The sequence below is a fragment of the Dipteris shenzhenensis genome, unplaced genomic scaffold (assembly GCF_047967505.1).
Source record: "Dipteris shenzhenensis isolate YYH24624 ecotype China unplaced genomic scaffold, Dip_SZ_1.0 scaf0247, whole genome shotgun sequence".
Classification (NCBI taxonomy): domain Eukaryota; kingdom Viridiplantae; phylum Streptophyta; class Polypodiopsida; order Gleicheniales; family Dipteridaceae; genus Dipteris; species Dipteris shenzhenensis.
Genome location: NW_028239553.1, coordinates 1 through 50,960, shown reverse-complemented (window position 1 = coordinate 50,960; position 50,960 = coordinate 1). Strand labels below are relative to the sequence as shown.

At 44.7% G+C, this 50,960-nt stretch overlaps 9 non-coding genes across 9 annotated transcripts; 5 read left to right on the top strand and 4 right to left on the bottom strand.

Annotated features, from left to right (window-relative positions):
- The first annotated feature begins 12,364 nt into the window (after positions 1–12,364).
- Positions 12,365–12,436, top strand: TRNAC-GCA (transfer RNA cysteine (anticodon GCA)). Its single transcript has one exon. It is a non-coding gene; the product is annotated as a tRNA-Cys (tRNA).
- A 3,747-nt stretch (positions 12,437–16,183) lies between these two features.
- Positions 16,184–16,254, bottom strand: TRNAG-GCC (transfer RNA glycine (anticodon GCC)). The gene has a single exon. It is a non-coding gene; the product is annotated as a tRNA-Gly (tRNA).
- Positions 16,255–17,002: 748 nt separating this feature from the next.
- Positions 17,003–17,091, top strand: TRNAS-UGA (transfer RNA serine (anticodon UGA)). Its single transcript has one exon. It is a non-coding gene; the product is annotated as a tRNA-Ser (tRNA).
- A 5,016-nt stretch (positions 17,092–22,107) lies between these two features.
- Positions 22,108–22,181, bottom strand: TRNAM-CAU (transfer RNA methionine (anticodon CAU)). The gene has a single exon. It is a non-coding gene; the product is annotated as a tRNA-Met (tRNA).
- A 7,818-nt stretch (positions 22,182–29,999) lies between these two features.
- Positions 30,000–30,086, top strand: TRNAS-GGA (transfer RNA serine (anticodon GGA)). Its single transcript has one exon. It is a non-coding gene; the product is annotated as a tRNA-Ser (tRNA).
- A 2,592-nt stretch (positions 30,087–32,678) lies between these two features.
- TRNAF-GAA (transfer RNA phenylalanine (anticodon GAA)) lies at positions 32,679–32,751 on the top strand. The gene has a single exon. It is a non-coding gene; the product is annotated as a tRNA-Phe (tRNA).
- A 7,715-nt stretch (positions 32,752–40,466) lies between these two features.
- TRNAR-CCG (transfer RNA arginine (anticodon CCG)) lies at positions 40,467–40,540 on the top strand. Its single transcript has one exon. It is a non-coding gene; the product is annotated as a tRNA-Arg (tRNA).
- An 8,625-nt stretch (positions 40,541–49,165) lies between these two features.
- TRNAW-CCA (transfer RNA tryptophan (anticodon CCA)) lies at positions 49,166–49,239 on the bottom strand. Its single transcript has one exon. It is a non-coding gene; the product is annotated as a tRNA-Trp (tRNA).
- A 232-nt stretch (positions 49,240–49,471) lies between these two features.
- On the bottom strand, positions 49,472–49,545 carry TRNAP-UGG (transfer RNA proline (anticodon UGG)). Its single transcript has one exon. It is a non-coding gene; the product is annotated as a tRNA-Pro (tRNA).
- Positions 49,546–50,960: the final 1,415 nt, after the last annotated feature.

The following is a 50,960-nucleotide window of genomic DNA, read 5'->3' as shown; positions in this document are numbered from 1 at the left end:
GAACGACCCTCAGAAATAGCCAGTGTTGATTTATCCAGTACCCGTCGAATGGAGGACCGCGCATCATCATTACTTGGAATCGGAATATCTGTGAGATCTGGATCGCAATCTGTATCGACGACACAGATTGTAGGAATACCTGAAGTGATACGTTCTCTAATAGCAGTGGATTATTCGTGTTGATCAGTAATTATCGCAATATCGGGTAAATTTGACATATATTGAATTCCACCTAGATACTTCTTCAATCGAAGTAATTGTTTTTTCGGAATCGATGCCTCTTTTTTCGGGAGTCGATCGAACCCCCCCGTATCTTCTTCATTCTGCAAATATTGAAATCTCTGAAGACGTGTTTCTGTAGTGGACCAATTCGTTAACATGCCACCGAGCCACTTTTCATTCACGTAGTGACATCGAGATTTCGTCGCAGCCGATGCAATTAGATCAGCTACTTGGTATTTTGTACCTACTATTGAGAATTCTTTTCCCTCCGTCGCTGCATTGGATACCGAATCACAGGCTTCGGATAGGAGACGAGCAGTCTGAGTTAGATCGGGAATGTGAACACCTTTCCGTTCCGTAAATATATAAGGTGACATCTTGGGATTCCACTTTTGGGTTTGATGACCGAAATGGACCCCCGCCTCCATCATCCCTTCTGGATCGATATTCCAATTTTTCTGTTGCATTTTACCCCCCCAAAAAAGAACTACGAAAAGCCGCAGATTGATTTGATTTTTATGGAAGTTACGTAATTATTACGATTCACTGGTCGGGATTATTGAGTGAGACATACCCGAGATGCTACGTCGCAAAATGATTCTGAATCTCATTCACCAATATTGACTCCGGGGAGGGGTTGTCTCAATCCTTCGTGAATCATTAATCTATGGTGGGAACTCGGCTCCCTCCCGTAATAAGTATGAGGGGGAATATCCCTTGCCTCTCGACTGAAGATGTTAAAATCACTAATAGCTAAATAAAATTCCGTATTTCTCTCTACATCTAGTTGACGAATAACCTCCTGACTGCCGGTCCCAATGGGAACGAGATCACCAAGGATGACATTTTCTTTCAGTCCCTTCAACCAATCGATTCGACCCCGAATAGCGGCTCTAGCCAGTACCCGAGTAGTTTCTTGAAAACTCGCCTCTGATATAAAACTAGTAGTGTTAAGAGATGCTTTTGTCATTCCCAATACAACAGGTTCGTAGAAATTCGATTCTTTTAAGACGCGATTCATTCGTTACGCTTATGATGATTCAATAAGCTCTCCGGGTAAGAAAACATTAGTTATTCCATCTTCCAACGTTACTACTTTCGATGTCAGTTGTCAAATGATGATTTCTATATGCCTATCGGATATTTACACCCCCTGGGATCCATGAACCTTTTGAATTTGATCAATCGGAACCAGTTGACAATCTTCCATACCTATTCCGGCACTCGTGAAATGACTCCAAGGATTACCAACTAATCTTGTAATAGTTCTCCTCCATCTATCAGAAATATCTTCGATTCTTGCTAAGGTAAAAGCGGTGGAACGAGATTCCAACAACTGCTCAACCTTTGGAAAACCCTGAATAATATCCCCAGACCTCGATCTATCGTGTAGTAATGTTATTAATGTATCCCCCTTCCCAATGATATCTCCGTAATTCTTATGAATAGTCGCCCCCTCAGTTGCTAGGAGAGGCTTGGCTGTTCTGATTGGTGAGTATTCTCGGTGAATAGCTATGATTTGGCCGGATTGGAGGCAGATATCACCCCCGTAAATGCATGCGTTTTCACTGACCAGAAGTCCGAGATTAATAGGCAGAATTCTTGCTCCGGGGAAATATGATGGGGGGAAGATCAATCTGGGGAAGCATCCTCCCACCAATAAATCTGGGGAGTATTCAAATATCGATTCATTTTCATCTATTGAATACCAATACCTACGTCCCGATGCATCTGTTGACTCATCGACAAAGGGATCCTCGGCAAAAGAGACTTTGTTGCTTGATACGGAGTAGGAAAACAACAAAGAGTAGGGGCTATTTTGTGAATCACCTAAAAGGCCCAACTTTTTGTTTCCCCTTCCACCAGTAGTAGGATAAAATTCTCCAAAATCTGTCAATACTCCTTTTGGTCCTGCGGTACCTCTCCAAATAGATCCAGCATCAGAATCCGAGTGGGGATCTTTTGAATCTATGTTGTTACGAAAGACAGTCATACCCCCCGATCCAGAATTATCGGAATATGCACCCCCCCTTCCATATACCCCTCCGTCTGGGTCGGGGGGCAGGGGGTTACGAAAAAGATTGGATGGTGATAGGATTAAGAAGGATGCACCTTGTTGGGGTACTACATGAATAGTACCTCGATATCCGACAAATTCTTTATTTTTATTCTCATCGCGTGAATTCAAATTGATGGGGGATAGCTTCCCACCGAGCGCCAGTTGTGGAGGAGCTTCCCCAGCTCTTGTCTCAGGGGACAAAAACGGATTGGAAAGTCCCATTGGGTTAACCTGGAGGAAGGTGCTAAGACTGTCACTTATCTTAATATTGGTGAGAGACAGATACGACCCTTCCGGGGGAGGGGGGGATTCTTGCCAATCAGCCACTAAACAAGTTTGAACCAATTGGATATCTGTGTTGTCACTTATTTCTACTACTTCGCCGTCTCTGTAAAAGATATAGGTAAAGACTTGAATTCCCAAGTCTTTCTCTGTCTTTGGTATTTCAGGCATTCGTATTGGAGAATCACCAGGTACATTGTATTCTACAACTGTTCTTATTGAGACAGAGGGCTTCCTTCTTCTAGCCGATGCAACTGGTTGGGGATAAACCCAATTATCAGATTTGAATTCACCGAGAATCAGATGCCCTGGTGGAATCAAAGTATCAGCCTGTTTAGATATATTAGTTTTCTTTTTCGGATAATAGATATATCCGGGTAAGATTCTTATTTTGATACTATTGGGTATCTTTTCTATGCGAACCAACCCACCCATCTGACTAATAATATTAGAAGTTATTTGTGTGCCCTCCTCGACAACACTGTTGTTCTTCACCAAAATGGATGAGGAAGGCTCGCAAATAGTATACACTTCTTCAGGGATCAAGGAAGAGTTACCTCCTTTGGTGACTTTATACCGCGATCTAGAACTTGCTGTTTCACTGCCAGAAACCAATTCTCCTTCATCAATGGGTTCTACTTCTGCAGTACCATATCTTACAACTCCCGAAACGTTGGTTCGATACTTCGAGTCTTCGCAAATAGCAATAATTTCATTCCGATCCAAAATCACGTTATTGAGTATACGGAACTCGGAATTTGCGTAAGATAATTTCCTGTACCGACCCTCCTGTTCCGGTGATAGAGGAACCACCTCTGTTCCCCCACCTCGACCCATGGAAGGAGTTGAAACAAATCTCGACGAATTCAATTCACTTTTGATAGATTCAAAATCGACATTGATTCCGGACTCCCATATCCATTCCTGATAACATCCAGAGTTAATGACACTAATATTCTCCCAATTTACCTCCCGAAGCTCGCGTTTACTCTCGTTGGAATGGGATCTGGTATCAATTCTATCTTGATCTTCATAAAAGGAATTCCCATTGGAATCACTAGAGGTTCCTGAAAGGACCCGTACATGACCGCTATTGCGCACGACATGAATATTACTATGTATATCTTCGGGCGAGTGATACACGACCCCATTCCAATAGGTTTCCCCCTCTAAATTTGGATAGATCTTTCTCTTAATCCGTTCCTTGAGAGGAAACTCCTTGGCTCAGACTTCCGCAGTGATTCGTTTCGATTCAACATATTGATTATTTTGAATCACAAGTAGACTTTGTGCTGGAATCACAGGATTGTGTGTATCATTTTAACTTCTAATAGAGATAGGTAATTCATTTTGACACATCCAAGCGGGCTGTCCGTGTCGCGTACGTGTGGGATATAATGACTTCTCATCGGAATTGATGATTCCATTGAACGGGATTCATACATGTTCTGCGATATCACCCGTAAATACTCCACCAGTATGAGAAGTTCTTGATGTTAATTGGGTTCCTGGTTCTCCGATTGGTTAGCCCGCAATAATACCTACAGCTTCTCCCAATTCCACCAAGTCGTGGTGGGCGAGACCCCAGCCGTAACACAATTGACAAATCCAGAAAATGCTTTTACGTGTCGGGGGAGATCTTACATGTATCGGTTCAGTCGCTACTACTGAGTTACTGGCGGGTTCATTATCAATATCCTGATTACGCATAGCAATACGTCTCATATCTAGATATACATTGCCTGCTAACACACGTCCAACTAGTCTCTGTTGTGGTATCGTTCGTGTGGATCCCTCTTCCCCCCCAATAAGATTCACAGCAATGCCCCTGATAGTCCCACGATCTCTTTCACGCACAACAATATGTTGAACTACTTCGACAAGCCTACGTGTGAGATATCCAGCATCTGATGTTCGTACCGCAGTATCCACCACTCCTTTGCGAGCACCATAACGGGAAATGATATATTCTGTCAGAGATAAACCCTCGCGCAGATTGCTACGGATAGGTAGATCAATTACCTGTCCTCGTGGATCCGACATCAATCCTCTCATACCGAGCAATTGGTGGACTTGGGATATACTTCCTCAGGCTCCTGAAAAAGACATCATATGGACTGGATTCAGAGGATCAGTCATCCTGAAATTTGGATTCATCTCTCTCTTCGGACACTCACTTGTCGCATACCACGTCTCGATCAAGTGACGTAATTTCTCTACAGCATGTAGACCCCCGCAACGATGAGACTGCTCCGAGGCGGAACCCTGTTTCTCTGCATCTTCTACAAGCCATCCTTTAATAGGTACTGCGTAAGGATCATCGATGCCTGATGAAATAGATGCTTTTGTAGCTTGTTCGAAACCCAAACTCTTTATTTGATCCAGGATATTCGTCGTATGCGTAATCCCGAAATGAAGTGTCAACCTACTGATGAGTTGTCTCATCGCGGTTTTGTCCATCATCTTATTGTAGTAAAGCGACTCAGCTTGATCGACCGTTGTAGGAACCTCAACCTTTTTTATCTTATGACCATCATTGACCGGCAAATCCAAACTATTGATCATATCTGTCAGATGCGTCAAAAACTCCCTCATTCTTCATTATTCCAGTTCATAAAACGAGTTGATTTCGGGATTTTCTTCTGTATTTCTATAGCTGGTATCGATTGAGTCTGATGCTGAGAAGTACCCTGTATTGCCTCTTTCACTTGTTGATTAGACGAAATACGACCAGCATTTGTGAGTATATATATGCCAAGTATGTTACCCTTTTCATCCCTCCTAATCTGATAATTGTCGTAAAACTGGAAAGAAGTTCCCGAGGATTCGTATTGAAATTCAATGGGCAATTCGCGATTTCTAGAGCTAATCATACGTAGATCCGTCTTCCATCGGAGCCATAAAAGACTATACAAATCGATTCGCCTCAATTACTTGGCCCTGAGTACATCATCATAACTAGTGAAATAAGGTATCTTGGAGGACGAACTGGGTTCCCCGTCCGTGGCAAGAGAATGTCTGTTTCCATAAATCCCTTGTTTATTCTCAGTCATCGGCACATAAAGCCCGAGAAGCATGTCCTGACTTGGTACAGATACGGGATCCCCCGTAGCAGGAGATAATAAATTTGTATGTGAAAACGTTGGAGAACGAGCCTCAGTCTGAGCTTCTAGAGATGAAGGTACATGTACGGCCATTTGATCTCCGTCAGAATCTGCGTTGAACCCCCCGCGAACCAATGGATGCAGACGAATAGCACGCCCTTCTATTAAAATAGGTTGAAACGCTTGTATACCCAATCTATGCAATGTAGGTGCTCGATTCAACGATACAGGATGACCTTACGTAACTTCCTGGAGAACTTTCCGTATAATTGATTCTTTCTTCCGAATCATATTCTTAGCAGCTCGCAGGTTACGAGCGACGCGTCGTCCAATTGAATTACGAATTACGAAGGCTTGGGAAGGCTCTATCGACGGTTCTCGGGGTGATCCACATTGATGTAACGAGGGAGACGGACCTACCACGGTAACGAAACGACCCAGATAATCAACCCGCTTTCCAAGCGAATTCTCGCGGAGTCATCCTTCCTTCCCCTCAATAACCTCAGAGAAAGATTTGTAAGGCCTGTTATTAATGTCTCTCATTGGTTGCCCACGTATACCGTTATCAATGGAGGCATCTACAGCTTCTTGAATAAGTCTCTTTTGACACACAATCGATCCGTCCGGTGTGAATTCACTTCCCAGTAGAAAATCGATAGGGGTATTATTCCGGTGAATTATCTTCCTATGAAGTTCATTGAAATCAGAAGTAATTGACTCACCCTCATAGAGTTCGATTATTGGTCGCGATCCAGGTGGAAGAACCGGTAGTAAGTCCAGAACCATCCATTCTGGTTTTATGTTTGTTCCAAGGAAATTCTTAGCCAGTCTCATCCGTCTGACTAAAAGATCCTTTCTCCTTTGAATCGTTCGATCCTCCCACTCATTCCCGGTGGATCCCTGCTTCGCCAATATTTGCCACTCCGGATACGCACAATCCATAACACTCTGCGAATCCAAGCTAGCTAATCATTTCTTAATAGCATCCCCTCCAGTAGCCACTTCCCTCCCCTGGAAAGACTCGAAGTTTAGAGTAGAAAAAGAGATGGTAGAAATGTCTCTCCACGAGCAATCTTCATAGTTGAACAAGCCTCGCGATCACAATGGAGTAGGTTTTTCAGCTACAGGCCTAGCAAGGAAAAGATCGGGATAGGTCGGGTGGGAACCCCCCCCCCCCCCCCCCCCAGAACCGGACGTCGGGGTTTTCTCTCATCCGGCTCAAATAGCTATATCGAGATATGAGGTCGCGGTGGCATTGGGACGTGATAACCAAACTTATTGGGAATCGAATAGCTATTCGTTACTCAAGTCAAAAATTGATGAAATCCTTTTACTGAGTAGTCTCATCCCCCCCTTGTTGCATGTATACATACTTATCCCACAGAAATATTGGTTCTGATTAGGGACAAGGGGGGTTTCTCTTGTTCATAATCCAGTTATTACTCCTCCCCAGGTTCCCACTCTACTCCGATGGTTGTCACGTCATTGAAAACGTATCTGCGATGAATAAGTTTCCGCAACCATATCTCCTCATAGAATAATCTTTCATCTGGAAAGGGGCTCGGGTGGAGGATCTCGCCGATAAAGATCTGGATTGATTCTAGAAGTAGTGATTTATATTACGAAGTCTAGTCGATGAATTAATAGGAATTGACCTTGGAGGAGTAACCTCCCTTAGTATCTATAGATCTTTCCGATACTCCTTTCCGAGCCACATGATACTCCCCACGGAAGATATGTCGAAATGGGAGGCATCCCACCGCTACCGGATGGGATGACAGATTGTGATCATTCTGTGGTAATTGGAACGTATAACCAAGTCACACATCGCAATATACCGGGCTTTCTAACTCTTTAAGAGGTTTGGTAAGGAGATTCGCAACGTAACTGGGGATTCGTTTCAAAAACCACACATGAATTACTGGACATGCCAATTTGATGTATCCCATTCGGTACCTCCGAACCCGGGAGTCAGTAAATTCCACTCCGCGATGCTTACAAAAATTAGAATCTCCTTCTTCATTATCAACGGATCGGTAAGTTCCACGGGCACGAACTCCACTCTCTATAGGCCCAGATATTCTTTCGCGGAACAAACCATCCCTCTCTGGTTTATGGGTTTTATAATGCAACGTATGAGGTTGAGTAACTTACCCAACAATTTCTCCATTAGGTAATTCTCTTTCAGCCCAACTACGAATCTGTTCGGGAGAGGCCAATTCAATTCGGAGTTGTTGGTAATTTTGTTGATGAATCATGGGATAATAATATTCTGTTTGTTTTTATTGAAAATATCTCGATTAAACATTTCTACTTTCCCTTCTCGAATCCCCCTCAAGTATCAATTTATGATCCAGATTGAAACCCATAGATCATGATTCTCGAACTAGCAATCGAAAAGATTCTGGAGCAGTATCGGGCTTGGGTACGGGTTTCCCAGTCACGGTGGCATTAGGTACTTCATAACGAGCTTAAATATGATCGGATTTAATAGTAAGCATTTCTTGCAATATATAAGATACACCAAAACCTTCCAAAGCCCAAACTTCCGTTTCTCCCACTCATTGTCCCCCTCGTCTGGATTTCCCTCTAAAAGGTTGTTGTGTAACAAGTGCATGGGGCCCACTGGATCATGCGTGAATCTTATCATCAACCTGATGAATCAATTTCATCATATGAGCTTTCCCAATTGTAACCGATTGTTCAGAAGTATCACCCGTTCGTCCATCAATTAATCTACTCTTTCCGGGATGATCAGGTTCGAATAACCACGGATTGGATGTTTCTGTACTTGCCTTAAATGGTTCCGAAAATACCAGTTTTCTAGAAGCTTCTGGTTCATGTCTTTCATCAAAAGGTGTTATTCTGTGATGCATCTTCGGAAATTCCCCTGCCAACCCAAGCAAACATTCAAAAATCTATCCTACATTCATTCGCGGAGGTACTCCTAAGGGACTTGGTATCATATCTACTGGCGTACCATCCTGTAAATAAGGCATATCCTGCCTAGGTAAGATCTTTGATATAATACCCTTGTTACCGTGTCTGCCAGCTACTTTATCACCTACTTGTATCTTACGTTTCTACAAAATATATATATGTATCATCTCCGAATTATTCATGGGATTATCCTCAGGATAGACCCACATGGCATCAGTGACTCGACCTCTTCCACCAATAGGGACTTTCGGACAACTCTCTTTTGTGTTGACTGCTTGGATACCAAAAATCGCTTGTAATGATTTTCCTTCTGGGGCACGTAATGAATCCCCCCCTCTCGAGGCGTCAATTTGCCCACTAGAACATCTCCTGTTTCTACCCAAGATCCTGATGCTACAAGCCCATTATCCTTCAAGTGACGAAGGTCATAACTGTCTAATTGGGGTATTTCCTTCGTAATTATCTCAGGACCCTGATTCGTCGCACGAACCTCAACTTCGTGTCTCTTGATATGAAAGGATGTAAAAACATCTTCATATAGCAAACGTTCACTAATCGGTACTGCATCTTCAAAATTGTATCCCTCCCGTGGCATATAAGCTACTAGTATATTTCTACCCAAAGCTAGTTCTCCTCCAACGGTTGCTGCTCCATCCGCCACAACTTCTCCACTTTTCAGAAGTTCTCCTTGAATAACTGTAGGCTTCTGATGTCTACGAGTATTATTATTGGGACGTTCATATATCCTCAATTTAGTTATAGTATCTCCATTCCTGGAGGATAAAGTAATCTCATTACCATCGGTATATTAAATTCATCCTTCTTGTTCGGATACAGCTACACTTCCCGAATCTAGGGCTACTTAACCTTCTGACCCAGTTCCTACAATGCACCTCTCAGGTCTGAAAAGTGGAACCGCTTGGCGTTGCATATTAGAACCCGTCGAAGCGCAGTTTGCATCATTATGCTCGACGGAGGGAATAGGAGAAGCTCCAATGGGGAAATATTGTAGGGGATGAATACCTCGTAAATCCAATTCCTCCCACGTAACGGTTAAGAACTCCTCTCGATACCGAACCGATATAAGCTCCTTCTCCCCGGTCCTCCAATCTGCTATTAACAGATTTCCAGTTCCTATTCGATAATCATCCCCGACGGGTGATAGATCTACTAATTGTCCTTCCATAGATGATTTGGATACTTCATAAAAGGGACTTCGTAAGGATCCGGAATTGCTAACCTTTGCAAAAATAGCTAGGGATGAGATAGGACCAGCATTCATACCCTCAGATGTCTCGATGGGACATATACGTCCGTAATGACTGAAATGGATATCCCGAGCTTGAAAAGTGGCAGTTCGCCGCGTCAATCCCCCGGGACCTAGAGAACTTGATCTTCGTTTATGAACTGTTTCTGCTAGTGGATTGGTCTGGTCCGAAAATTGCGACAAAGGATGTGAGCCAAAAAATTCGTTGAAAGTTGTTGTGAGTGGTGCGGAAGTCACCAATCCCCCGAGAGTTAATGGACGTCTACGCCTGACGGCTCTATGGATATTTTATCGGATCGAATTCTCCGGACGATTCAGGGCTAATTTTAATTGTTCCTGTAATAGATCCGCTACAGACCGAACGCGTCGATTTCCCGGGTGGTCTATATCATCGAGGTTACCCATCCCATAGCTTATCTCTATCAAATAATCTGCGACAGCTAATAGATCTTGGGGTAGTGGGAAATGTTCCGTTTCAGGTACATCGAGATTAGGTTTGATGTTTGAATTTCGTCAACCAATTCGTCCCAATTCGCACCTTTGTTGGAAAAATCTCTTCTGCAATTCCTGGAATATGGATTCTGAAGACACCACATCGACTCCCGGAGAGTATAGATGTTTGTAAAGTTCTAGCATAGCATCTTCCGAAGATTCGATAGTTTCTCTCGATTCTCTGAGTAGATTCAGAAAAATCTTAGGATAACGTACATTCCGCGGGATATCCTCCGTACTCAGTCCCATAGCTAGAAGTAGAACCAAAATGGATATCTTTCGTTTCCTGCTGATACGAATCCATATCCTACTCTTTCTATCTATTTCTGGTTTGAATCTTCCTCCCCAATCCGAAATGATCATGCTGGTATATGTGAAAAATCCCCTGTGGTCCAACTCGCGGTTGTGGTAAACACCAAGACTCCTCAATATCTAGTTAATCAAAACTCTAGCAATTCCATTGATTATAAATGTTCCTTGGGAGGTCATCGAGGGAATAGATCCGAGAAACACATCCTGTTCTTCTACTATTCCGCTTCTCTTCCGAATCAATTAAGCTGGTACATATGGATCGGATGAATATGTGATACATTGATATGTAGCCTCTCTCCTCCCAATCGGAGGTTCCGACAATCGATACTATTCACTAATTGATTAGAATTCGACTTCCTTATCCGTATCTTCAATCTCTGGGAAATCATCAGGTTCTTCAAATGATCTTTCATGAACAAAGCAGTTGAATCCCTCAAATTGAATTCATCCAAGTTCTGGCAATACGAACATCTCCCTATCTCCTATTGATGTTGTACTGAAATCTTATCCTCGTGCGAAACCCTCCTATACCTATTCATCAATTCATTTAGTGATTCCTTCTCCCTCGCATCCCCCCTCCCCTCTCTTTCTCCCGGGTGAGGGATTGAATTTGGTAGATTCTCCCGATGAAGACTGTTCCCGAGTTGGCCAAGGAGATACCACCATCATCAGCGGTTCTTGAGGTATTGGAGGTGTCAAACAAACTATAAATGGATTTCAAAATGATCTGATGGAAGACTTCCCTGCACCCAAAAAATCTTTATCATCCACTTATCAACCATCGGCTCGATTCCGTCATTCCACCGATATGGTGAGTGGGGGTAAGGTGAGACACAACGAGAATGGGGATTCTCGACACGAAATCACAAAGATTCTAGGTGCCTAGTTAGACAGATTCACTTCGCTGGATCTCCAGAAGACGCTGGAGGCATTAACGTCAGCATAATTGATACAATTGGCGCAGTTGTTGCGATTCTCGCTGCGAAGCAACTACCGCGAAGAACCAGTTTTTGCGCCGTGAAGTATCGATTCGTGGAACAGCAATCCGGTAAACATTGATACGGGGAATATCACTTCACATACTACTGAAAATCAATCCATTGTGTCAAATCGTTGGTTTACCCCTCCCCCCCCCAACCCGAGGTGGATCAGAAGAACTATTGAGATTCGAGAATCTATCCCTAAAGGTGGACGACCTAATAATATCTACCTGCTGTTGCCACGGAGTGTCAATATCAATGTGGGGAGGGTGAAATTGACAAGGAAGGGAAAAACTTTTCGAAGTAGAACCCGGTATCTATGCGAACCATTTCTGGGGGGTGGGGAGCGTGAAGGATCCGTTAGATATTTCCAAGAGTGTTAGGAGGGAAAACAAGACCAGGGGGTGGGCAGTAGGGATCCGAGTAAGTCAGAGGATAGTGGAGCAATCTAGGGAAAAATTGGTGTTGGCTGCCTGGGGATGCATAGTATAAAAAGGATGTGTGTGGAAGTGGGGGGGGTGGGCAGCAAGGTTTCCTAACCCATCAAATTGATTGGATGGGGAGAAAAGGTTTCTAGTATCCGACATACTTACGAGCTCAATCCGATACAGAAAAATGAGCAGCTTGCTAATATTCCCATTCAGTGGTATACTTAATATCGAGTCCCCCATCTATCAATCATGTGCCTCGATGCAGGTGAAAGAAGGGCGATATAGTCAAGTGGTAAGACAAAGGACTGCAAATCCTTCATCCCCCAGTTCGAATCTGGGTGTCGCCTTGTTGTGCCAGTATCAATAATTTCGACGATTTCGGGATTGACTACCGCGCCAGACCCGGACACAAATCGAGATGCTCCATAGTATATTATGGCCTATCACGCTAGATGTATCCGGATATGCCACGGATAGGCAATCCTGATCTTAGTGTATCAGGAATCGAGGAGTAAATTATATGGATTGACAACCCCTCGGGGATTGGGACTTGGTAACATTATAAAATATATTGGTGGACGGATCCGCACTCTTATTACCTCCTCCCACTCGGGTATCATATGAAACAGAAATTGATTCCCATGTACGATATGTTACTGACTTCGATTCGGGTTCATCCATATAAGCACCCAGTAGTTGGAGGAAAAGGAATTCAATAGAATTGAATTGAAGGGATAGGAATTACGACCACGGATATGGTTAGTATTGCTTGGGCTGCTCCGATGGTGACTCCTACATTCTCTCTTTCACCTGTGGTTCGGGGAAGAAGTGGATCGCAGTGAGTAATTTTACACTACTCCTCCTAGTATAGTAGAATCCGGGAGATGTGAATCGTTGGGGTGGGGCCCAACGATTCGACCCCCTCTAGAATCTCTTGCTTCTTCGTAGGAAACACATATGGTATAACTAATTCCCTTCCATTTATGGGAGAATTCACCCCCCCCCCCCAATCTCAACTCTCTGTAGGAATCTTCTCTCCCGGGAGGGGGAGTCAACCAGGTAGTTTCCAAACGACCCCTATTGGATATCCGCTGGTTAGATTCATCAAATGCCTCGATCTCTTCTCTACGTAGATATAAATTTTCAGCAATAGGAAATATTGCAGTTCCACTTAAAAGTATTTCAGATAATAGTAGAATCGGATCTAAGCGCCAACCTTGAAAGATAAGAATTCCTCCGCATAATAATCCAATGGAGGAAAGGAAAAAGTCGTAGTATCGGGATAGGTTGGGAATCTATGGATTGGGTAATGCGCCCCCCCCCCCCCAAAAAACCATGGGTGATTTTTTCATTTCGTTGTGGCTTAAGCAGGACCAGTAGTTGGAGCGAGGTGTTATCTCTCACTTCTCATCCACGTCAGTTTCTTCTGTCGAACTTCCCGGATCCTCTTTCACCGGATTGAATCGGGAAATAGATAGATAATCTTGATATATCCGAATCAATGGATAGATAGAAAAATCTCTCCACGTTTCAAATTTCAATCCGGTTTGTTCTTTATGCACCCGATCCACCCCGTTCCGTAAAAATAGGATCTTTAGACTCATGTCTGACTCCATTGGTTACCCATAAATCCATATGTACATATAGATCTCCCCTCCAGAGGGGGGAGGCTAGAACCAAAGATATCACAGGGGAGAGAGATATTGGAACCCGCCAATCCCCTCCCCCCCCCTAGTTTTCGAAGTATGGAGAAACATATTGAATCAGTTTAGTCATGGATTGATTCCTATTGGGATTCATTACTACCGACACCAGTTCAAGTTTCACATCCCCCGGGTAGAGATATGCTGAAAATCGCAGAGATGTTGCACGGGTACATTTGGGACCACACCTCTAGATACATTAGGTTCCCTCTTTGCGGAGACATACAGGAATACACCTATCACTACTAGCCCGATTCCGACTATTGCACCGGGACCTGGTTCCATGGAAATCATAATAAAAAGGATGAGTGAGATGGACCTCCCGATCGATAGATAGATGGGTCTATCTATGTAGATCATCTATCTATCCAGATTTTAATTGGGATGGGACTGTGGAATTCAAATTGGGGGAGTAAAAATTAGTAGTTTACTGGCAACCGAGTTGCTACTTCACGCGGAGTAGCATCCTATTTCATCCCCTACCCCGGGACGTATATTCAACCTTCCCTTATCTACTTACTACCATCCGCGGCGAAACAATAGACCAGGTTCTCGGATTAATTGTTCTGAGCAGCCGTTTGAATGTAAGGAATAGGTAGAAAAGCTGTAGGTATTGGAATAAAGAGTGCAGTAGCTATGAATGCGAGGATATTTACTTCCATATTAGTGGTTCAAATTGATTTGAGGAGTAACTTGAGTGACCCCATTAGGAGAGACTCCTGAACTTTATCGTGATATTGTGAGTCATCCAACTCTACTAGAGTGGATCTGATAATCGGGATAGAAAAAAATTAACTCGGTCTGGTCAAATCTCTGATATCAATTACATAGTATATCACGAAAGAAAATTTTAAGAGTAGTCGATTGTTTACGCTTCTTCGGCAAGAACTTGCCCCCCCCTTTTTTATATTCTTACTGAGACAGAGAAGAGGGGTTAGTCACCGCATCTTTCTGTGGCAGCAAACGAATCTAGAAGCACTGTGGGTGGGAATCTATGGATGGAAAAATCAATGACTGGAATAATTTCCCCTCCTCCCCTTCCCTCTCTCGCCTATGGGTTGACGTGGCTAGAGATTAGCCCCGCAAATAAGCTCATTTGAATACTCGTAGTGAATATCCATAGTAAGCGCGGGCATGTGGAACTGGCGCGAGGCGGATGTCTCGTCTCCTCGAAGAATCAAGACAATTGGGGCTTTCGGGGTTAATATCTCCTGCATCTGTATATCCGAAACGGGATTCGAGTAAAAATGGTTTGTCGGATTCACCGTGGATGGGGAGATAGAGCATTGACTCCTAAGCACCCAGTACATAGACTTTAATTAATTGCTGGGATTGTAGTTCAATCGGTTAGAGCACCGCCCTGTCAAGGCGGAAGTTGCGGGTTCGAGACCCGTCAATCCCGCTACATTTTATTGAGTCATTTCAAATAACTCAGTCGAGATATACAAATTATAATGAAGTAACTCCGCGGTTTCTGGGTCGAGCTGGATTCGAACCAGCGTAGGCGTTGCCAGCGGATTTACAGTCCGTCCCCATTAGCCACTCGGGCATCGACCCATAGATTTAGACCGGGCTTGGAAGTACTTGAAAACAGAATCGGTCTCGGAAGTGTAAATGAAAGGAGTTTATTGATGTTTTCAATCTGGGCCCCTCCCGCCACCCTGAGAAGGTACGAGGGCAAGAGAAGCCATAACGTCCGTAGTGCTTCTGCGAGATGAGTATAAGTACCCCCAGGGGAATTCGAATCCCCGTCGCCTCCTTGAAAGAGAGGTGTCCTAGGCCTCTAGACGATGGGGGCCCAATCACTCTTCAGATAATAAGAGATTATCTATAAATCGTCAATCTGATTCTCCCGAATCCCCCCCGAATACAACATCCAATGGATGGGGAATTGGAATACCTCTCCGAATCCTTATCGCAAAATCCCGCTCGATGCATACCTATATGCGGAACCGCATGTGGCATCTCCCACAACCTCTAGGTCGACTGCTTCCTAGATGTGTAGGAAGTCGAACACGGCATAGAGGTAACGCTGAGACTTAAACCTTGCAATTCTCCGAAGTGAAGTGAGGCAGTTGAAAAGCTTCACCCAATCCATATTTCCATGGACGATTATTTCTTTCACCGATGAACTTATGTATCCCAATAATAATTGGTAATTACCAGCAGCATCAGTAAGTATATAGGCTTCTCCATTGCTTTTGGTTCATTCAATGTTCTGTTTCCCCTCGAGGGAAAACCCAGATTGGAAATCTACGCCTCAAATCACTCGGTTATGACTTCCTCAATTGGGAATATCTCACTCCTGAAGCTCAAAAATATTCTCTCCACCGGTCTGAACTATCCCGGGGGCTACTGCCGGGGGTGGAAGCGGGGCAAGAAAGTCGGGTCGGCGGATAGCGGGAATCGAACCCGCGTCCTCTCCTTGGCAAGGAGATATTTTACCATTCAACTATATCCGCGTGATATGCCACCCCGTTCTATATTGAATAACTATATATGTGGTAACTCCTCTAGTCAACACACCTAATCCATCCACCTCGTCTCGGGATTTTCCCTCGTGGACGGAGAGCCCCCCCCCCCCCGAGGAGGAAGTGTCGATTCCGTAGACCGTAATTATTATTGATTCTCTCTCCCCACTCGCCATTATGAATCGTGAGGAGGGGGCCAGAATTACCGATACATTGAATCTCTGGGATATGAAGGAATTAAGTATACCCACTAGGAAAACTAATCCGATCCATAAGGAAGCCCCTGAAAAGACGACATTTTTGTTGCTTGACCAACCATTGGGGGAAGCAAGCACGACAGGTACACCAATTACTAGTAGGAATGAAATGGCGATTAATGTGAATAAAGCCAATTGGAAAGCAATAGTCGTAGTTAGGACTCTCGACGTATCAGAAGTAGAGGATTTGTACCATCTGATCCCCATCCGGTGGGACTTACACCATACCGAGACCGAGGATTTTGGACGGAACAAGAATCCTTCTAGTTCAGTACCCCGGAATCCAATGTCTCTTTCGAATCTCTTGATAATCCATCAAGTAGGAGTAAGAATTTGATTATTTGGAATGATCCCTATATTGATTTCATAGTAAATCATACGAAACCATCATCTCATATCTTTCGTAATAGGGGTGAATCTCGATACAATACATGTGTATCAAGATCGACAAGATCTCCGAAGAATTGGAGAAGAGCTTTCTAGGAGAGGTGGTCGAGTGGTTTATGGCTCCAGTCTTGAAAACTGGCATAGTGCTGAAACGCTATCGAGGGTTCGAATCCCTCTCTCTCCTCAATTGATTCAGTACCGGACCCGACGGGAGGGGGTATTAGTGGTCTATCGGTGGTCTAAAAGAACCACCTAGTATTTCCCAAAAAATGCCAATGTCCCCGAGGGGAGCCTATTCTTAATAATGATAGATGAGAGGAATCTTCTGAAGCAGTCTGGGGGTATTCCTCCTCCGCCCCGGTTCATGCGCCGCATCTCCAGGCCCAGGTCCCGTGTCAATACTTTCCCTATCAGGGTTCGAGGGATAGGAAACAAACAAATATGAGAGATCTGATGTTAACTAGAGGTATTTAAAATACCAGTTCTATCGATTGACTTATCGGGATGATCAAAGGTCAATTACCCACCCATTTGCGGGATGGGTACGTTCCACCAGATACAACTGGTGAGGATTCAAATTAGCTTCAAATTAGCTTACGGAGATGAGTCGTCATCGCCAAATCACCCCCTCCAGGGGGGTGATTTGTAGACATAAGTGCAAATGCTACCGAAACTTGTGGTTTCCCGGAACCCTATAGAAATGAACAGTGAGTTACACCTCGCCCTTCCCTCATCCGCGAGGTAAAGGTTACTGCTGGGTATATACCGACGTATCGAACTAACCCCACTGGGGGGTTAGTTTATGTATGAGCTGTGTCCCGGTTCCGCAAAGAACCACCAGTAGAAAATGGAAATTTGTCTGGTATGGTAGGTACTAATACTACCAAGTAATAACTTTCCATTAATATCTCAGCAATTTGTCCTAATTTAATGGTGTCATGGAAAGAACGGGTTCGGTATCACGGTCAATTCCCTTCTCAAACCCGGCTGCCGCCGCACGGGCTCTTCCCGCATGCCATAAATGACCCACAAAAAAGAAAAATCCTAGAACGAAATGGGAAGTAGCCAACCAACTTCGGGGAGATACATAGTTCACGGCATTTATCTCAGTAGCTACTCCACCTACGGAATTTAAGGAACCCAGAGGTGCATGAGTCATATACTCCGCGGAGCGTCGCTCCTGCCAGGGTTGTATATCTCTTTTCAACTTACTCAAATCCAAACCGTTGGGGCCTCTCAGTGGCTCCAACCAAGGAGCACGAAGGTCCCAGAAACGCATTGTTTCGCCTCCAAATATGATTTCTCCCGTGGGGGAACGCATCAGGTATTTACCCAAACCAGTAGGTCCTTGAGCGGAACCTATGTTGGCGCCGAGACGCTGGTCCCTGACAAGAAAAGTAAAAGCTTGAGCTTGAGAAGCCTCTGGACCGGTAGGACCATAGAATTCACTAGGATATGCCGTGTTATTGAACCGAACGAAACAACAAGCAGTAAAACCAAAAATAGCAAGTGCTCCTAAGCTATAGGACGGGTAAGCCTCTCCGGACCACACAAAAGCGCGACGGGCCCAAGCAAATGGTTTGGTCAATATGTGCCAGATCCCCCCGGAGATACAGATGGATCCCAGCCAGACATGTCCCCCAATAATATCTTCTAGGTTATCGACACTTACAATCCAACCCTCTCCACCAAAGGGGGATTTGAGTAAGTAACCAAATATGACACTCGGGCTTAAAGTGAGATTCGTAATCTTCCGTACATCCCCACCTCCCGGGGCCCATGTGTCATACAAGCCTCCGAAATATAACGCTTTGAATACTAGGAGGAAGGCGCCGGCTCCTAACAAGATTAGATGAATACCCAATATAGTAGTCATCTTATTTTTGTCCTTCCATATATAGCCGAAAAATGGGAAGGACTCTTCTGAAGTCTCGGGGCCAATGAGAGCGTGATAAATACCCCCGAACCCTAGAACCGCGGAAGATATCAAATGAAGGACTCCAGAAACAAAATAGGGAAAGGTATCGACGACTTCCCCACCGGGACCCACTCCCCAACCTAGGGTAGCTAGGTGGGGAAGTAGAATTAACCCCTGTTCATACATAGGCTTCTCCGGAACGAAGTGAGCCACTTCAAACAAATTCATGGCTCCAGCCCGAAACACGATCAAGCCAGCATGAGCTACATGGGCACCGAGTAATTTACCAGACAGATTGATCAGTCGAGCGTTACCGGCCCACCAAGCGAAACCTGTGGTTTCCTGATCGCGACCACCCAGAGACAGAGTTTCGTTAAAGAGCGTTTCCACGGGGTAAGACCTCCTCGGGGAATACAAGGTTTTCATGAGGCTGATCCTGAGCTGCCATCCAGGCACGAATACCCTCATTCGACAGAATGTTCTTTGTGTAGAAAGTTTCAAACTCAGGATCTTCCGCCGCACGAATTTCTTGGGAAACGAAGTCATAAGCACGCGAATTCAAAGCGAGACCAACTACTCCGATAGCACTCATCCATAATCCAGTTACTGGCACGAATAACATAAAGAAATGCAACCAACGTTTGTTGGAGAAAGCGACACCGAATATTTGGGACCAGAAACGATTAGCGGTAACCATTGAATAGGTCTCTTCGGATTGAGTTGGGTTAAAAGCACGGAATGTATTTGCGCCATCACCGTCTTCAAATAAGGTGTTTTCCACCGTGGCGCCATGAATGGCACACGAAAGAGCAGCACCAAGGACTCCGGCGACTCCCATCATATGAAACGGGTTCAACGTCCAGTTGTGAAAACCCTGGAAAAAGAGAATGAATCGAGAGATAGCTGCTACACCGAAGCTGGGTGCAAAAAACCAACCGGATTGCCCTAACGGGTAGATTAGGAATACAGAAACAGAAACAGCAATGGGAGCAGAGAACGCTATTGCATTATGGGGACGTAATTGTACGGACCTAGCAAGTTCGAATTGACGTAACATGAAACCTATCAAAGCGAAGGAACCGTGAAGAGCAACAAAGGTCCATAGACCCCCTAATTGGCACCAACGGGTGAAGTCTCCCTGTGCTTCCGGACCCCACAGTAGAAGCAAGGAATGAGCGAGACTATTTGCAGGGGTGGAAACTGCGGCAGTCAGAAAATTGCAACCTTCCAAGTAGGAACTAGCTAATCCATGAGTATACCACGAGGTGACGAAGGTTGTGCCGGTGAACCAACCGCCTAGGGAGAAATAAGCGGTGGGGAAAAGTAATAGACCGGACCAACCTACAAATACGAAACGATCCCTTCGTAGCCAATCGTCCATACTATCAAACAAATCTTTCGATTCCTTGGAGGATTTTCCAATGGCGATGGTCATAGTTATTCTCCTATTCAACTCTTCCAACCATTTTGGGTGCCCTTCTATTTCATGACATGATAGGGTCGTGGTGTAGGAAATGAAACTACCATATCACTGCCCCTTCTGAATAAGAATTTGTCGGAATCTCTCTGGCATGGTAACAATATTCCTAGGTCCCGTCGAGGGTACTTTTCTACTCCGTCTCGTTCCCCCAAGCGGATGGATATGGATAGAGTACCGATACAACGAAATTGATTTCGTGATTCTTCAGAAAGTGGGTAACCCTTTCTCTTCTTCCGAGACTCCATCAACCCGTTCGCTACGTCGATGAATCCTGATCCGGAACTTTATCCCAGCTAGATTCCTTCCAATTGAACAATCAACGGCATCTATTGGATCTCTTTATGTGGTGCTGGTGTTTCCTCCCGCATGTCCTGCCCACTGGAGAAGTACAGGAAGGAGTGGGAGAAGCACCAATTTTCAGCAATCTATCTATTTGGTGAATTGAGTAGGACACGCGTACATACAGATATTTATGATCCGTATCTTCACTTTACTCGTCTATTTCACGATGGAAGAGACACTTCCTGATATTTATTCTACCAATACTCAATACCATTCGGAAGCTTTTCGCTCCCGAATCATTCGGGTGATTAATGGCGGGTGGGTGGGGGGGGGTGGGGGGAGGCCACTTTTCCTTGATGTCGGACGAGAGAAACAAACTCCCGTCTCGATAGATTAAATGAGAACCATATAGTCCGTCTTACCTCCTGGTTAAGAAGCGGGAGATGGATCGGAATGATACGAGAGAAACCCGTAGCTGGGAGTTAGCTGAAATCTTTTCATACGAGAATTCATTGGAATATCTCCCCCTGCGGAGAGATGTATCGATAGTCAGAATTCTCATTGGATTCCTGTATCAGGGGTAACTGAATGATCTTCCACATCATGAATTACATCTACCTAAATTTCTTATATTACGGGTAGCAATAATTCTGAGATTCAAGACGGGGGGGAACATTCCGAACAGCTTTATTACGTAGCGATTCGCTGATTCTTCGTTGATTTCCCCACCCACATATGGATCCCGCTATATAGATAGATATATGTGGATATTTGTTGCGAATCTTACCGGGAGTCCCCCGAGCAGTGAAAGTGGATAATCAGGATAATCTGATTCGATAGGCATCTGGGGGGGGGGGGGGGCCTCGTCATATTCGTCGCCTATTCGGGCGAAGGATCATTTCGACGTGATCACTAATTTTCTGAATTGGTAGAAACATATGTGGTACTCTACAATGTAAGGAAGGATTACGAGTGTCTGTGCCGAGAGAAAGAGACAAGTCGAGTGAAATCTCACGAGCCCTTTATCGGATTTGAACCGATGACTTACGCCTTACCATGGCGGTACTCTACCACTGAGTTAAAAGGGCTTACCGATGATGACATTGATGAGGTGTATGAAACACAGTATGTCGGAAACAGAACTATTCTGTTTCCCGTTTCTCAAATCATTATCCTGTCACTATTCTCTCAATCTTACCAGGGGGGGGGGATTAAAAACTGCTGATACTAAAACTAGGTGGGGTAAGGTCTCTGGAACTAGCGGAAATGGTTGAGTCCTCCTTTCCACCCCCTACTTACCCGATTGAATGGATCCCGATAGAGAATCGGGAGATTCACCTGGGAAGGAGAAAAAGGAGAATGAGGGGGGAAAATTTGGGATTATCCGGTTTATGTTGTGGATGAATACCCGCCGGTACGTGGTCAAATAGTTGGAATAAAAATACGGGAACAGGGTGGACTATTGCTTTATCCCCCTATCACCTATTGCTTTATCACCCTATCACCAAGTTAATTTTCGTTTGCGGAGACGGGATTCGAACCCGTGACCTCAAGGTTATGAGCCTTGCGAGCTACCAAGCTGCTCTACCCCGCGTGGTTGATTCCCTCGCTGTAATTATTATACAGTCTTCAAATAATTACATTGAACACGAGGGAATCTTGTGAATTTATGGAGATCGATTCTCCAACAATTCGTGTGGGAAAACCAATATTTATCTACCAACTCGATTTTATTACTCCAGGCAGCAAACAAGCGTGTGCCATTTCGCGTGGTACGTGTCTGGATGAACCAAAGTCTCGATAATTGGATCTGGGGCGTCCGGTTAGGGAGCATCGGTTACGAAGACGGGTGGGTGCACTGTTACGTGGTGGAGATTGGAACGCCTCAGAAACCTCTAATTTTTCTTGTATTGATAAACCCCCCCTCATTCTCTGTTTCAGGGATTGACGTATGAGATAATATTTCCTCACCAGTTTTTGTTTCTTCTTCTCTTTCTCAATGAGACTCCTCTTTGCCGTAATTTCCTAGTCGGCGATATTGGAATGTTATTATAGAATGGATGGAATTTGGGATAGAGTCCAATTGAAGTGCTATGATTTGCCACCCATCCGTGCTATCTATCCATCAGAGACAGATTTTAATCGTGGATAAGTTGGGCTTACCACTGGCTCGAATGCCAAAGGTAAGCCCAATGCGATACATGCTTTTAGCTTTTATTGAGGCGAAACACAGAGCTACCCAAATTTACCCGATGTGGATGCTATTGAGAAAGCTGCATAGGTAAATATATAACCTACGGAGAAGTGGGCTAGTCCCACTAATCGTGCTTGAACGATAGAAAGAGCGACTGGTTTGTCTTTCCAGCGAATCAGATTGGCCAAAGGTGTGCGTTCATGAGCCCGAGCCAGAGTTTCAATAAGTTCTTGCCAATAACCGCGCCAGGAGATGGGAAACGTGAATCCAGTAGCCCGAACGAGATGTCCAAACGAAAACATCCATGCCCAGACGGATAAACTGTTCATACCGAAAGGATTGTAACCGTTAATGAGTTGTGAAGAATTCAGCCGTAGATAATCCCTCAACCATCCCATCAAGTAAGTAGAGGATTCATTGAATTGAGCTACATTTCCCTGCCACAGGGTAATATGCTTCCGGTGCCAGTAAAAGGTGACCCATCCAATTGTATTCGACATCCGGAAAACTGCCAGATAAAATGCATCCCAGGCCGAGATGTCACAGGTACCACCTCTACCTGGACCGTCGCAAGGAAAACTATAACCAAATTCTTTCTTATCCGGCATCAGCTTGGAGCCGCGCGCATCTAATGCACCCTTCACTAGAATCGGTGTAGTTGTATGTGGACCTGGAGCAATAGCATGATGAACTAAGAAATCCCCGGGTCCAATGGTTAGGAATAATGAGTTGCTATTATTATTAATGGCGTCTAACCAACCGGGTAGCCACAAGCTCTGACCAGCATTGAATGCTGGACTGTCTGTCGAGGAGAGAAGTACGTCGAAACCATACAAAGATTTACCGTGAGCGGATTGTATCCGTTGAGCAAATACAGGTTCAATAAGAATTTGCTTCTCTGGGGTTCCAAAGGCTAACGTGACGTCGTTATGGACATAGAGACCCAAAGTATGGAACCCTAGGAATAAACTAGCCCGACTCAAATGGGCTATTATTGCTTCTTTATGCTCCAACATCCTTGCCAACACGTTATCCTTATTTTGTTCCGGATCATAATCCCGTATAAAGAATATGGCTCCGTGGGCGAACGCCCCTGTCATAATAAAACCAGCGATGTACTGGTGATGGGTGTATAGCGCGGCCTGGGTCGTATAATCCTGTGCTATAAAAGCATAAGCGGGTAAGGAATACATATGTTGTGCCACTAGGGAAGTAATGACTCCTAAAGCAGCTAAAGCGAGTCCTAATTGGAAATGTAGGGAGTTATTGATTGTGTCGTAGAGTCCCCTATGTCCACGTCCCAACCTGCCTCCTGGAGGAATATGAGCTTCCAGAATCTCTTTTATACTATGTCCGATGCCGTAGTTAGTCCTGTACATGTGGCCGGCAATGATAAACACAACCGCAATTGCCAGATGATGATGAGCGATATCAGTTAACCACAAACTCTGAGTTTGTGGATGAAATCCCCCCGGAAAGGTTGAAATGGCAGTTCCTGCTCCCTGAGCACTATTGAACGAGTGATTAGCGGAGTCGGGACTTTGTGCATAAACACTCCATTGACCCGAAAAGAATGGTCCCAAACCTTGGGGGTGTGGTAGTGCAGTTAGTAAATTACCCCATCTCACATGTTCGCCTCTAGATTCAGGAATAGCGACGTGAATCAGGTGGCCTGTCCAAGCTAGAGAGCTTATTCCGAAGAGTCCTGATAAGTGATGATTGAGACGAGATTCAGCATTTTTGAACCAAGAAATACCCGGTTTCCATTTGGGTTGTAGATGCAACCAACCCGCTACCAGGAACAAGGCGGAAACAGCTAGTAAGGAGATAGCTCCGGTATATAGATCTTGATTGTCGCGTAAACCGATAGTGTACCGCCACTGATAAACACCAGGATAAGCAATATTAACCGGACCCGGAGCTCCCCCTCGGGTATAAGCCTCGACGGCTGGTTGACCAAAATGAGGATCCCGAATGGCATGAGCGATTGGTCTTACCTGTAATGGGTTTTGCACCCATGCCTCGAAGTTACCCTGCCAAGCTACATGGAATAGATTCCCAGAAGTCCAGAGAAGAATTATAGCTAATTGACCAGAATGGGAAGCAAATATTTTCTGGTAGAGACGTTCCTCGGTAATATTGTCATGACTCTCGAAGTCATGCGCAGTGGCTATACCGAACCAGATACGACGAGTAGTTGGGTCTTGGGATAGACCCTGGCTGAACTTTGGAAATCTTGATGCCGTAATGCTTTTCGAATCCTCCTAGCCATTATCCTACTGCAATGATTCTCGCTAGGAAGAATGCCCATGTTGTGGCGATTCCACCCAGAAGGTAATGAGCCACCCCTACGGCACGTCCCTGTACAATACTCAGAGCCCTGGGCTGGATAGCAGGAGCAACTTTCAATTTATTATGGGCCCGAACAGTAGATTCGATGAGTTCTTGCCGATATCCACGGCCACTGAACAGGAACGTCAGACTAAAAGCCCAAACAAAATGAGCACCCGAGAATAAAAGACCATATGCGGATAATGAAGAACCATACGATTGAATGACTTGGGAAGCCTGTGCCCATAGGAAATCACGGAGCCATCCATTAATGGTTGTTGAACTCTGCGCGAAGTTTCCTCCAGTGATATGGCTCACTACTCCCTGGTCACTTATACTACCCCGTACGTCAGATTGCATCTTCCAACTGAAATGAAATATAACTACTGAGATGGAATTATACATCCAGAACAAACCTGAGAAGACATGATCCCAAGCAGATACCTGGCAGGTACCTCCTCTACCGGGGCCATCACGAGGGAAACGAAAACCAAGATTCGCTTTGTCGGGTATTAGGCGGGAGCTCCTCGCAAACGGGACACCTTTTGGTGATATTAATACAGTAACATGAATCGTAAAGGCATGGATGTGATGCACCAAAAAATCGGCAGTACCTAATGGGATTGGTGACAAAGCAACTTTACCACCTACTGCTACTAAGTCTCCACCCCCCCAGGTCAAACTGGTACCTGCTGTTGCATTAGGTGCCGTTAAGTCAGGAGCAGAAGCATGAATGTTTTGGACCCACTGAGCAAATATGGGTTGTAATTAAATAGCAGTATCTGAAAACGTATCTTGGGGACGTCCCAACGCACTCGTAGTATCGTTATGAATATACAATCCGAAACTATGGAAACCTAGAAAAATGCATACCCGGTTAAGATGTGAAATTATTGCATCACGATGCCGAATGACACGATCCAATAGGTTGTTGTATTGAGTAGTCGGATCATAATCTCTCACCATAAAAATAGCTGCGTGTGCCGCCGCGCCTACCACTAGGAAACCACCAATCCACATGTGATGCGTAAACAGGGATGGCTGCGTAGCATAATCAGTAGCTAGGTATGGATAGGGAGGCATAGCATACATATGATGGGCCACTACAATTGTTAGGGAACCCAACATAGCAAGATTAATAGCTAATTGAGCATGCCATGAAGTAGTTAGGATCTCGTAAAGACCCTTGTGACCCTCACCCGTGAAGGGACCTTTATGAGCTTCCAGAATCTCTTTCGTACTATGCCCGATACCCCAATTGGTTCGATACATGTGACCAGCTATCAGGAAAAGAACTGCAATAGCTAGATGGTGATGCGCAGTATCGGTCAACCACAATCCCCCTGTGGCTGGATTCAATCCCCCACGGAAGGTTAAGAAATCTGAGTATTGTAACCAGTCGAGGGTAAAGAATGGAGTTAATCCCTTTGCGAAACTGGGATACATCTGAGCCAAAAGGTCACGATTCAAAATGGATTCATGAGGAAGAGGTATCTCCTTAGGATCGATTCCCGCGTCTAATAGTTGGTTAATGGGTAGCGAGACGTGTACCTGGTGTCCCGCCCACGCCAAGGAACCCAATCCCAAGAGGCCTGCTAGGTGGTGGTTCAACATGGATTCCACGTCCTGGAACCAAGCCAATTTTGGAGCAGCCTTGTGATAGTGGAACCAACCAGCGAAGAACATCAATCCTGCAAAGATTAAGGCACCGATAGCGGTGCAATAGAGTTGTAACTCACTAGTTATTCCAGAAGACCGCCATATTTGAAAAAATCCGGACGTTATCTGTATTCCCTGGAATCCCCCACCTACATCTCCATTAAGTATCTCTTGACCAACTATTGGCCAAACTACCTGGGCGCTAGGCTTAACATGAGTGGGATCACTTAGCCACGCCTCGTAATTAGAGAAGCGAGCCCCGTGAAAATACATACCACTCAGCCAGATAAGAATAATAGCTAATTGACCAAAATGGGCGCTGAATGTTTTACGGGATATATCTTCTGAATCATTTGTGTGACTATCAGAATCATGAGCATCAGCATGTAGATTCCAAATCCAAGTGGTACTACTGGGACCCTTAGCTAAAGTTCTCGAGAAATGTCCAGGTTGAGCCCATTTTTCGAAAGAAGTTCTCACGGGATCCTTTTCCACCATAATCTTGACTTCTGGTTCCGGTGAACGAATAGTCATCGAGATTCTCCTCTCTTCGGACAGGGGATAGCAACGACCTACCAGCGGGGGATACGAAACTTCTAAGAGATGGAATTCGTATGTAAGGTATTCTTCTCCCTGAGTTTGGAACTGGAACAGCTGTAATAGAAGAGTTATCCGAGGCAGGCATTTAATCTTATTATTACACAACTTATTAGTGCTTTATGGACCTTGTATAGAGAGATTCTTATACGTTTCAGTAGGGGGGGGGTTACATATTACCAGATGGCAATCGGTAGGAGGAGAAGTCTTCTCCTTCCTGGTATCCCAGGGGGGGGGGGGGGGTAGAAAATGTAAAGGAATTTCTTTCAATTGTCTGGTCCCCATATCACTGCTACCCCGGCGTCACCCCCCTCTCTCATCACCTGGAACGTTTCGTAATCCTCAACCAATTTTGTGCTTCGATATAATTGCTTGGAGGAAGTGCTATTGCTTGTTTCCGACACTCAGCGGCTTGATCAAACCAAGATTCCGAAGCCTCCGGGTCTCCCTGTTGAATGGCCTGCTCCCCCCGGTCGGGATGGATAGATCCCTTCGAGATATCCTCCCTCAGAACCGGACTTGAGAGTTTCCTACCTCATGCGGCTCGAATGACTACTCAGTAGCTTATTCTCTATCTGATCCAAGAGAAGAGAGATTTACTTGGCCCCCTCCCCCGTTAGTCTAGAGAAGAATCAAGAGTAGTTACTGGGAATGGTTTCCAATCCTATCGATGCGAGATAGAATCTTTTCCATACTCCTAATTCGTGGAGGAGGGTAATAATCTCCCCCGGAACTAATTCCCCTACTTCTAAAAATAGATCCGCTGAAATGTTTCCTTTGGGATTTGATACTACACCATAGCTCGATATTCCTTTCCAAATCGATTCTATTACAGGAATCGATTGTAGAACCCCCCGAGTGAGCAAATCTCATCGTATCGACCCAGATTTTCGATGACGAATCTTTGCGGTGCTTTCTCCCTCAATTCACCCGATTATCCATGGGATTCACAGGCTTCCGTTCTTCCCCCGGACCTGAGTTACTACGGGGGACACCAAATTCCACAGCTCAGGAGAACTCCTTATGGGAGTATGCTTGTGGAAAGCCTCCTACATCGAGTGGTTTCGAATCAAGGGATCCTATAGTATGGGTAATCGCACGTAATGACGGATCACAGCCATATTATTAAGAGCCTGTGGTGGAAAAGGATTCCGTTCCAATGCTTGAAAATAGTATTCCAAAGCCTTTGCATGTTCTCCATTGCTAGTATGAATCAAACCTATATTATGGGGTATGTAACTCCGATCATGAGGATCAATCTCCAAACGCATAGCTTTGTAGTAATTTTATGAAGCTTCTGCATATTCTCCTTCGGATTGGGCCGACATTCGTCAGGGTCGCTCACTCAGCGTGAATGAGCTCCGCTTCAAAACCGTACTTGAGATTCTCACCTCATACGGCTCCTCCTGCATGATGCATGGAGAGAGACTAGTATTTGGAATAGTCTAGCAATTCCTACTCTAAACCTATGGATGAACGGGGGCTAGTGTCTGTGAAACTACTGGACTAGCCATCCCTTCTGCCAAAAATCTCTTGTTAACATGGTTGTGCCACTCCGACACGTCGACACCAAGAGACTAATGACAATTTCTCTGTTCCCAACGCTTCGAGTTTCATGGGGATCAGCTACTTCGACAATCTCCGATGATTCTAGGGGTATCCAAAATACGAACGGGATGGATGTTCGTTGTCCCAATCATTATTGGTATTCGTCATAGAAACACGACGCGCGGCTGAACCCAACCGTAACGAAGCTTTTGCGTTGTCGATTCCTCCACGTAGTGCCTCTCCCCTATGCCTACCCACGGAGTCCTACAAATAGGTCGGTCCGTAGGTTTCACCTTTTGCTTACTACTACGATTCGCCGGAGATCGAAACTGGAGCATTTGAGGCTGCATCAATCGAGGATACACGACAGAAGGACTTGTTTCCCGTTCGAAACATACCTTCACCAAACGCGGGTCTATCGGAATTTGAATCCCCCAATTAATTAGGAATTAAGGTTAATCGATTTTCCCTCCCCAAATCGCACCATCTCTATAATAAGTAAAAGCTCTCTTCTCCCTATCAGTAGTCGGTATGATTTGTAACAAGATATCCGCCAGAATCGTGGGAGTTCTATCAATAGAATTGTCATTTCTCTGGGATCTAGGCGTAATTGGAATTCCTCTTCGTTCCACTTATTATTGAGTTAATCAGGATGCCGGAAGAACAGATCTCTTTTGCAATACAAGGGGAAGAGGTGCATCCGTCTGGTATCTATGTCCCTCCCCCTCAATCGACTGGGAGGGTGGAGTAACTAATTCCGCACCGAATGAGAGTCGTGTGTGAATGGGGGTATATAGTCTCGCAGCATCCATGAATAATTACTAATGGAGTGATTGCTTTTGATGGGATCTGCATCACCTAATTGAAAATCTCTCATTATGAAATCGACTCGGAACAACTAAAAATCTATCCCAGGGATGGGGTCACCTCCCCTACCTCAATTCCGGGAATTAATCTCATTTCTTAATAACTGATGAGGCTTGCACTCACTTCCAGGAATCACTTTTTCCCGTCTATCATCGAGGATTGAGTTGCTATCCGGTTTCTTAGATTGGTAAGATGTGTAAATAGTACAAAGTTGCAGGAAAGGTGACTGAGTGGTTTAAGGTGTAGCATTGGAAATGCTATGTAGACTCTTGTTTACCGGGGGTTCGAATCCCCCCCTTTCCCCTTTGCATTCCGTCATTGACTCTGTTCCGGCACCCCAAAGAATTGCTAATCCTTTGAATGCTTCCAGTTAGTACTCCCGATTTCAAATAATAATTCCAAGAATCCCCCCCCCCGGGGGGGGGGGTATCCGAATTTCAGAATGAGGAATCCCAGACTATTAGATAATTACTTGGGGTTAGGCTTTGCGGGAGTAATACTCAACGACGAGCAATTCATTTATATCCAACCCAGTGGACTCCCGATTTGCGATTCCATTCACTAATCCTGTGGGTCTACTGTCTCCCGACGAGGAAAAAGTTGAATGATCAGGTATTTTGTCTCCCCGAGAAAATTCCATCTCTCTATTTGGTCCATTGCGAGAACCCGGTCGATTTCTCACAATAATAGTATCTTTTGGTTTGCGACGGTAACTCGGTATATCGACTATACGATCGTTCACTAGAATGTGTCTATGATTAACTAATTGCCTAGCTGCAGGAATAGTAGGAGCCATACCTGGACGAGAAACAATATTATCTGGACGCATTTCGAGTAGCTGTAATGGTACTTGACCTGTTGAACCCTTGGCTCTTCTAGCAATACGAACGTATCTAGGCAATTGTCGTTCCGTTGATCCATAATTGAAACGTAATCTCTGTTTGGCTTCCAGACGCACGCAAAATTGAGATACCTTTCTCGAAGCAGATTAATCAATAGCAATTCGTGCTTCTCTCGGATTTGATGTTTTATTTGTAAGCCCGGGTAGATCCTTGAGACGACGTATTATTTTCAGACGGGGTCCTCGATAACGAGACATAAAAACTCCTTCTTTGTAAGCATGGTAAGACCCGGAATGGACCTCTCCGTAATCGAAGTACTGGTACTATTTATAAGTGTCACCCAATTTTGTTGAACATTTGGTATTTGTAATAATCATAACATATGAATGTAGACGAACAAATACTCGAATTCCCATCGACTCTATTGGAAATGGAGGCTTCGACGCGGGGGACAAAGCCGAAGGGAGACACGGTATTGGTGCATCGACTGATACTGGGCAATATTCTGCCGGAATCGAACCGATAACCTCTGCCTTGTGAATGTGGTACTTCCGAATCCAAACCAAGCTTTCCTGGTTCTTTTGAACCCCATGGGATGGAATAGAACCCTCCTAAAGCGACAATGGTGGTTGCGCCCACGGCGCAGTCAGCCGCAAGGGTTATTCAACCACAGAGATGGGTTAGATGAGTCGATAATTCCATCTCCTACCGTATCGTATTGATTTAATTACCCCACCCGTGTATAATTCTTATGGGTACGCGAATACGGAGAAGCAGGGTATGGTCTCGCAGATATATATTCTCTGGGATCGGTGGAGTCCCTTTCTGGAGGAAATTGGGAATAGAAACAGAAAAGGGAAGAGGTTGAGAATTCGGGAATCGGGACGGGGTATATAATTTCCGCTTGACCGGAATCAAGAGACTCGTGAAATATCTCTGGAACAAATGGCATGGAACATGCAAACTCGGATGGCATGCAAAAGGATTTGATGCAATTGCAGATCCATTGCTTCGGTTTGGGACTCAAGGGGGGGGGGGGTATGGCGGAATGGTAGACGCTGCGGACTCGATTGGATTGAGCCTAGGTATGGAAACACACCGAGTGATAGCTTTCAAATTCAGGGAAACCTAGGATTATTTAGTAGGCGATCCTGAGCCAAATCTCATTTCAGAAGCAGGATTCGGATGATGAGATAGGTGCAGAGACTCGACGGAAGCTATTCCGACGAACGATCTATTAATTTCTATTATTCATTAAGCGGATAGATGTTCTCTTTCCATGGATGATTCAATCTAGAATGATCCTATAAGCGGCGAGGATCCTCTCCCAGTGCATACTCAACATCCGCACCGAGGATTGTATCAAAATCTCGAGAATCTCGGGTATTGGTGGGATCTACTCGATTATCCCCGAATCCCATCTTCTCCTGATTTCCTCTTTGTGTATGTATACTCCGTATTCGGATGAATATGGTTCGATGAATAACCATTAGTAACAGACCTTCGCGGATAGAGATGGAGTCCAACTCTACGCCGTTGATGGAAACAGCAATGCAAATTGTGGTAGAAAGAAAATCCGTTGGTCTTTGTAGGACCGTGAGGGTTCGAGTCCCTACATCCCCAGTAGAACGGGATGAAACATATTATCCAAATTGCGTAGGAGTTGTGGGAAGCATCTACCCCATGAAACAGAGAAATCCCTCCCCGTCTATTCTGGTGGATGGGATTCTTCGACCCATCAAGCGGACGAAGGGTATCGAGATACATCTCCCGAATACGTATTGATTTCCTCCACCTAAACGAGAGGGGATCCATGCTCCCGATTCATAGCTCAATCGAATCGGATTGATGTCTCGTCCCCAGCTCGAGAATATTTTTGAGTGGTTTGCGACTGAACCATTCGGCAAATCCAATGGATTGTCTGAATGGTTCGCCTGCAAGGTATAAAAAAAAAAATGGATTCGTGAGGATAGTTACTTCGATTGGACGGATAGGTAAGGGAAAGAATCAATCCACGCTGGGATATTTGTTTGGGATTATCGCGGAATCACTGGCCGGGATAGCTCAGTAGGTAGAGCAGAGGACTGAAAATCCTCGTGTCACCAGTTCAAGTCTGGTTCCTGGCATACCGATGGGAAATAATTTGATCTGATGGCTGCGGGCGAAAACCGCACTTGGAAATAGGAGAATCCAAAAAAAAAATATGGATTGCTTATTGGTCTACTGGTCGGGGTATGTATCTATACCCACACCTACATACGCTTGAACGTGCATATGTAGGTGCGGATTTCGATGCAGATACGTGGATGCGATTGATCGTACGAGAAACAAGTGTCTCAAATAAGGTAGACCAGCCTCACCTGCCGCACAAGATTAAATAGAATGATACAGAATTGGCTAGTGGGAGGATGGCTTTCAATTTTGCCTCCGTCCCAATTCGATAAGCATCCTGTAGCTCATAAAAGTCGGGTACGACATAATCCTTACGTAAAGGCCATCCCAGCCGGCTCCCAGGCATTAAGATACGTTGTAGGTGCGGATGACTCTCATAAGTGATTCCTAACATATCATAGGATTCCCGTTCCTGGAAATTGGAACTTTTCCAAACCCAACAAACGGATGGAATCCTGGGGTCTTTTCTCGGAACGAAGACTTTTGTACATACTTCTTCAGGTTGATCTGCATCGTCTCGCACCTCCGTCAGATGATACACACTAGCTAGGGATCCTCCTGGTGCTGCATCATAGGCACATTGGGAACGGGGATAATTGAAACCGCACGCATATGAAGCAACAGCTATAGAAGGCCAATCCCCTGCTTTGACCTGTGGGATCTCGACACCCCGGTAATCAGAACCTAAAGGTCTGTGGGCTAAACTATGTCTAGTCGACCAAGCGGGTAATCGACCCCGCATCTCGATGTTGGAATCGCCGTTGTTATTGATAATACTCATATTAGCTAACGTTCTATATCTCTGTGGAATATCTTCACCCGCCCGCCTCTGATACGGATTCTTCATGCATACTTTCGAATCCACTCAATCCCTTCGAGAGGATATTTGATAGGGATTTCGAAGACTGATTTGCGATTCGTTGATTGTATTCACCGGTATAGGTATTGGGTACGAAAAAAAGTCGGTGATTCAGACTAAAATATCTCTTCCGGGTTCGACAAGAAGTTCGATCCCTATAGTTTTCCTGAGCAATTCTTTTGCGGGGTTTTGTCACAGCATCAATAATAGCTTCGGGCTTGGGCGGACGACCCGGCAAATAAATGTCCACAGGAATCAATTTATCCACTCCGCGAACGGTGCTGTAAGAATCCGTACTAAACATGCCTCCCGTAATGGTACATGCCCCCATAGCAATTACATACTTTGGTTCGGGCATTTGTTCATAGAGTCTCACTAGAGACGGAGCCATCTTCATGGTGATAGTACCCGCCGTTATTATGGGATCAGCTTGTCTGGGGCTGGATCTTGGTACTAGACCGTACCGGTCGAAGTCGAAGCGTGAACCAATTAATGAGGCGAATTCAATGGAGCAGCAGCTAGTACCGTAAAGGAGTGGCCACAAACTGGAAAGTCGAGACCAATTGGAGAGATCATTCAAGTTAGTCAAAATAATCGAGTTTGATGTGTCTTGATCGGGGGAGAAGGACTCCACGGAGTTAATTAGTGGATTCCCCCCACGGGAGTCGACTCCGTTCCTCTTACCCGAATAGTTAGAAATTAGGACCATTCCAATGCTCCTTTTCACCATGCATAAATCGAACCGACAATTAATATGGATATGGGGATAGACACTTCAGTAAAAGCAAATAGACCCAATTCCCTGAAACTCATAGCCCGGGGATAGGGAGAGACCGTCTCGACGTCGGGAATAACGAATACCGGGGCAAACATATAATAACGGATCTGGAATTGGATCCAAGCCCCTCCCTTTGGTTCCATACCTGATTCATAGCTTGTTAGTTTTTCAGGCCCCTCGCGGATGGGTGCGACGGATCTGGAAACCGAAAAGGCTGTATAGGGAATAAGGATGGATACTAGTAGGAGGATCCGGAAGGAATCGTGTTTAGGAAGCAAAAACATTTACATACTCCTCCTGCTTCGGTATTTATCTTCTCACCCCACCGTGTGGGTGTAACATCTTTATGATAAGTGAAGGGGGGGGGGGTTGCTGACTCCTCGATCGTTCGATCGGGGATGAGATGCCAGACGTGGCTCACGGACATCTCATCCCAGAATGGAATCGGGATGTACACCCCCCCAGTGATGAGCCAATCGTCCCTCCGATCCAGTCCTCGGAAGATGCTGGATACCAAATGGACTTGCGAGAAGATTATTAGAAACGGGACTCCCCATCCGGAAATGAGCTCTTGGCTGGAATCCGTGAGATGAGTCAAATTGCCGGAAGAACCGGATGGGGACTATATTCTACTAAGTAGGTAGTGGGGTATGGTATGTACCTCCCTACCGAATCGATGCATAAGATTGATTTATACGGATTATCTATTATGGAAAGCAATCCGTCAATTTAGATTCTTATCTGAATTTTCTCCGATTGACCATCATTGAGGAACTTATTAATGAATAATTCCTTCTCCTTCCTGATCTTCATCCCTATCCCCTGATCGAAACGGAAGTAGTGACCCTACGATCTATATAGTTCATGCGAGTCGCGTTGAATCTGGGTAATTCTCAATTAGTTCCGCTGCGATGGGCGAGACCGGCTTATCATTAAAGATTAGGGCTATACGGATTCGAACCGTAAACATTCTCGGTAATGCAGATCGGAATATATAAATTCTTGAACTGCTTCACGAACCCAACATGCTTCTTTCGTGGCATTGGGCTCCCTCATCAACTAGTCTTCCACCGGATGGGAGGAAGAAGCCATTGTTGATGCACCATCCTTTGCTTCATTATAAATAACAAAGAAATGGTTCCGTGTGCTCGAAGAACTCGTTCCCTCCGAAGCAATCCCGAAGTCTCTCGAGAAGATTCTTAGTGTTGACACAGGTTTGCATCCCGTAGACACAAATCCACTTAATTCTAAGTGTCTCGATCGCCTAGGAAGGAGATACGATACCCTCATACACCTCAAGGTTCGTAGGACGAAGAAGAGATCTTGTTGAGGTCCTCGCATTGCCCCCACCACCCTTAGCATTAGACGTATCATCTACTGACCATATCAACCCACCGAAATCGATCCTTTTTCCGATCGATTCTTCGTCATGCTACTGTTCTTCCACATCTCCCAATAGGGTAAGACATAAGTAACTTACGCGGTATATTCCGCGTAGATCGGTTGAATAGCGACGAACCCTTCCCGAGAAGCATCGGCGCACGTGTAAACGAGGTGCTCTACCGTTGAGCTATAGCCCTGTGGCTACATTAGTATAATGCATCGGATGATCCCTGTCAAGCTGGTAACCAACCGAGAAGGAGGCGAGACTCATCTTTTGCCGTTAAAATCAAATATTTATTGATGTTCTAATTGTTTGAAATTCTCTCCCTGGGTCGGTATAATAGAGTACTACAAGCAATAGAAGCCTACTTAACTCAGTGGTTGGAGTGTCGCTTTCATACGGCGAGAGTCATTGGTTCGAATCCAATAGTAGGTAAAACTCATTAGGTACCACAATACTTGAAATGATACCTAATAAGTTCTACAAATATTTGGGATGGATACGAAGTATTACGGGACTAACAAATCATTGTGTGTCCCATCATGCTTTTCCCGTCGTTTCTCACAGGCGCAACTAAAAGTGGGAATGATTGAGTAGTATTTGAAGCCTCTAATCTCGCCTTAGCTCTTTTAAATGCTAGATTAGCTTCAATAGCTTTCCTTCTGCCTTCGGCTTGAGCTGCGTCAGCTTGAGCTGTCTGAAGAGCTTCCCGAGCCTCCTCAGGATCAATTTCGGTAGCTCGTTCTGCTTCGTTGACTGATGTTGTTACCTGATTACTGTCTACCATGGCGAAACCACCCATCAACGCCATTGCGGACCACTGTCCATCGTGACGTACCTTCGGGACTCCCATATCCAAAGCTGTAAGAAGTGGAGCGTGATTGGGCAATACACCAATCTGGCCACTACTCGTAGATGGGACGATTTCTCGAACCTCAGAATTCCAAACAGTTCGATTAGGAGCCATTACACGAAGATTCAGTACCATCCCTTTCATTGACCCTCCACTTGTAAGGTTGCAGCCTTCGTGGTGGCTTCATCGATGTTGCCAACCAGATGAAAAGCTTGTTCAGGGAGATTATCCAATTCTCCAGGAAGAATCATTTGAAATCCCTTAGTGGTTTCTGTTAAACTAACATATTTCCCTGGCGAACCAGTAAATACTTCTGCTACGAGGAAGGGTTGTGATAAGAAACGTTCTATCTTCCGAGCCCGAGCTACCGTTAGACGGTCCTCTTCTGACGATTCATCCAGTCCGGGAATAGCTATAATATCTTGCAATTCCTTATAACGCTGTAAAGTCTGTTTAACCCCTTGTGCGGTTTCGTAATGCTCTTCACCCACAATCCAGGGTTGTAACATGGTTGAAGTCGAATCCAAGGGATCTACAGCCGGATAAATACCTTTAGCTGCTAGTCCTCTCGAAAGCACAGTGGTAGCATCTGGGTGTGCAAATGTTGTAGCAGGAGCTGGGTCAGTCGAATCATCTGCAGGTACATAAACAGCTTGAATAGAAGTTATCGATCCTTCCTTGGTAGAAGTAATTCTCTCTTGTGGGGATCCCGTTTCTGTACTAAGAGTTGGTTGATGACCCACGGCGGAAGGCATTCTACCCAATAAAGCAGAAACTTCTGATCCTGCTTGGACAAAACGAAATATGTTGTCGATAGATAAAAGGACATCTTGCTTGTTCACATCTCGGAAATATTCAGCCATTGTCAGAGCAGTTGAACCAACTCTCATACGAGCTCCTGGTGGTTCATTCATCTGACCATGAACTGGAGCCACCTTCGATTCTGATATATCTTGTTCATTAATAACTTTCGATTCCTTCGTTTCCATGTAAAGATCATTACCCTCACGGGTGCGTTCCCCCACCCCACCAAATACAGATACACCTCCGTGAGCCTTGGCGATGTTGTTAATTGATTCCGTGATAGGAACCGTTTTTCCCACTCCAGCTCCTCCAAATGATCCAATCTTTCCTCCTCGACGATAGGGAGCCAAAAGATCCGCGACTTTAATCCCCGTCTCAAATATAGATAATTTAGTATCCAACTGCGTAAATGCCGGAGCGGATCTATGAATGGGGGACGTCGTACCAATATCTACGGGACCCAAGTCATCGACGGGTTCACCAGGGACATTAGAGATTCAACCAGGAGTAATTTCACCAACAGGAACACTGAGAGGAGCTCCTGTATCGACGACGCCCATACCTCTCATCAGACCATCTGTAGCACTCATAGCTACGGCTCTGACTTCATTATTACCCGGTAATTGTTGCACCTCACGAGTAACATTAATCTCTTGACCCGCCGGGTTTTTCCCCTTAACCATCGAAGAGTTGTAGATATTGGGCATTTTACCTGGAGGGAAAGACACATCCGATACTGGTCCAATGATCTGGGTAATATATCCCACATTTCTCTCCACTGATTTAGAAATTCCAAAAGCAGAAGAACTGGTTTTCGTAACTGTTTTGGTGTATTATCTTCATTTGATTGTCGAATTGGCAGAACCATCTGGCATTTCATTGCTAATTGGTTGATGGTGGGGAGTTACTAGTTCCACACCCTTCTCCCCCTTTTTCAAACATATCATTTGCTTCCTCGGAAGTCGATTCCGATCCATCCAGATGGGTGACAGGTACTGTAGGATTTGATTTCCTCCTCTCCACATATGGGTCGGAGGCAAAAGAGCGCGATACCCACGAGTTGGTCCATCTAGTTAGATGTGATTGCTACATCTCATTCGTCGAATCCCCTTTTTTCCCCCGTCTATTCGCAAAGCGAACCAGATATCGAATTCAATCCCCTTTTTTGCTTCTACTGACCAGTCTAACCACGAAAAGATTCCCGAGTCAATGTATCGAGATGTATTACGATCTAATTCTTCAAGCAATTTCCGTGCGAAACAACCAGAGTCAGTTGCATTACATGTGGGACGTATTATAAAATACTAATGTCCCATGCTTGAGGTAGAGTTTCGACAAACGTCTCGAGTCGAATCTATCAGGACCTATTCCACGCTTCACGTTGAATTCTTCCATCTATGTCGAGCAGATCTCATCCTTGCAGGATTTACTAATTGAATTGTAAGGAGGGACTCATGTCACCACAAACAGAGACTAAAACAGGTATTGGGTTCAAAGCTGGTGTTAAAGATTATCGACTAACTTACTATACTCCCGATTATGAGACCAAAGATACTGACATCTTGGCAGCCTTCCGGATGACTCCGCAACCCGGGGTACCGCCTGAGGAAGCTGGAGCTGCAGTAGCTGCAGAATCTTCCACAGGTACGTGGACCACTGTGTGGACGGATGGACTGACTAGTCTCGATCGTTACAAGGGTCGATGCTACGACATCGAACCCGTTGCTGGGGAAGAGAATCAATATATCGCATATGTAGCTTATCCTTTGGATCTATTTGAAGAGGGTTCCGTCACCAATATGTTCACTTCCATTGTAGGTAACGTATTTGGATTTAAAGCCCCACGAGCTCTACGTTTGGAGGATCTGAGAATTCCTCCTGCTTATTCCAAGACTTTCATTGGGCCGCCTCACGGTATCCAAGTCGAAAGGGATAAACTGAACAAATATGGTCGTCCCTTGCTGGGATGTACAATCAAGCCAAAATTGGGCTTATCTGCTAAAAACTATGGCAGGGCTGTTTACGAATGTCTCCGTGGCGGACTTGATTTTACGAAGGATGATGAGAACGTAAATTCTCAACCATTCATGCGTTGGAGGGACCGGTTCCTGTTTGTGGCAGAAGCTCTTTTCAAGGCTCAGGCCGAAACGGGCGAAATAAAAGGACATTATCTAAATGCCACTGCGGGTACGTGTGAGGAAATGATGAAAAGAGCAGTCTTTGCTAGAGAATCGGGAGCACCCATCGTCATGCATGATTATTTGACGGGAGGCTTCACTGCAAATACTAGCTTGGCCTTTTATTGTCGAGATAATGGGCTACTGCTTCATATCCACCGCGCGATGCATGCTGTTATCGATAGACAGAGAAATCACGGTATCCATTTTCGTGTCCTAGCCAAAGCATTGCGTATGTCCGGCGGGGATCATATCCACGCCGGGACCGTAGTGGGTAAACTGGAGGGAGAACGAGAAGTCACACTGGGTTTCGTCGATTTGCTACGCGACGATTATATCGAGAAAGACCGAAGCCGTGGTATATATTTCACTCAGGATTGGGTATCCATGCCAGGTGTATTTCCCGTAGCCTCGGGAGGTATCCATGTCTGGCATATGCCCGCTCTAACTGAAATCTTCGGAGATGATTCTGTCTCACAGTTCGGCGGAGGAACCTTGGGACACCCCTGGGGAAACGCACCAGGCGCCGTAGCTAATCGAGTTGCATTGGAGGCTTGTGTACAAGCTCGTAATGAGGGACGTGATCTTGCTCGTGAAGGTAACGAGATTATCCGCGAAGCTAGTAAGTGGAGTCCCGAATTGGCTGCTGCTTGCGAGGTATGGAAACAGATCAAATTTGAATTCGACACAATTGATACATTGTAATTTCCGTAACTATTCGGGAATCTCATTCATTCGGTAGGATTCGTGGGGCGAACAGGGAGTATAGGGAGAAGGAACATTCCCCTCCATACTCCCGATATGCCACGGATCGGAGTTGGTAGCTCAGCGGATGAGAGCACATGGTTCCGATCCATGGGGACGGGGGTTCGAATCCCCCCCAATTTGCATAGGAGAGGTGGAATACGAGCTGCAGAGACTCGAGTAGTAAGGAAATGATTCAGTGCCTCTCAGTACACGACACAACTATTTCCACGAAGTGTTATTGGATAATTATTTGTGGGGTTCTAACATATGATTGATCAAATAGATGATCAGTCAATTGCCAATTAGTTATCGGATTCGGAGTCAGTCTCGATTCGACGCCTATTCCGAACAGACGCTGATCCTGATAGTTCAGAAATGATTTCTCCATCTCTGTGTCTATCTCATTGATGAAATGAAATCTAATAGAATCGACTGTTTTTACCTCCGAAGCGAAGGAGAAGAAATGAATGAGGAAATTCCTATGTCTGTGAGAAATCGGTTCGAAGATAAACGCGAATTTGGTGGATTGATCGGGGCTTTCCTCGAAAAAGCCACAAAGGGTTACGTTTTGAGTGAGAGAGGAAGGAATAGAGACATAAGCATTGATACCGACAGGGGGTTGTGGACTCGGTGTGACAACTGCGGTAACATGCTTTACGTGAGATTCCCAAAACAAAATAAAAATATTTGTGAGGAGTGCGGCTATCACCCCCCAATGACTAGTACAGAAAGAATCGAACTTCCGATCGATCGTGACACTTGGATTCCCATGGATGAAGACATGACTGCATAAGATGTTCCAGGTTTCTCTGACGGGGATTCTCATGGAAGTCGCATCATCAACTCCCAGAAACGAACGGGTTTAACTGATGCTGTTCAGACAGGGGTGGGATGTCTAAACGGGACACCTATTGCGCTTGGTGTTACGGACTTTCAATCCACGGGGGGAAGTATGGGTTCTGTGGTAGGTGAAAAGATTACCCGCTCAATCGAATGTGCCACGGATCAATCCCTTCCACTAGTTATTATCTGTGCTTCCGGCGGAGCACGTACGCAAGAAGGGACGTTGAGTCTGATGCAGATGGCTAAGATTCCTCCCGTCCCACAAATACATCAGGTTCAGAAGGGATTATTATATATATCGGTTCCTACCTATCCAACTACGGGTGGTGTTACTGCTAGTTCTGGTACGTTAGGGGACGTAATTATTGCTGAGTCCAAAGCATACATAGCATTTGCTGGGAAAAGGGTGATTGAACAAACACTGCGTCAGAAGATACCCGATGGCTTTCAAGTAGCTGAATCTTTATTTGATCATGGATCACCCGATTCAATTGTTCCACGTAATCCTCTAAAAGGTGTTCCGAGTGAGATATCTGAGCTTTATTCTTCAGCTCCTTGTAAAAGGAATTGAACCTCCTTTCCCCCCATTCGGTTAAACCCCCGTTTCTATCACTCTCCCTCCTTCTCATTAATCAAGTTAGGAATTATCAATTCGGGGTTGTCCTACTAATCTCTCTACCTCTCCAATGAGAGGAATTTATTCAGCGAACCGTCGTAACAATACTTTTCTATCCTTCTCTGATATCACGCCATGCAAATTATGCCACAATGCAATTATACCTCAGTAAGAAATCGAGATTAACCATCGGTATAATTTCGGACTCTGCTGTGCGCCTGATTCGACGAAGTAGACACCGCGGATGTCTGCAGATTCATTGAGTCAGTTGATCGGAGCTGGAATCAGATACCTTACCGGAAACAATATGGATTTCGTAGCAATTTCCGAGTAACTGTCTCGATATATCGAATGTATAAAAACTTCCTTTCTACGTGAGATAAGGAGACTATTATTAGACATTGGGGGATAAAAGATAAAAATAACAATATAATGTCATTATAGATACATCTATCTGTGTCATATCTTTCTTACTTGAGGTGATTCCATTACGACAGCGTCCTATTTACCTTCCATTTCTGTACCCCTAGTAGGTTCGGTCTTTCCGGCAATTACAATGATATCTCTGTTTATTTATATAGAACGGGACGAAATTCTACAATTTCTTGTTCTGTACACTATCTCACGGAAATTGTTCCATAGGATCGATCAATTACGACTACTACTCTTGCTTTTGATTCGGTCGGATATATTCTTTCCACATAGCTTCACCGGCGGTTATTTTATTTGAGCACTTGTTTTAGCACTTGGGAATCTTTAACGTCATCTCAATCTATATCTCACTTTCCCCTTATGGATAAGTGAGACGTGGATCGTTCCATCGTTGCTAAGACATATAGATCTTAGCGACCCCCACCTACGCACCAAAACAGTGGAAAATGTTCTAAACTTCTCGGAAACAGAATCCCTTCCAAGAATCCTTTTCAAAATGAAGTGATGTCGAAGCATCGGCTGTATCTGTATCTGCATCTATTCGGGGAGGGGGGGGGGGGGTAGGGTAGAGGTGGGACCAATAACAATATAAGCGGCTGATTCATTCCAACAAGGCAATTTCTGGAGGGAGTATTAATGAATCGTCAATCCGAATGGTTTCGAGTAGATTCTCCAAGAGGTTCTCGTAGATTCAGTAATTTGTGTTGGGCCCGTATCCCGGTTCGTGGCGCAATGGGTTTTCCGGCGGTTGGAATCTCTAGTTATATTGGTGAAGATTTAATCCCCACACTTCCATCTGGACAGATTGTTTTCATTCCACAAGGTATTGTGATGTGTTTCTATGGTATCGCGGGTCTCTTCCCTGGATTTTATCCGTGGCGTACGATATTTCGGGATGTGGGTAGCGGCTACAATTCATTTGATAAATGAGAAGGAATCTTCCCCATTTCTCGCTGGGGTTTCCCCGGGGGAAACCGTCGTATTTGTATCCAATTTGCAATGAGAGATATACAAGCAGTTAAATTGGAAATTCGAGGAGGTTTCTATCCTCGTCGAGTCCTTTACTTGAAGATGAGGGGTCGGCAAGACATTCCCCTAACCCGGATTGGTGAGGATTCGGCGTCGGGAGAAACAGAAGAAAAAGCTGCTGAACTTGCTCGTTTTTCACGTGTATCAATCGAGGGATTCTAATATTTCGACCGATCCGGAGGTTCCTAGAAGAAGCGAATGAGATGAGGGAAGGAAATTAGGATGGTATAGTGACGATTAGAGAAGGGAATTAGAAAAGAGGATTCGATTACGGGGATTCATCCACTTAGTAATTTACTTCGTGAATTCCCCTCCTCACCATATAAATAATATATGAAATCATACTGTTGGAGACTCCTCCGGTGGTTCTACAATACCCCACGTCGCTCCCCGGATAGAGCTTACGAAGCTAGTAAGCGACTACAATCCGTAAGAGAAGACTCTTCCTATTATCTAGAAACAATATCATCTACGGAAGATTCGTCACAGGCTGCGGTAGCTCATACGGATGCAGAACCTAGTAAATCTCTATCTACTATATATCGGAGTCTTTTAGAATGTAGGATCAGCATATCTGTATCGAAGATTCGGAATAGTCTTAAGTTCTTTATCAGGAGGAAGCAACGCCAGTTGCTCCTGATCGGGAATTATCCTCCTACCTCCCGTGGGAAAGAAATATCGACAGAGGAAAGGTCCCGTGATGCATCTCCATCTCACCCCCCAGTTGCTCTGCCTCTTCAATCAGCGCCTCCACTGGTTCGTCTAGATCCCTGCAGGGTGGGGAGGAAACCAAACATAATTGGTGATTTATCGCAAAATCCACCAGGGGATAATCCTTTGGCTCCTGCGGGTAAATATGTGTCAAGAGAATCGAGTAAGACGGAACAAATGAATAGGAAATTGGCTCGGATCGAAGCAACTCCAAATGATCCTGATTCCTGGACACGGCACCGTCCCACAACTTCTCCGTCACTCCAAATAAATGATAACTCAAATGATAAATTTTCTGTCCGCAAATCAGTGGATTCCCCCAGTAGTACAACGGCTTATGAGTCTATAAGTCTGATGCCACGGTCCATAACTCGTACTTCATCAAGGTTCAACACAGAGTTGACGGGTCAATCGAGTTCATTAGTACTTAACGATTCTGAATTGGCTAAATATCAAGCAGTAGCTCCTATTCAATATATCGGATGTCTATTACTTCTCCCTTCCGCGATTCCAATTGTCTTGAAGAATTGGTTTCTAGAACCTCGGATCAGAAATTGGTGGAATACCTTCCAGTCACAAATATTTATTAATTCTTTCCGGGAAGAGGTAGCTCTCAAACGACTTCAGGAGATAGAAGGCTTACTCCGGTTGGGTGAAACAATGAGAGGCTCTGTATATACCTAATTACAAGACTACGGCACAGATGTGTATGACAAAACTATTCAATTGGTGGTAATATGTAACGAGGGAAACACCCAGATAATCTCGCACCTAGTAACCGACGTAATTAGCATTGCCACCTCGATCTGCTTGTTCGTAGTAGGTAAAGAAAGACTCGCAGTTTCAAATTCCTGGATTCGGGAGTTATTCTATAGCTTAAATGATACGACGAAAGCGTTCTCTACTCCACCATTAACGGATTTATGTATTGGATTTCACTCCCCCCACGGTTGGGAAATAGTTGTAGATTCTCTCCTGGAACATCTGGGATTCGCTCACAACAAATATGTAATCTCTTGTTTCGTCTCAACCTTCCCGGTTATTTCAGACACAGTCTCCAAATATCGGATTCCTCGCCATTTGAGTCGTATATCTCCTTCAATCGTAGCGACTTATCACACAATGAATGAATGATAATCACTCCACCGAGTATCTGCCAGTTGCATCCAACGGAGTAGACTCACTTCTCGTAGGAATTGGATTTTATTATCCTCTTCTGGTATTGGGTAGTGGGAGGATAAAAATTTGCAATTCCCGCAATCGTCGGGATATCAGAATACTCCAAAAGAGGGGAGTAATATTTTACCTATGATGTCAAGAAACAATCTATTTGTGAGAAACCCTAATACTAATAATCGAACTATGCGAAAGAGAAGTAGTAAGGACTGGATGGCGAAGTGGTTGACCCTGTCATTTCCAATGTTGATCACTCTGGATGGAATGAATCGTCCATCCGTATCAAATGCATATCCGATTTTTGCGCAATAGAATTACGAGGATCCACGAGAAGCAACTGGACGTATTGTATGTGCTAATCGTCACTTGGCTAAGAAACCCGTGGATATTGAGGTTCCGCAATCTGTTCTTCCCAATACTGTGTCCGAAGCAGTTGTTAAGATTCCTTATGATATGTAGATAAAATAAGTACTTGCAAATGGTAAAAAGGGAGGATTGAATGTAGGCGCCGTACCGATCCCACCCGAAGGGTTTGAATTGGCTCCTTCTGATCGTCTTCCAACCGAAGCGAGGGAGAAATTAAGTAAACTTTCGTTCCAGAGCTATCGCCCCGATAGAAAGAACATGATAGTAATAGGTCCGGTTCCGGGTAAGCTATATAGTGAAATCGTATTTCCGATTCTCTCACCGGATCCTGCCGTTGATAAAGAGGTACACTTTTTAAAATACCCCCTATATGTTGGAGGGAATAGGGGAAGGGGACAGATCTATCCCGATGGAAGTAAAAGCAATAATACGGTTTACAACGCTTCGGCGACGGGAAGGATAACTAGAATAACACGTAGGGAGAGGGGGGGTGGATACGAAATCACTACCCAAGAGACATCGGGGGGTCGTGAAGTAGTTGATACTGTACCTCCCGGTCCCGAACTTATCGTTTCGGAGGGTGAATATATTAAAGCTGATTAACCATCGACCAATAACCCTAACGTGGGTGGATTCGGTCAAGCAGAGGCAGAGATTGTACTTCAGGATCCATTACGTGTTCAAGGTCTTCTACTTTTTCTTGCATCGGTTACTCTGGCCCAGATATTCCCAGTGTCAAAGAAGAAGCAGTTCGAGAAAGTCCAATTGGCGGAGATGAATTTCTGAGTCCATACTTTTCGGATGTGAACCATCCGGAAAGGGTTGGTAATTGACTGTAAATCCGACGAGTCAAAGACAAATTCTGGATTTCTACCTCTTCTATACGTCTAAACGAAGCGATAAGTACAACTCTTGTGGTATCATTTGGAGCCGGTTGAGTCCAGTTAGCAGTAAGAATAACTGGAATTCTTCAAAAACATATTCGGTGATGAAACCAAGTTTTCAATAATAGTCTCCCCGACAGGTATCAGAAAATATATCCAATTTTGCTAACTATTTTTTCTATTCCGATATCGGTGGTGGCGGGTGAGCCACCGCCACCGTGTACTCCCCCCAATTTACTATGAGGAAATCGACCTGGAATTGGATTTAAACCTCAGGTCGAGTCCTTCCTTCTTCCTCCCGAGTCCAGAGATTTAATGTGATATGATTCCCCCCATCCCTCGATCTCTCGAAGAATCAGACGAGTGACTCGTGGGTTGGTTTGTTATCAAAAGCATATGCACCCTCCCAATCCCGGTAGGAATCTGTCCCATACTTATCAAATGATTGCAATAATTACCGCCCCTTCATCCAATTGCGATCGATTCTTCGGGAGAGAATCGATCGAATAACCTACTCACCCGAGTACGGTACCAGAATTTGACTCTGCTGAGGCGGAGTAGCATATACAGCTGGGGGGTTGTCGCACCCGGAGCAGTAGAACAGACTCCGGAAGAGGGGGTTGACCCGTTTCCGGACCTATGAACCCCCGGGATCCGGCACATCTTTTCACCTGCGAGTAGGAAGAATTTCCCAATGCTTATTCATTCTCAGAGGGATGATCCCAATCCCGAATAGGCTCCATGAAAGAATATTCCCAGTAGACCTATCACGAGTATACCAGCTACGGTACCTATAAGCCACAGAGGAATCCTTCCAGTGGTATTGGCCATTTGTCCCACCCCCCTCCCTTTTTGATTTCATTATTTAGTCACGACTCGAGACACGAACAGTCACAAATAAATCAGGTCTTAGTTTTTCCCAATTGGGGTTATCAAATCTCTTCAGTTTCTAATTGAAGAAGTAGTTGGAAAATGAGACGGCAAGTACGAAGATCAATAAGAGTCCCCGATAAAGGCTTGTACGATTCAATTCCACACTCTGTTTATTCGGGTTCGGTTGCGTCGTGGATTTATAGCTTATATAGGGATTATCGCTGAATGAATTGCATTGCCGATATAGAGCCTGGAAAAAAAACTGTAGGTACAGCTAGTCCGTGGACGGCTAGCCACCTAACGGTGAAAATCGGATAAGTTCTATCTGGAGTCGTTGGTACCTCCTGAGATCTAGTAAATGCATCAGCTTGTTCCAGCGAATCGAAGCGGCCAGTTACTAAAGGAACTTCTTGTCGGCTCTCCGTAAAATATTCATTTGGGCGGGGACTTCCAGAAACGTCGTAAGCCAAACCTGTACTGACGAATAACCAACCTGCAATAGACGGAGAAGGTATAGTAATGCTATGGATGACCCAGTATCGAATACTAGTAATAATGTCAGCAGAAGGACGTTCTCCCGTATTCCCAGACATGTTCAGCTCCGTATATCCCTGCGGGATTAAGGAGGATTGCTTGCCGAGAGGTGTGAGTACCAGTAGATGGAGAATCTACCGGTATACCTGAGCGATCCCCGTTAAGTTGTCATTATTATACCGAGGGTATACCCGAAACATACTGGATTAGTATAGCTAGCCCCCCCTCGAAGCAGCAATATTCCTCTTATTTCGCCGGATAAATAAACGAGTTGTAAATAAACCGAGCGGAGAAACCGTAATTCCCCCCCTCCCCCCCGAGTATACAAATCTATCAGTATTTTCTCCGCGTTTTAGGAGAACCTATGGAAAGAATATGATTCTTTTTTTTCCCCGATTGTTCAATTGGAGGTTCCGATGCTTCCGGTGAGTCTCAACGCGCGTGGTTAACCCACCACGTCTAAGTTTCTTTCGAATGACTTCCGTATCAAATCCTGCCATTAGAACTATAGGATTCTCCATCGAGAACTCGGGGGAACCTGGTCATGTAGGGGTATCTGATACATATAATTGAGATATTAATATCCAATCTTGTCTTGTTCCTCTTTCTGGGAAGATTCGATTCCTCCCACTCATTCAGAGGTTGGAGATATTTCGATGAACTGTCGATCCCATTCCCAGCTTCTGAAACGCGATCTTCTCGTCGGATAAACTGCTCTCATATGTCTACCAAGCTTCGAATCCCCTTTCGATAGTTCCGAGTAACCAATTATTTTTCTACTAACCTATCTGCTAAATCAATTTGGTACTTAAATCTATGCTTACTCCACCGAGTCACTTCGCTTTTCTATCGTCCGCACCAATCTCAACTTCAGTATTATTTGTTGGATTGAATAAGATCCGGCTTATATGATACAAGAGTATCAGCTTAGAAGGAACGAGGAGTGCCCATTAGCACTTACTGATCCGCCGCACTTACCAATCATCTATTACCAATTAATACCTGAATCTTTTTCGGTAAGTATTTGTACTAAATGTATGTGAACCCAAATGGTTGAAGCACTGCTATCCGGAATTGTGTTGGGTTTGATCCCAATAACTCTAGCTGGATTATTTGTAACTGCATATTTGCAATATCGACGTGGCGACCAACTAGATATTCGGTAGAAGACGGAGACTCATTTGCCATATCCTTCTCCCATTCCTAAGATCTCTCTGGTAATCCAGAGGGATCGGGAAATGCAAATTCTTAGTATGTGTGGGTATTGGTCGAACCAGCTGATACCGACTTGAGTCGGAGAAACACGCCCTGTAGGATTTGAACCTACGACATCAGGTTTTGGAGACCTGCGTTCTACCGAACTGAACTAAGGGCGCTCCATTCCCCACGTAAGCCAGTTTCCATTCTAATCAGAATCTGCGGACATCCGGACACGGGAATAGAATCAGACTCTTAATCGGAGTGGTTCTTTCACCGACCAGGAGAGAGGAAGATAAATGGAATGTCTCTTGTGGGGGAATCAGTTGAATAACACAAACAATCTACCCAGATGGATTTCTCTTGTCACCAATTTCTCACCAATATCATTTTGGGATGTACGGGGAACAATAGGGATGACAGGATTTGAACCTGCGACATTTTGTACCCAAAACAAATGCGCTACCAAACTGCGCTACATCCCTATTGGTCTCGATCTCCGACTGGCATTCTCGGTATTGAGACGCGTGATCCAAGTAATTATAACTGATAGCCACAGAACTTGACTACCCACTTAAGAAGTAACCATGTCCCGAGAGGATGTCGCCTCCGAATCATTCCCAGACCGGAAGAATCCGATTCCCTTACTGGGGTTGGTCGTGGTAAAAATACTGGAAGAGACACATCATCTTCCTAGTCGATTGAAAAACGAAGGAGAATTCACAATGCAAGATGTAAAAATTTATCTTTCCACGGCCCCCGTGTTGGCTACGATATGGTTTGGGCTGCTAGCCGGTTTACTAATAGAAATAAATCGATTCTTTCCAGATGCCTTGATATTTCCATTTCTCTAGTCGGGGGGAGGCGGGGGTTGAGCAAAACAAAAGTAAGGTGGGAGAAATAGATCGATTTCCGTGAGGGGAGCAGTGAGCGATCCATTCATTACTGGAAATCGATAAATCGGGAATTCTATTAATGATTTATTACTGAGACGGTATCTTCCCATCCACTCCTCCCCCATTTCCTTCACTTATTTCAATGAATCCTATGGCTAAAAGTAGAGATGCGAGAGTAACTATTGCTTTGGAATGCACAAGTTGCACCCGAAAAGGGACTGACGACAAATCTCTAGGTATTTTTCGATATACTACGCGTAAGAATCGTCGCAATACACCTACTTGATTGGAATCGAGGAGATACTGTCCCTGCTGCTACAAACATACCATTCACAAAGAGTCGAAGAAATAAGTGATCTGTTTCTAATCAACTGGAAAATAATCAATAGTTTTCGGAAATGTCATGAAAGGTATCACGAATAAATCTAAGCAGTCTTCGCGTAGACGTTCTCCATCCATCCGATCCGACGAGATTATTGACTACAGAAATATAAGTTTACTCCGTCGATTTGTAAGTGAACAGGGAAGGATTTCACCCAGATGAATGAGTAGGTTGACCCCGAAACAACAGCACTCAATAGCTGTCGCAATCAAAAGAGCTCGTATTTTAGCTTTGCCACCGTTCTCGAATAACGAGAATTAGACCTTGCATTGCTAGCGACTAGACAATTAAGTTCTAGTTTGAAAGATTTGGCATTCAACCGACTACTCGATCCTATTAACCCTAAATGGAGAAATGAATAGGAGTCGGAACCAATACTCCGGGTGGAATATTTGTAGTTTACTACCGTCCGTTCCGCCTCTCCGGGAGACAATATCCGGAGAGGTTTCTTATTTTCAACCAGTAGATTCGTATACTGGTAGTTGTGCAATCTCGGAAAAACAGTGAGTATCTAGGATAGCTATCTATGCAGGTATTTTGCGATTCAGATAAACTCGATTTTCATATAAATTGTGAATCATCCTATTATGAGAAATTCCATTCCCTCGTGCTGCTGCATTGA